Source organism: Wolffia australiana, chromosome 13 (genome assembly GCF_029677425.1).
Source record: "Wolffia australiana isolate 7733 chromosome 13, ASM2967742v1".
NCBI classification, from domain to species: domain Eukaryota; kingdom Viridiplantae; phylum Streptophyta; class Magnoliopsida; order Alismatales; family Araceae; genus Wolffia; species Wolffia australiana.
The window spans coordinates 11,031,365-11,103,453 of record NC_135847.1 but is presented as its reverse complement, the minus strand read 5'-3'; the positions used below and the strand labels follow the sequence as shown (position 1 = coordinate 11,103,453).

The 72,089-nt window shown below is 38.8% G+C and overlaps 2 protein-coding genes across 2 annotated transcripts; one reads left to right on the top strand and one right to left on the bottom strand.

Moving 5' to 3' along the window:
• The first annotated feature begins 21,704 nt into the window (after positions 1-21,704).
• Positions 21,705-22,921, top strand: LOC144711311 (CASP-like protein 1C1). The gene is made up of 3 exons (XM_078585264.1): positions 21,705-22,095; positions 22,172-22,277; positions 22,557-22,921. Exons 1-3 carry the CDS (start codon positions 21,905-21,907, stop codon positions 22,767-22,769), a joined length of 510 nt encoding a protein of 169 aa, XP_078441390.1. The 5' UTR covers positions 21,705-21,904; the 3' UTR covers positions 22,770-22,921.
• A 16,513-nt stretch (positions 22,922-39,434) lies between these two features.
• Positions 39,435-43,630, bottom strand: LOC144711037 (peptidyl-prolyl cis-trans isomerase A1-like). The gene is made up of 7 exons (XM_078584949.1): positions 43,456-43,630; positions 41,994-42,203; positions 41,761-41,908; positions 41,583-41,671; positions 40,329-40,383; positions 40,171-40,256; positions 39,435-39,792 (listed from the first exon to the last, which is right to left on the bottom strand). Exons 1-7 carry the CDS (start codon positions 43,477-43,479, stop codon positions 39,640-39,642), a joined length of 765 nt encoding a protein of 254 aa, XP_078441075.1. The 5' UTR covers positions 43,480-43,630; the 3' UTR covers positions 39,435-39,639.
• Positions 43,631-72,089: the final 28,459 nt, after the last annotated feature.

The window sequence follows — 72,089 nt, the reverse complement described above, 5'->3', positions numbered from 1 at the left end:
ATCATCGGCTTACCACTCCGTATCATCCTCAAGCCAATGGCCAAGTGGAAGTCTCCAATAGAGAAATAAAAATCTTGAAGAAAATTATTAACCCTAATGGAAAGGATTGGTCGAGCAAATTGCGGATGCGTTATGGGCATATCGGACGCATATAAAACCCCGTTAGGAATGTCGCCATTCAGGTTGGTGTTTGGAAAAGCTTGTCATCTCCCTTTAGAAATCGAACATCGTGCTTTATGGGCTATCAAGAAACTTAACGTATCGTTAGATGATGCAGGTGACCATCGCTTATTGCAGCTGCATGAGTTGGAGGAGTTGCGTAACGAAGCATACAAAAATTCACGCATCTACAAAGCCAAGATGAAAGCATTCCATGATCAACACATACACAGGAAGGTTTTTGCCCATGGCCAAAAAGTATGGTTATATAATTCTCGACTTAAACTGTTTCCAAGAAAGCTTAAATCAAGATGGGATGGACCTTATGTAGTATGTCAACATTTTGACAATGGGTCTGTTCTTGTTCGAGATCCAACACATGGAGCTGAATTCAAGGTCAATGGGCAGCGTTTGAAACCCTTCCTTGAACACGAGCCGCACCCCCCTAATGAAGACATTTCTTTAGAAGCGGCGACATCACCCTCTACTTAAGAGCATCAATAAGATTTATTTTCTTTTCATTACGTTTTAGGATTCATTTTTTCTTTGCATTATTTTCTTTTACTATTATAGTTCCTCACTTTTGTTGCATCTCTTGTGGTAACTTTGACCAGGTTGCGGGAGTATGTAATTCAGCAAATCCGAGTTATCGCCAGGATCTCTTGTTCACAATGCTAAAGGGCCCCATATCCTCCATATCACTGTTTGCCCCTCTAACCTCAATTTTATTCTTCATGATTTTAGTAGCTTTGCATTGAGGATAATGCAAGTTTTAATGGGGGGGAGATAGTTCATTTTTAGGTGACAAACTATGGTTCATGCATTTAATTTTACAGAATTCTACATGAATTGAACCTGTTTTTTTTAACAATCTTTAGCATGCAAGTCATGAATTAATTTTCTTTCATCCAATGGTTTGGGAACAAGTGTGGAGAAGTTAGGCTCCTAGAGCGGATCAAGAACATGTTGAGTTGCAACACAAGTGATTTTGGGCGATGTGGATTCAATTTCAAATTGGGGAGGGTGTCTAGTAGGTGATTAGATGATGGAAAGTCAAGGGTAGAAGCTCTATGCTTCAAAGGGGAGTGACGAGTGAACTGAGAGCCCCCATTCCATCAACTCTAATAGCCGATCCCACTTATGCATTTCGTCTCCCCATTAGCCTACTTTCATTCCAAAATAGTGAGCAGCCATTCTCCGAGTCCTATGCACGGAATCCACCACTTCATTCACCTTATTGTTCCACACGCTTCACGCCATATCCATCACAACTTGACTCCACCACTTGCTTCCGCTACCGAGGATATGCTTATCTCCCAAGTACGTCTATCTCACTTTCCACGGTATCACTACGATACTGCCTCTTTGTATCTTTTCTGTCAATAATTCGCTCTGCATCATCTAAATCTCGTTCTTCTATCTCTTCTCCATAGACCAATGTGATTGTTATGACACTCATGCTGGTTGTGATAAAATATTTAAAAAACCATTCAAGTCATGGAAAGTGTTTCATTTGTTGTTATCCTCTTTGTTTGATATACAAAAAAAAAAAAGAAAAAAAAAAAGAGTTCGAAAAAAAAAGAAAAAAAGAAAAAAAAGACAAGAGGAATGAGAAGAAGACAAAGAGAAAGGAGGGGTTTGATTTGCACCATTTCTGGTTTTGACTTTCAATTCAGGGCAAGATGGTCTTTATTCTCTATATCATCACATTGGTCTCATCTCTTCTATCTCCCTCACTTCCTCTAAAAATCTTGGGAGTAGGTTATCCAAGGTAGCACAACACCCGTTGGACCATAAATCTCTCATTGTTCATGCTCACCCTAATTCTTTCACAAAGTCTCATTCTCCCCCATCACAACTCTATCATATACTCTTCTCGTTGTGTTCAATATTCTGTGTTCAACAGGAGGAGGAAATGGCTTCTTCTATTCTTAGGAAAGAGAAAAGGCTAATGGAGAGGCAAGTACTAGGTGGCCGTCACCCCGGGAGAGAGTGATCTTGCTCGCTAGAGATGTGAGACCAGCTGCACATGAGTGGAGAGAGTTTACCTGAGGAGTATAGCGTTATACCTAGAAACAAGTACACTCCCTTCTCATCCACTTAGGCATCCAAGCCAAGGAGAAAGAAACCCCACATTCCTGAAAAGGTCGAAGCTCAAAATGTCATTTAGTGTTTTAGTTCGGCTTGTGATTGATACACTTAACACTTCCCACACTTGTTGTCTGACTTACAGGATGAAAGAGATGATAATTCAGCAAAGTACTTAGATGTTGCTAAGGGACTAGCAATGTCTAAGTAGGGGGGTATATGATAACACCCTAATTTCGGTATTTATTTCATGTTATTAGCATGATTTATGCATTTAAAAGGCTTAAATTTGGGTTGTTATCATATATTTACACAAAAATAATGCTTCCAAGTAATTTCTGATTTTTCCCTAATTTTCTGTTAATTATATGAGTTTTTAAGGATTTATTGAAGCTCGAAATAATTATTTTTGGATGAAAATGGCACATTAAAAAGTTTATTTCGACATTTATCAACATGGGAATTAATCAGGGAATTTTCTAGAATTTTTTACGAATTTTTAGGAATTTTCTGGGATTTATTTCGAGAAGAAATGCATTTATTCTATGAAAAAAGGGCATATTTATAGGAGAAAAATGTATTTATGCAATTTCTAGACTTTTCGGGGCCTTTTTGCAACGTTTTGTTGCAAAAAGACCCTGAAAACAGCTCTCGGTCGCCACGGCAGGCATAAAGATCCTATTTAAAATCATTCAGGGTTTTATTGCAATTTTTAATATATATGTTTAATGTTTTAGGAGAAATCGGAGGAGAGAGAGTGCGCCAGGGGCATATACGCAATTACTTTTGGGCGGCGTCCAAAAGCAATTCCAGGCTTTTTAAGGACTTTTCTGCAAAAAGGAGGATTCAAAATGCGCCAGCCAATGAGAGAGCGACACGTCATTGCGTGTTTAACAACCAAACTAATAAATAAATCAATTTTAAATCTAATGGATTAAATTGGTTTAAAATTGATTTATTAATAACTTTTGATCGTGAAGTCCGATTGAGATGATTTTTTTATGGATTTGTTCGTCTTGATCCCCTCTTTCTATCTGTATGGTTAGACCATTCAGATCTAGCCTACATTGATAGATAAATATTAAGTACTAAACGGGAGTAAAATGGTGATTTTTACCCTATAACCTAAGTATAAAAGCTGAATTTCGAGAGGGGGAGCTCATTCTTGATGGTTCTTTATCACAGCTGAAATACAGAGAGGAGTCCCACCCTGGATCAAGTTATCTGGTACTTTTTCCTTGATTGTATTTGAACTTTTATGCATTTTGAATGAAATAGGTTAAGTTGTTTGTTTCTTCATCTCTATTCTGATCTGAACTTCTAAATCGCTTGGCTTGAGCGGCATGTACAAGCCCTGATTAGGATTGAGAGGAGAAATTGAGGGATTTACCTTGGCATTCAATTGCATTCCAAAAGAAAACTCTAAAAAATTTAGTTTTAATTCTTAGGAGATTAAGATTTCCCTTTTTATTTCTGATTTAGCAAATTCTCAAAACCAACCAAAACTTAAATCAAAAATTTCTTCCAACCTCTCTAATTGAATTCTTTGATCCATCCAATTGGATCAATTAATTCAATCTAGAGCCCACATTTCTTCTTTTCATCTCATCTCTTCTACCCCCCTCTCTAAATTCTCACCTAATTAGGGTGACTTGATCCTCATTGAAGATCAAATTCACTCTAATTAGGATCTAAAACACCAAAAATAAAATCAAATTGAAATTCCTACTTGCCTCCCTTGGACGACACTCATACTTATCACTATACATATTAAGTAGAGTTTTATAAATTTTATTGCATAAGCCAAAAATTCACAACGACAAGGGCTAAAAAATTTGTGTAATTTTCACCCCTATTTTCGGCTTATCATAGATTAAGCAAACCAATGCCTTAAGCCACTCAACCATACCTTCAAGTTGTTGATCTGAATATGTAGAGACAAGGACCCCAACTGATCCAATTCATTGAGTAAGCCTCCGCGTGACCAGTAAAGCCTCCATCCCCATGGAAAAGCCAAAGTTTTTTGCAGCTACTTGGTAACCTGTATTGAAGAATAAGTGAACGCTTAAAAGGGAAGAAGTACAAGCGTACAAAATCCCTATGGGCCTGGCTTCTATATCATCGTTAAACAGTGGCTGGCGGGTGACATGGTGTGAGGTCGATAGATGATGACCGCAAGTGGCGCATGCTTATGGGTCCTTCTAGGGCCCATTAACCTCCCTTTATGAATTAAGAGGGGCGCCCTAGGATAGCGTTGGATGAGGAAATATCATAGTGAAGTTGTGCCTCTTTGTTTCTTGGTCTCCCCCTTCGAGAGAAAGATCGAAGAGAAAGAGGGTAGGGCAAAGCTGAAAGGCCAGAGGGAGGAAATCGATCAGAGACTGGGAGAAGCCACTGTTTCTCTTCCCCCCACCTCTGTTTCTGCCGTTGAACTCCACGCCTGACTACAACCAGGCTTTTGCACCCCATTTCGCTGATCGCCTTCTACGACGGGGTCGTGGAGGCATCACGAGCGGTGCATGAGAAACAGGCTTGCATCAGTCAACACAAATCGCTTGGAGGTTGCCACGTGAACGAACAATGAAGCCAGCGACTGAACTTCCAGTCTGGCGTGGCTTCAACTCTTCCGGATGGACGTGCACCCTTCTACTGCGGCCTTTAACGGTGACCCCAGCGGGTGAATTCCTGCTCCGTCCGTCTTGAGGAAACTGTTCAGCCTCGCGCCACCAAGCGCCGTCTACGATCCTCTCTAGGTAGGTAACGTGTTCTCCCCTTGTGTAAACGTTTCACCAGGCACGACTTGGTGCGGCGAACGAGCTTGGCCAACATAAGTGATTTCCACCTCGATGACCCAATTAGTCTCCTGGCCGTTTATCTTGTGCACGTCGATGATCCAAGAGGTGAAATTCTGGCCTATTGTCGTGGCGTGTTCAGTCCATTGTGGCGCCCGACTCCTGCTCGACGGTCACCTCGACGGTTGCTCATGGCCTGTGCCTCGACATTTAGCTCCCTTTCCTCTGCTTACTTAGCTGAGATCCAAGGCCACCCTGGTCAAGCCCGTCGTCGCCTCAATGAACAACGCAGCTGGTATGATCATCACCGCGCCAAACGTAGACAACCACCATCAGCCCTGCACGTGCCCTTGCCAGTCGACTCCGCCCCCTCTGACCTTCATACAAGGTCGCGCGTGCCCTTGGGTGGTTGCCTGCTCCTCGTCTACACCGCTCGCCCTCACACCCTTCCCCTTCCACCGCTCCTATGCTGTTACGCCAGTCGAGCAAACAAAGCTCTCCAGCTCCTCTCCAACTGCTTCTCGCGCCGGTCATCACATCGACGAGGAATCTGCACGACAAGTCGCATGCCGATGAGGAACGTTGTCTCTCCGCCACTTGTTTTATTACCTTTTGTAGCGTACTTTTGATTGATTCCACCGCGCTCGGGCTAGATAGGTGATAGAGGAAAATTGAGAGATAACAACGATCGTTGAGCATCTTTACCGGTACAAGCGAACTAGTCCGTTACGCGCGGACCCCTATAGAGTTATTCTGTTCAGCACCCTAGTCGCTTCGTCCCCTCCAACGAGGCGAGTGTGCCACCGTCGCTGTCACCTGGCGACCCCTATGGAGCTCAGAGTTCGGCATCTCCATTGAGTCCGGACCTTCAACTACAACACGTATGACCCATTTATTGCATTGTCGTTACATCACCCATTAGGGTCTCTATTCGTCGGACAACGATACTGTGGACGTCCAACTTCACTATCTCGGTATCCGAGCATCCATTCAGTACCGACCGTAGTACGACCTAGATGACGCCCAGCATCAAATTGGAATCGGAGCATCATATCGATAACCGCACGGACGACGACACCGACGTTTGATGGATATTATATGGCCGTCAAGCCAATAACAATACCATGTTTATTTAAGTCCATTGAATAAAATTATTTACGTTCATTATTATTCTGCGTGATGTTTATAATGAAGTCCATGAATACGTGCAATGACTTAGTGAATTATGGTGAGAACATAATATATTGCTCACTAGTCTTTAAACATGTATTCTAAATATTCCTATTTGAGGATAGTCAAGATGAACATCGAATCATCCGGATAGAATAGCTCTAGCTGATTCTACTTATTTGATAAGTATAGCTAATCCTATGGCTATTAGTGTGGCAACACTAAGGACATATAGTGGGTGCTCTTTGGAGAAAGAGTTCACTGAATTGATCCGTATGAATCCCTGAATGGTATTATACCTAAACGTCAATTAGGTTGATTCAAGTCACGGTTGTATAAGTGATCCACTAACTTGAGACATCAAGGACATCTTGTGAGTGGACGACTACATTTTAACTATGACTTACGAAACTCTAATAATGGGATTCAAACAATTTATAGATAGGATGTAGTAAGAAGCTTACGGAGATGATTTAGTGGTCACGATGGGATCAATCACCCTCAGTATAAGAGGAGATTGACTCGAGGAAGATGATGTAGAAAAATCCCTGGCCAGGGTAGTGAGGATATTGGAGAAGGCGTTCTCCAATGATCCCCATTACGCATCAGTACTAATCAAATGATGGATTAGGGTTTGACGATTAACCATGTCTAAGTCGTTCGAGAGTCTCCTATGGTGTTGGATATAAAGTAACCGATGACGGTAAAGGTTCCATGAGAGAGTTCGAGACTACTCGATATCTTCTAGAGCACAAGGTGTAGCTTGGCACCCCACGGGCTAAAAACTTAACCTGTCGATTGGGTGAAATCGATCCTTATTTAATTAATATATATGTTGATATAGTTAATTAATAAGGTTGGTCAATAAATGTTATTGGGCCATTAAAGTTATTAACTAGAATGATACATCGGCCTAGAGGGTCACATGCACATGGTCATAAGGGCATTGGAGGATATATTTTATTTTAGAGGGTTTTTGAGAAAAACCTTAAGTGAAATGTAAAGAGGCAAAGGGGTCTCATTAAAAGCACCCATGCAAGCCTCATTTGAGAGCCCCTCCCCTTCTCCACTCTCTTCTCCACTCATCCAAGGAAGAGTGCCTTCATGGTGAGGAGATCTTTTAGATTTTCAAGAAGTGTTAAAGAAGACGTGGAGATCCAAGCGCCGAGTGATCGCGTGGATACTTCTAGAGGCCAGAAGTGTGAACGGCATCAGAACGATCTCGGAGCGACAAAGTCAAGGGTGGAACGAGTTCCCCAAAAGGTACTTGAAATGTTTTGTTTTATAGATCGATTGAGAATCGATCAACCACACTTCCGCATCCATGGAGCGTGTTTTTCCATGGACGAACCAAAGCACAGAACCCAACAATGTCATCTTGCATCAACTACTCAAGAATTTTTTTCCTTATTTCAATGAGTTGATTCAAAAATAAATTATTTCTGCATTTAATGGGCCTTGAATGTGTTTAACTTTTGTTTTGCAAGTATTCAAAAGTAAGTAGAATCTTCATATTGATCTTTATATTTACAATCAAGACACTGTAGATAGGATAGTTTTGATTCTTTTGGCAGAGTAATGTGGATTACCAAGATTTAAATCAAGATGATTTAAAAAATATAAGTTTTAAAATTGAGAATTAATAAGCATGAAATGGATTCTGAAATCTGGCTTGAAGATGGATGAATTTTTTGATGAAATTTTGGATTGAGGTATCTTAGATGTTGAATTCAATTTTCAAAAAAATCAATTTTTATATGTAGAGAGAGAAAGTAGCTGAGCTAACCTAGGGGGAGAAGGTAGAATGAATTAGGGAAAAATAAATTATCGACCCTTATATACGGATCTAAGATGCACATTGAGATAAAGATCAACGTATGATTAAAAGTTTAAAGTTGGATATTGAATCAGTTTCAAAAAATGCAATGCTAATCACCATTCCAATCATCTCCAAGGACATGTGCATTACGTTTATGCCTTTGCTTTTTGAAATTGTTTAAGAAATAATTCAAATAGTAAAGAAGAAACCTAAAACTTTCATTCTTGAATCAAGATCTCTTGACATCAGAAGCTAATAATGTGACTTTACTGGCCAAAAACTTGAAGCAGAGCTTCCTCAATCATTTTCCCATTCTTCAAGACGTCTATTTAAATATCCAAGCGCATGGATTGTAGAAGGTGAAGAGACAATCCTACTGTAAAAAATTGGGCCCAAACGGACGGCTAGATCTCAAGATATCGCCATTTTACTAGTGATTAATCCCAACCATAAGATCATTTCTATCTCCTACACGCAGGTAAAAAAATAACACTTTTTTATTAGCCAGGATGATGCCTTGTTCTCTTCGCCCTTAGATCACGTGCTGCCACTTTTTTGCACGCTAAAAAAATGGCTCAATCATTGCCGCTAAGAGCGAGACAAAAAATTCTTTTTGCATGGCTAAGATCATGCCACGTTGCCTTGCATCAGCTGAGTGATTAAGAATAAAAATAAAAATAAAAAACAAAGAACCTTTACCATTCTAATCAATGTGTCCCGTTATCAATTTGCCACGAGTATGTACTGCACGCAGATGTCAACTCGTCGTGTGCATTTATTGCAAAAAAAAAGAAAATACGAAGTTACCTTGACACCTCAAGCTGCCTGGGCCACGTAATTACCAAGACAGTGATTGGCTTACTATGGCATTGTGCATCGTGATGCCATAGTTAGCTTATGATGAATGCTCTGATTGGATTATCATGAGCAGGCAATCATTCAGCCAAATTTTGGGCGAATTACATGGCTTCCATGTAATTTAATTAAAACTCATTTTTTCAGATGCGAGAGAACTTGTAAAATATGTTCTGGTAGTCCTAAGAAATTATTTCTTGGCTATATAATGGTCAAACAATTATTAAAAATACGTAAAATTACATAAAAAATAGTAAAACCCTTAACAACCTCTATCCAAGTATTTTATGCCCTGAAAAAAAACAATTCAATGCACTGAAGTCAAATGTCATGTAAAAACTGCTAAAAATTATAAAATAACCATGAAACTATAATGAAAGTTATTTAAGTCCATTTAATTATGATAACATGCGAATATTGCCAATAGAACACGTATAAGTATGTAATATTCATCAAATTTATATTATAAAATGTAAGTTATCCGTGCCCTACTGACCTCCCAGATAACTGAGATGCTAAAAGGTATCATGTCCTTTCTACCTTTTTTAGTTTACCCGTTACTCATCTCAATTGACTTAATTTATGTGGTTCTTGCAGCACCTATAAATCCAATCAGATTCATTTTTCTGCAGTGAATCATATTCTTAACAATTACTTAGAGCCAATAGATTTAGAAATCTCTTGTTCTTTTCACGCTCTTGTTGTTCGTATTACCTTGTTCTGATAGCCAATTTTCCTAAACATGCATGGCTTTATCCTCTCAAAAGGGGGAGTTCTCTGCTAAATACAAATTAGATTAGTTTTGTAGAAAGTTGGAGTATTTACAACCTGATCCGCATAGAGGGTGCCAGGCTATCCGCCCCTATCTTAAAGGCAAAGGAATCTTTTGCATAGAATAATGTCCACATACTGGTAAAAAATGGAAGATAGAAAGGAAGCACGCACATTTGCTTGAAACTTCCCGTTCTACACTTCACAAACCACGCATGGCGAAAACCTGTTGGGACGAAGCTTTTGCTATTCTTGCATTTCATATCAATTGTATAATTTATGTTATGTAAAAATTAGTCACCTTACAATATCATATTCAAAAGACAGCTCGATTACTCTTGAAAGCATTTAGATTTCTTTGCTACCCATATTTAGAAAGACACACTCATCACAAATTTCATAGAGGATCAGAAGTGTGTCTTCTTGGGATACAGCTCTCTACACATGGGACATAGAGGCCTCTTAATGCACAGGTTTTATCAAGATTCCTCTTTCAACTGCATTCCATGTTTTATGAAGATTCATGTTGTATTTTTGGTGCCACATTGGATTACTTGGATTACATCGCAGTAATCCAATAGACTTCAACAAAAAAAAATCAGAACTATGAGTCTAATGAGCCTATTGACCATGTGTTATTCACTATAATGAATCGTGGTATTGATGAAAGGTCAAAATAGTCAATATCTATAGATCTATGCCTTACTGATACAAGGAGAACTGCATCGTCCAGCAACATTGTAAAAGTTTGATCTGGTGATCTTTTAGAAATGAAGCAAGATATCATTCCCACAGTATATCATACACCTAAACCAGGGGTTCTCTTGAAAACAAAGAATATTCAAGATGTCGGCATTCGTGATGATAGAAATTCCAATGACTGCATCGGATGACAGCCAGAATCAAGAATCCTTATAATCCCATTTTTATTCTTATCTAAGTCAATAATATTTTAATTATATCTCCAATTTAAATTAAAACTGCACACAGAGTTCAACATCTTAACTCTAAGGTTACTGACTCATCCTATAATGAGAACCCCAATATCTATTCTTCCTCACCTCTCTGGATTTCTTATTCATAACACCTTTGGAGATTTAACCTATCTATGGATGGCATGGTCCGCACCTCCTTCATCATGTCTAGTGTCCATCAAACAGGACTATGCATGCTTTATTGTGGTTTCGGCCTCTTTTGTTCCTTCTGTAAAAGCTCTCCCACTAGAGAAGAAGTCGACAAAGACGAAGAAGAATAAGAATGGAGTTGTATGAAAATGAGAGGAGAAATACACCAGATGTAATGAATTGAAGATTGATGTTATTCCATTGTAATTAGGAACAAAATGGTTTGTATTTATGTATCATACAATAATAATATTAATGGCTATTTTTAGTAAGATATAACTTGATGGTTATAACTTTGTTTCTAGATTAATCTCGACTGCTAGCTTATTTAATCCTAACCACTAGATTTTATCCAATCAATATTCAATCATAATCATCTATGATATCTTATATTAAATCCTGACCAACTACTTCTCTTAACAAGTATATGTACGTGTTCAGTTCTTACTAGTCTACTTTTATTTACAATCCTATTAGTCGATGACAATACTGACGTGGCCCTCGTTCTTCTGGATATTGGTTGATAATTCCTCTTTACCTACATCTATACACCCTGCCTACTTGACAAAAGCAACTTGCAGGTTCATTTTTAATCGTCATTGTAACTTAATTTGCCTAAAATTAAATAAAATGTAATAAAGATGTAAAATTACTAAATGTATAGGTGTCTTACCAAGTTAGTTTCAATACTGAAATTCGATTTATATGAATTTAATGGCTACTCTAGAGTTATGTATAGGTATTTACATATTTTTTATATATTTTTTAGACTCAATTTTGAGACCAAATGCCCAAGAGGAGATCAAAATCATAGCTTTATATTTTAAAAAAAATATTTTTTTTTTCATGATTCTTATAATAGGATATCAAGTTAAATAAACACGTGATTCTGTCGATACCTGAGAGGTGCTTGGCAGAATACGCGAGATAAGTCGAGATATAGTAAATGGATATGTAAATGTATATATTTAACTTTTATAATGTTTGTTTGAAAAAAATGAGGTGATATAAATCAAAGATAAATATCCAACACATAATGTGTTCAATGGATTGCCAAAACAGAATATCGGTAATGAATCATTGATCAATCTGTACAAACTTGCTGATAAATAGTTTTGAATCAGATGTATATGGTCAATTGCCTAAACTTCAAAAAACAGTAGTTTCAAGATTATTAGAGTCTGCCCTGAATTGATGAATTGGGTTGGCGGCGCCAATCGCTATCGTCTTGAACTACCATGTGATTTCCCCCCTTCTACTCTCCCTCTCGGGTGTAAAATCAGTACTCTCTTGGTCCTCCCTAACCCTTTCCCCAGTTCCTGATGTTACGTCAGAGTTGTCACGACTCCGCTGAGCAACCTGATCTCCAAGAAGGGACCTCTACCTCCTAAGAATGATGATTGAAAACATGTAGAAAAAGTGAGTCCCCAATCTCCCTATAAGGTATTGAGAGGGATTCTCTCAGCCCTTGAAGGGATCAGGCTCAATCCGTTGGCCCTCCGGGGCTATTGGATCGGCCCGTGGTCCGCTCATCAATGAACTCCGCCAACCAGCTCACATGGTTGAGAACTGGGGTTAATAAAGTCTGTATTACCACCCAGCCATCTGATCTACCTTTGAAATGGGTCAATGTCTTCAATTAAATCGCAGACATGGACCCCTCTCTAGTCGATAAATCCCTTCAACCATGTCAGCTTGCCATGTCAGCAGTCGCATCATCTTTTCGCCTTGTGATTCATTCATTTAGGTGGCATCTCCTCCGTGTTAGTCGCAAAACCCAAAATAAAACTCTGAAAAAGAAAAGATAGACAAAATAATGTGGACTGTGTAATATTACTTAAGATCAGATGATCTTGATTAACACGGCACTTAAAAGCTGGCCCAATACTATACAATCTTTGGGCTGGGTTGTCTCAAAGCCCAGTTCTGTTTCTTCCTCTCATTTTGTTTGATCGTGGCCCGTTGGGTCGCAATCTTTTCTATTACGTTTAGGCCCTGTCAAACATGGGTCTGAAAACAATTGCCCATTACTATTCCCACATTGGAAAATTAATAAAATGGATATTCTTTAAACTTTGTTACATAAATGTATAGGTTGAAATGAAACAACATTCCTCTCTATGTGTACTGAACAACTTCTGATGGCCTGTTGGCGGCTTCACTATGCAGGGATGCCAGCACTGGCAGCCTGCTTGAGTGTCGCTGGCTGGTTCTTAGCTGGCTGACTCTATACAAAAATCCATCTTGAATGCCTTAGCCCCTCTTCATTCAAGAAATTTAACATCACCATTATTCTCATTAAAATCCTATTTAGTGTTTCAATGCCATTTTTATCTCCTTTAAGAAATTGCACATAAATCATTAGGGCATTTATTTGTTTCTTGCTTTCTTCTAAATGCCCTAATGATTTATATTCAATTTCCTAAAGGAGATAAAAATGGCATTGAAACACCCAATAGGATTTTAATGAGAATAATGGTGATGTTAATTTTTTATGAAATTTAGCGTAGAGGGCATATTTATAGTAAAATAAAAAAATTAATAAAATAATGGATATATTTATTATAAAATGTTTATATTTTTACTACAAAAAATCCCTTTATCAACATCCCCCCCCGCTTTAACATTACTAGGCACTTAGTAATGATATATGACAAAGCAAAAGGCTTTGCCAGGATGCATATTGACCTTGAAATCTAGTTCTCCTTGTTGTGGGTTAGGTTCTTTTGGAGGTGCGGACTATAATATAAAACTTTCTCGGCACCTATCAATCTCTCTACTCACTTGGGTCACTTAAGAGTTGAGTCCTCTAAGAGCTTCTTTGTGCAGTCAGAAGAATTCCAATCCCTCTCTTTCTTTTGAAACTATTCAACACTCATTGATCTCCAAATCTATCTGCTCATGGATAATATTGTCGACTCTATTCTAGAAAATAAGTGTGAAAAAACTTGGTGCCTCTCAACATTTTTTATTATATAATTGCTTATTTTCCCCTTCATAATTTGCTTAGGCTTCTGCCTTGTGGGGTTATGACATTAGGCATATCGATCACACATTTCTCTGGCCATTGTTCCATACCATGCTTCTTGTGATACTTTTTCATTGCTTTAACCATTTTGCAGGTGTTTGATGTTTTATCACTTGGAAGATGAAGATATACATGTAGGAGCTTAGGCTTGGAACGAGATATTTACAGGACTCTTAAGGCTTTTAGCTGAGAATCAATGAGCGAATAATAGGCTCAAAGATCTGATTTTTCATGTTCATTAACTAGATATTACATAGAATCACACACTAACTCACCGCCTATTCTTGAGTGAGACAGGGAGAAGGTTTGATCATGATAGCGGTGATAGGTTCTTAGCTTCACCCCTCTTTCCTCATTGAGTAATTCACCCCACTTTATGGAGATCTTGAATGCCTTAGTCCCTCTTCCTTCAAGAAATCATTGGCTTGAGGGTTTACTACTAAAAGGTGTAAATGCATATGAGTGTAGTTTTAATGTAACATGAGTTTAAAACAAAAGAAGATCACCCTAAGCCTGTTATCATATGCCTAGTGGGTTAGAGCTGTTTTTTCCCCATGAGCAATGATCCTTTTTCTTCTGCTCCAACTCGTCAATTACAACACTCAAGGACCGATTCAAAGGTTCTTTTGAATGAGAATCTCGCACCCTTAAACCCAATGTGGATAAAAATATATGGATCCCTTAATAACATTGATGTCAAGATCTATTTATAAATAAAATACAATGGATAGATAGAGGAGTTCTAAATGTAGATACCTTTAAAATTTCCACCCAAAATGCTTTAAATTAACAGTATGACACCTTGAAGTTGGATTAACCTGGGTCATTGAACTAATTATCAACATGGAATTGCTGTCTGACACCCAATAATTGGTCAATGATTTTCTATTTTTTTCGTGACGAAATCTATGGATAGAAAGATAGTCCATTAGTGCGGTGCCATGTAACTTTGAGTCTTGAGAAAGTCCCAAATATAATTACTTGTTTTGTGCTATGTAGATACGAAGTAAAATCAGCTTTTGCTACCTCTTTCTTGAAAGGAGGAAAAAAGGCACGTTAGTTCATGAAATGTGTGTTTTTATATTCATCAAATCTCAAAGTGTGATAAGTAAGAACCCATCTATGAACTAGCCTGCATTAAAAAATAAAAAAGTGTTATTTTTTGAGCTGGCTACATGCTTTGAAAGGTAAAAAATGATCATTTAAAATCTTTTAAAGATAAGCCTAATACTAAAACGTTTCTGGTAATTGGCTGACCAAAACCATTGAATGACAGATGCCAATAAATGATTGACCTCATCCAAACAAGTCAGAACCTAACATTGTGCATAAGTAAATCAAATCAAATATAACAACTTTCAACTATTTCTTAAAAACTTTCACATAATCAAACTCCATTAATACATGAAAACTAGGAATGTCATGTATTATTCTAAAAATATATTTTTCATAACAAATTAGTCTGAATTAATGCCATATAATATTATCAAATAAAACTTAAATGGGAAAATTCTTAATTTATCCCAAAAAGATATAAAAATAATTCAACCTTATGACCATTTCAATGATACGAGAAGTGGAATAAATATTTTAATCACACCATTATGTGTATATGATCAAATGTGGCATGGTAATTGTGATTAATATGAATCCTTACCATATATGTACCAACATTCTGCCATTGTGATCTATTAGTGACTATATGGAATGAGACGACACCAAACATTATAATAATAGGGATTGGTAGGGATTCCATATATTCAGGTACCCTTATTCCTTGATTTAGAGCCTGTTACATTCAATGCTGATGGAATGACACCATAATTCCTGTGACAAACGTATTTGGAAAATAGGCCTCATAGTGCCTTTTCCACTTTCAATATCTTGTGTATTTGACACTGTCTTATATTAAAATTAAAATTGTGGTGAACATCATTTTATCAGCTATTGTACTCAGAATATCAATATAAATAACTACCAACATTATCTCTACAATCCAAGTTGGTCTATTATCTAAGATATGAATTGAGATATTTTGATGTTTGGTACAAGTACTGTGACAACCACCTATCATGTCTTTTAGTTTGGAAATTATTTCTGCATTTCTCAATTGTTATAGTCAAAGTTTGTAAAAAATTGTGTCTTATTTTAGTGTAGCTTGAAGAAAACCTGGGAAACCAATACATCAAAATCATTGGAAATGGAGGATCCATTCTATATCTACATTTTGATTGTGAACATCAGCTTGTAGTATTTAGGCTGGAAGCACGATAACAGTTGCAAATCAGAAAATATGTGATGCACATGCACAATAGAGCTCAGTAGATAATTCAAGATGGGAAAATCTTCAGCAAACTCTTGCAAGATAAAACGTTGGAAGAAAATGGACAGGTCTTTCTTTAGATTATTTTTTTACTGAGGGAATGTTAATCTTAGCCCTTATATGCTTCAATTGTTCATCCAATTTCCCTATGTAGAAGTGAATATACTTTCCACCCATTAGATATCACTTAAAATTTTTGATTTGGCTTGTGGGTTAAAGATGTTTCTTCCTACTGTTCTTGTTGATATCCTGATATCTAATTTTGATTCAAGGATATTTTAACAAAAACATTTTAGCCTGTAGAATTTTAATAAGAATGAAGTAAAATAATGTACTGTGATTGCTGGAAAATCAGCAATTATAATATCTATTGGATTCATAATGTTCCACAAAAGATCACGCTTACAACAAATGAGTGATTTCTCTCTGGTTATATTTTGATTGACTTCACTAAAACCTTCAAGTAGTAGGATGTTACATGTCATTGGAGATCAAGGATGAGCCATGTGTTATTTTTAACTCAGGTAGTCTGCTCTCAACAGACTCATAGTGCCCAACGACACCAATCAATGAGAATTGGGTGAACCCAACAATAATTCTCATAAATGAGCACCTCGACTCGTTTGGCTTGAGGACTCAAGAAACCTCCGATGCAATCCATGTAAAGGTGCTTCGTTCCATTGTTTAATTGATGTCGTTACAGTTCGTCAAAGTCTTCTAATGCAAATCCTTTTGGCTTGTTCATCTAAACAAGACCTCAAGAACCCAAAATTAATCAAATTTAAGTTGGAAATGATTTTCACAAACAAGAACCTAAAATAAGGACGGATTTTCCCTGTCTCCACTAACAAATACATTTAAGTTGGAAATTAATCACATTGACTTCTTTGGAATATGACGGAGGTAATACACTTATTGATCTTCCAGTGCTGCGTTTTGGGTCTCTCAATAGATAAAATGCCTTTGACACTTTAGGCACTTTATTCTCACTGTCATTCTACAAACGCCGATCAAGACAAGTAATCTGCTGTTCTTCATCCAGTTCTCCGATAATGTCAAACTCAGACAAGAGAAATATGATTTTACACTCCATTTTAGAAGTTATTTTAGCCTTGCCCATTGATTATTAACTATTTAAGATTAACATGATTAAACCTGAATTCGTTTTTCCTATTTGGTTTTTATCTGTTTATTAATATATGGGGCTTACCCAATGTGAATCATTAGAATACAGTGAATATTTTCACATTTTCCAGCTCTTTATTTGAAATAAGAGATTCAGGAAAATCTTTTCTTGATCCAAGTTTGAGGAAAAGAGAATATCAAGTTATGTCCTGGACCAGTAAAGTAGATCCTGGACATGGAGATATTATAAAAGATGGCTTAGGTACCAGATTATTCCCTAGGCCCATTTCAGTCGTTTTAACCATCTAGGTAAACGAAATGCAAAGCTGGAGGAAGTAAAGTATTATTTTGATTTTGAAGGGCTCTTTTCACATGGAACTCGGTTTGAAATCATGACTCGCATGCCTTTTGTATCCATTGAAAATCTAAAGGTCAGACAATTGGGTACCTGTAATTAAAACATATTTTCCCTCGCTTTTTTCTGGTCTTTTTTTTTTGGTCCCAACTATTGTTGGTGATATAGCACAACAGAGATATGTATCATTATTCTAAAACATTGCAGCATACATAATTCAAGATTGATCTAGATTGTTTTGCAAAAAGTGCCGCTTTGCAAGGTTCATCTAATCTTTGTTATACTTAATTTCGTACATTTTACATTTCTCTCTAAGTAAGATATTATTAGATACACACATGAATCTGTCCAATAGATCAAAGCCGCCATAAATATTCGCAATGATAAGACTGATTTGTTTTTGTCTACTACAAGTTGCTGTCAAAATGTATCACAAGGCAGTGTGCTTTCAACCACAAATTACATCAATCCATTGTAACCACCCATATATTTTGCCAATGGACTGACCTCTAATGATTTTTGAACATATTATAAAATTTTAGGCTATATTTATATTTGAATATTCCCCAAATCATTTTAAATTAGTGCAATTTATTTTCATAGGAATAAATCTTATTCCCTTTCTTTATTAAGGGTTTTATTCTGTACGCTTAATTTAAGAGAATTTTGTGTCATATTCAATTGCAAAAAATCAAAACTTTACCTGCTGGTTAAGTTCCCATCATGGATTTGACCCTATACTCATAAATACCAAAATGCTTTAACATTTTGGGATAAATAAGAATAAGTTTCCTTTAAAGTAAATTATATACAAAATAAAAAATAAATAGCTAAAGTATTTTTTATTTATAGGAAAACATTTAAAATAGCTAAAAAATAACACAGGATGCTCTGGCCTATTCATACTCATCTGATGCAATCACTGTGACTTTCTCCATGATTTAAACTTAAAAATAGTCATCTATAATAAAAAACTTATTGACATTAAATTTAAGCAAGTTTTGTTAAAAATTTGAAAATGGTACCTACGGTGAAATTTAGAAAGATTTAGATAGTATAGTTAGTTGCATGCCAAGTTCAATATTTAAATGGATATACTCAGGGAGAATGGGTGTAATCATACACAATTTATCATGAAATTAGAGACCATGACACTAGTTAGACGGAGAATTCAAGTTGCATAATTGTCCAAACACTTCATCTTAACTAATCTCAGGTCTTTCAGCCGATGGACCAAAGGGAGGGATCTTGGATCTAGCATTTCCATTTTGTTTGCTACCTTCTTTACATTTGTCAAGAACCAAAATATTTACAGGTTTCCAATGCTATGCTTTCTACCGTGTCATTCTTCATACACTTCTTGCATTATAAACTGCAAAATACCCTCCTATTTTGAATGTAAACTGTTGGATCTATGGCTTCCTCAAAAACCACTTTGCACACTTTGCCCTGCAGAAAACCTATTACCATGGACATAACCATGCTATCTCTTTTTTGAATGATTTTTTTTGTAGTGGAGATTATAGCACCATGTTACGACCCATCCCGTTGCCCTTTAAAATATATTTTAAATTCTACTAAGCGGAAATTCCCCCATAATGTATCCTAAAACACATAAGGTTCCAATGGAGGCAAATTCACCTAATAATTTATAATGTTGTTGTAATATTGAATTTAGGTGAATCAAAAAAAAAATATCAAAGCATTAAAACTCACTCAGACGTATAGTTAGAGTAAGTTCATCTCAACATTGACTGGCCGCCTTGTACTTTTGGCCTGCCAGGTAATAGAGGCAATCTTTAACTGTTCCTGGAAGAAGGATCCTGTGAGATGTATTGACCTTCACAAAACAGAATGATTTGTTAAACTCAACAAAAACATTATTGTCAGTAGTTAATTTTTGGATGGAAAGCAATTTTTTATGGATTTCTGGGACATGAAGTATATTTTTCAAGAAAATTATTTTATCTGGTGTTGTAATAATAGAATTTCCAATAGACAAAATATTTAAACCTGTTCCATTACCGACTTGAAGCTGATCTGATCCTTGATAAGGCTGAGTTTCTTGAAGGTTGTTGATGTTGGTAGAAACATGGTGAGTATCCCCACTGTCTGGATACCATCCTTGATTTTTGACATTATATGCTTGAGGTGCTGATGATGCATTTGATAATTTGTTAAAGTCTTGACATTACCTAGCTCTATGCCCAAATTGGGTGCATATTTGGCATCTTGGCTGGTACTTTTTACCTCTGCCTCTGCCTCGGTTTTGCCCATGACTTTGAAAAGTATTCCTCTGAGGATTTATGATCTTGATCCTTGAGGATTATCTGTTCTTGAGCCTTGCTTTGTGTAGTGATTATAAGATTGATACGGTTGTTTTTTAGCAGAGTTGGCCATAAGAGGAAATGCAGAATTATTCCTCTTATGATGATGAGTTAGATAATCATCATGAGCCTTCAGGTTGCTCACGATTTGCTCAAATGATTTATGTTAGTATTAATGCTAATCACAAATTGGGAATACTCAAGAGGTAAGCCGCCTAGAAGAGTGTAAATCTTGTTAGGTTCACTTACAGGATGGCCTACGATCTCCAGAACTTTTGAGACTGATCTGAAGTGTTTGATGTATTCTTCAATGGTCATTGATCCCTTTTCAATGTTGCCAAATTTTTTGTTGAGCTCTAGTATTCTTGATTGACTTCTCCCGGCAAAGTGATTCTCTAGTTTCTCCCATGCATCTTTTCCAGAGGTTGCTTTTGCCACACAAGGTAGTACTGATTCAGAGATTGTTGAGTGGATGAATCCGATAATTTGTTGATCGGTTCTCCACCAATTCCCAAAGTCAGGATCCTTCATGGCATTTCCATATTGTTCTGAAACCATTGAAGGGAGTGGAATGCCATTTATAAACTGAATTAGACCATACCCGTTCAAAAGAGAAAGAACTATGTTTCGCCACATCTGATAGTTGTCTGCATCCAGGCGCCCAGAGATTGTCAATCCTGGAGGATTTGCGATGGGTACAAGCCCATGTTCTATTGATAAATGCCCCACAGCCGGCGTTCCTGCACTCGCAAGACTTCTTGGAGGATTTTCCGTTGTTGACGGAGAGGACGGCGAGAAGAGCTTCCCTTCAGCTATCCTTGCGATTGAGCTTGGCTCTGATACCATGTAGAGAATCTTGGGTAGAGATCGAAGAAGAAAAAGAACAAAGATTGAAGAAGAAGAGATGGAAGAATTGAGAGAGAGGAGAAGAAGAGCTGGCGCCAACAATATTGAATAGAGATTGTTTATTAATCCTCAAAAAATTACAAAGGTGTTTGTTCATATTTTTAGTTGTAAAGTGATACTAATAATAGTAATATTTCTGTTTTAATCATAGCCGTTATAACTTGTATAACGGCTATATTTCCTATTATATATTTTCCTATTCTATGTTTAATCCTGACCGCTAGATTTAATCCTGTTCTATGTGAAATCCTATATTAAAGCCTAGCCGTCTACTTCTCATACCGAGTATATTATATTTGTTTTTCTTACTTACTAATCTGATTAAAAATCCTATAGCATCCCGTGTGGTTTGCCTGTGCTGACTTCCTCAACAGTTATCGCAGGTGAGAGAGAGAGAGAGGGAGATGAGACAAGGAGAGCAAGTGAGTAGAACGAGAGAGAGAGAGGAAGGGAGATAGAAATAAAATGACAAATACAAGGAGCTAGCCAGCTAGGGAGGGTGTGAGAGAAATAGATGAAATAAGAAAAAGAGTGAGCTAATGGACTGCTAGAGAGAGAGAGATAAAATGCGAAAGAGAGCGAGCTAATAGACAGCAAGAGAGAGAGAGAGAGAGAGAGAGATGAAATGATAAACAGAGCGGGCTAATAGACTGCTAGAGAGAGAGAGAGATGATATGATAAAGAGAGCAAGGTACCGAGGTTGTGAGATTATAAGAGAGGAAATGAGAAAGGCAGCGATTTACCGAGAGTTAGAGAGAGGGATAAAATGGGAAAGAGAGCAAGCCACCGAGAGTGCGAGAAAAAGAGGGAAAGAGAGAGAGAGAGAGAGAGAGAGAGAGAGAGAGGAGAGAGAGAGAGATTTTGTGAGAGAAGGAAATAACACAGTCATACGAAAATCTCTCTTTATTTACTTCCACCATCGGCGACGCATACTCTACGGAACACCGTTTACAAGGTCATTCATACAACCCTTGTCATCTTCCATATACTGTTGAACAGGAGGGGAAGGGTAGCATCATTCCAAGGAGAGGAATAGCGAGAAAGTACAGACGGGCAATAAAGATGAACCCGGGACGTGAAAGAACGGAAAACATGGATTCGAATCAGGGGTCGACGCGTGATGTGATCTGCATTAGATTGAGCATTGTCTTCTTCACGGCCTCGTCAGCCCTATTAATGGGCCTGAATAAGGAGACAAGCCAATTCGGCGCCGGGAAGATGGAATTCAACTACACTTCTATTTCCGTTTTCAAGTGAGACCCCCCACCTCTGCTCTTCCTCTTCAAGCCATTTTTTATTCACTGCAAGTTTCCTGTCCGCATTTTGCAGATTTTCCATGATTGCCAACGCCATTGTCAGCGGCTACTTTCTTCTATCCATCGTCTTCTTCTTTGTACCCCACAATAAAATGCACATCGTTTACGGTCTTGATGGGGTATGACCAGAAACCCTACTAAGAAACGCTTTAGAAAAAACCTAAATCAGCGTCCATACAATCCGAGAACATGTCTTTTTCAACTTAATCACCGGATCTTACAGAATGGGCTTCTGTTATCCGATTGTGATTGGATCTTATCGGATCGACTTTGATCAGGGGATCAACAAGTCGGTGTCATAGAAATCCTTGGTGTTTATCGTTGATAGACTATTCCGTTCGAATTTGAGAGATCTATGTTCTGAAGTTTTACTTGCTCTGTATTTCTATCCTTTGTAGGCGGCGTCTTACGTCGCCATGCTGGCGACGGCGTCGTTATGCGCAATAGCACAGGTGGCGGTATACGGCGAGCTCAGCCCCGGGTGGTCTCCTGTTTGTGAGCATGTCCCCCATTTTTGCCATCAAATGGCCTTCTCCTTGGGTTCTTCTGCATTCGGCTGCACCTTCTGCTACCTGAACCATCTTAACTCTCTCTCTCTTGAAGCTCCTTGAACGTGGGAGAAGCCGCGAAATCTGCAAATTTCACTTTTTAAATTGTTGCTAGTTTTTCCCCCTGCTAGAAGAATCGCGTCATAGGACTTTCTATCAATTTTTATTTCTCACGTTTTTCTCAGACCAGGAGCTCGATCGTTCATCAATATATTTTTCCCTTTTATCTATGACTTCGTCACAGCGAATACTGTCTAAGCTCTAGTTTTTTCTTTTAATTTCGAGCTCCGTACCCTTCACATTCAGAACGTTTGCCATTTGGATTCAATCGCATGTACAGACGACATTTTCTGGCAGGTTCTTTTTAAATCAAGCATATCCACGTCGTAGCTATCCAGGAATGTGCCTCCACAAGATAGTTCGTGCTTGTTCGTGGAAAATTCATTTACAGCATCATTAAATATTGCATTAGCAATAGATTAGAATGTCTATGTTTTGGGCATACGTAACTAAATCTTTCACGTACGTAACTAAATGAACAGTCGCTTTGTGGGCATGCTTTTATATCATATATTTGATCATTTATCTTACATCTGGAATAACGCTTTTTCAAATTTTTATTGGTTAATCCAAAGATTCAACTATCATACACAAAATCCTAAACTATATTTTAGCATATCAAGAAAGAGAACCATCTTGATTATTTCTATCTCTAAAAGGTTTTGTAAAACATTATCCATGTTAAAGTTCATTCGAACTATAATTTGAGCATGAATTAGGTACATGAACAAGGCTATCTGATCTTCTATCATCATGATCTCGAGTTACTGCTCTCTCACTCCATTCTAGCATTTCAGATTCTTTTACTTCAAATGCTGTGATATCTTTTGTTGAACCATGATATGGTTTCTTTGATCTAGTTTTGATCATTCAATTGACAGGTAGAAAACCTTTAAAGATGAATGAATAACACATTTTAAGTATATATATGGTTCGGCAGTGAATAACAGAATATAAATTCCAATTACTAAGTAACACTTGTGCCCCACAAATAACACAAGTTGATAAACAAGAAATTAAGGTTAATGATCTCATTAATGGATTAGATTCATGCAAAGGTATTTATAGTTTCATTACAAGCAACGATGAAGTGAGGGTTAAATCCGTAAGTAGGAAATTTGGATAAATCAATATAAATTAAATCTTATTTTTATGGGGATATATATGACTTAATATAAATAAATATCATAAAACTAGTTTGAATAAATCAAGAGTGATTCTAAAAAAAATAAGAAAGTAGTGTCCTATTTAAAAAAAATTATTTAAATGATATATAGAATATAAAATATAATCAAATATAACTTTTAGAAATACAAATTATTCTACTAAAATTTATAAGCATGATATGGTTAAGGGAAGTTGAGATGAAAGGATGAGGAGAATGCACAGATACAAAATCGCATTGCAATGAATACTATTGAGGATATACGGCAATGAGATCAAAACTATGTTAGTGATATATTCTGTTATCCTGGAAAAGCATCACATATTGACATATGATATGATTCGCGATGAAAACAAGGGTAAAGTAACATACATGCGAGTCTAAACAAGATGAGGATAATAATATTCTTGCGATCATGTGCCCAACGAGCTGAGTGTTGTTTTTTTCTTGATGAGTCTTGATCATTTTATTGTACTTTCAATGCTTCACTCTAAAAAACACATCAACCAATTCAACGGATACTTTGAATGAAAAATTCAGACCACTAATTCTAATTCAAAAAATATCTTAGGATGCCTCTATATATCAAATTCATTGTGTGGATAGAAGGCAAAGACGAAGATATTCTTAAATTTTCAGCCAAAAAACTATTCTAGAATACCAGGTACCACAATGTGCAACGGGAGAAATATAGGTCATTATCTTCTTTCCCCCACGGCCAGCACCATGTATTTTCAGTTTGCTGCATAATATTTGGATTCCCAAAAGCTCTCTAACAAAATCCTTTTAGAAATGCAGTTCATTATTGATGTGCCAATGTACCATTGAGTCTCTTCAAAGGCTTCAATAACAGTATTCTTTTGCTTTTAAACAATATGGAAGATTAGCTTTTGCATTGTCTATTTTTAAAAAAGAAAGACAAAATATGTATTGGCCCATTAAATGTATCTCCCATATCAAAATATGGTGTGTAAGGGTTCGTCTAAAGAGCTATCATGCACTAAAAGTAAAAAATATATTATTTGTTTGAGATTAATGATTTCATCGGTGAAATATAAACATTAAAAAAATTTAGAGGAACATGCCTAACTCGTAGGTAAGGATTGAGAGTGTGTGATGCATATAATTAATCACAACTACTGATTGGTCAATGCTAATCACTGACCGCAATCTGAGTAAACTAGAACCTAACATATGGCGACGCAAATGAACTGAACAAATATGCATTTAATTTTTATAATATTTAATTAAATGAATAACTATTTATTTTAACTCATTAAAATTTTTCTAACTATATATATCAGTAAAAACCTTCATCAAATATCATAAAAAGCAGAAAGATCCGTTAAAAATTAATAATTATAACCCTTCATAAAAACATTTTATGAACTTATTTTAAACAGATCACATTAAAATACAGAAAATAGGAAGGAGGGAAAGTATCAGATGTTATTATTTTCTATTTTTATATACTAGAAATAACAAAGAAATAAGGTGTTAGATATTCTAGTTAAAGATGATATTAGTCTAGGTAGTGAAAAATGTAGAGAAGAATAATAAAATTGATAGAATAGTAAAATATTATGAATCGAGACTAAGAAATTGTTGAATAAATTAGTAATGAACTATAAAAGGATATGGGGTGAATATAAGGACAATGATATGAAGGCCCTAGTTATATAGGTACTAAGGAGTTAGAGTAATGAGATGTAAGTAGGCAATTAATGAGAATAAATATTGCAATAAGAGATAAGAGGCATGATGAAGAATGGAAGTAGGATTTTCATAGATGGGGAGAGAAGGAGGTATTATCTAAGTTATAATACAGCTAAGGGTCTAGATAAGAAGAGAGAGATATTAAGAGCAAATAAATAGACCTAATAATCACATAGAGTAATAAGACTTACTCTATGTAATTATAAGGCCGCCAGTAGTAATAGAAGTTGACCTATATAGGTATATATTATGATATGCTAAATATATCTTATATTATTTATTATGTGGTTAATATATATAGTAAAGATTTTAAAGGAATATGGGTCATTCCGTTGACACCCAAGGGGTGTTCAACAGATTGCCCGAAAGAGGCCGAAATAGAGTGTATATATGATTTTATATATTTTTATAGGTTGAATCGTCAAAGATATATGGAAAATTGAGAGAAATACATCTACATATAAAATGCTTTTGATAAAATTCTTCAATGAGAATGAGTTATGTAAACACGATTTGAACTTCAGAATCCGTTTGCCAATGGGATTGCAATCAAAGCAAATAAAAAGACAGATTCAATGATGTATTTATACTATAAAGGTTCCGGCACTCATCTTAACACCTTGATTAAACCGGTAATAAATGGGGGCATTGTTGGCCGCCCCAACGTCTCCATCGCTCTCATTTGTGCTGGCACACTTTCAGTGTGTCTTGTGTTGGGTTTTGTGCCTTAGGTCATCAATGGAAAACATGATTTCATGGATCCTAAATTGATCTAGATCTTTAAATTAATACATCAGATGTGCCTTGTGAGGAACTTATTCCACCTTTGAAATGCTCACTGTGAGATTGTTCCAAATTCCTTCATATGCTGGCCTCTAAAAGTATCGACGCAATCACTTGGCGCTTGGATCTCCACCTCTTCTTCTTCAACTCTCATTGATGGCACTCTCCTTGGTCGAGTAGAGATGAGAGTGGAGGAAGGGGGGCTCTCAAATCTGGTTGGCATGGGTGCTTGAAATGTGTACCTTTTCCCTATTTATATTTTACTAAAAGTATTTCTCAAAAACTCATAAAGTAAAGTAGATTCACCAATGCCCTTATGATCTTATGCGTGTAACCCTCTAGTCCATTTATCATTCTAGTTAATAACTTTAGTTTCCCAATAACAACTATTGGGTAACCATATTAATTAATTAAATTGACATATGGATTAATTAATTGCAGATCCTTCTATTCCAATCAATATGTTAACTTTTAACCCATGGGGCGCCAAGTTACACCTCGTGCTCTAGAAGATACCAATTAGTGTTTTAACTCTCTCATGGAACCTTAACTATCAGCTGTTAGTGTATGTGTATAATCCATCATCTATGCGAGACCCTCGACCGACTTAGGGTATGGTTGATCCCCAAACCCTAGCCCGTCATTCAATTACTACTGATGTGTAAGAGGGGGACCATTCAAAAATGCCTTTTTCAATATCCTCACTACCCTGGCAAAGGATTTTATGTATCATCTTCCTTCAGTCAATCTCCTCTTATATAGATGGTGAATGATCCTTTCTTGACCATTAAATCATCACGGTGAGCTTCTTTCTACATTTGAGCTATAACTTGTCTACATCCCATGATTAGATGCTCGTAAAGCGTAGTCAGAATGTAGTTGTCCATTCGCATGATGTCTTTGATGTTTCAGGTCAGTGGATCACTTATACAACCATGAGTTGAATCAACTTGATTGACGTTTAGTATAACACTATTCAGGGATTCGTATAGATCATTTCAGTGAACGCTTTCTCCAAAGAGCACCCACTATTGTCCCTAGTGTCGCCACAATAATAGCCACATTATCAGTTGTACTTATCGTATAAGTATGATCAGCTAGTGCTATTCTATCCGGATAATTCGACGTCCATCTCTACGATCCATTAAATAGGAATATTAATAGTGCATGTTTAAACACTAGTCATCTAAGTATTATGATCTCATCATAATTCACTATGTCATTGCACGTATTCATGGACTTCATCATAAACATCCCACTGGAATAATAATAAATGTAATATTTTATTCAATGAACTGAAATAAACATGGCCATGTGATTGACGTGACGGCCACGTAATATCCATCATCTTAGAGCTCTTCTGATGTCATCTCAAGCTTTGTGAGCAGTTAGGAGGTTGTCATGATCCTCCTGCTGCTCTCACCACCTCTAGAAGTGTCTCTCATTGTGATTGTTGATCTCAATAAGATGATAAGGAAAGTGGACTCAATGGAGTCCCTTTCTAGGCTTGGGAAGGATCTCCTATGGCTTTCAATGGAATGGTCAGTTTTATGGGTCCTCCCACGCTGTCGAATCACCTTATGTAGGCCCCCCCCCCCCCCACCGCAAACTACTACCGGATTACCCATCAACATGTCTTGATCTCCTTAAGATTTGGACGACTCATAAGTGGTGCAGCCTGCATACCACATCAGCCTACCCCATCAGCATGTCACATCATCAATAACCCTTATGTGATTTGCCATTCATGGGGCCTAGTCGTCCCCCTCAGCCACTGTCACCAATCAAAAGGCCTGAAAAAGAAACAAAACAACTTTAATAAAACAAGTCAAACCCCCTCAACCTTTGCCCCCATATAATATTCCTTAATTAGATTGGATGGATGAGATCATGTCCATTTATTAAAAAAGGCCCCGTAAGACACGGACTTTAGGTTGGGTCGGCTCAAAGGTTGATCACAGTTTCTATTAAAATTTCTACATATCAAGGCCCATTGTACCACCATGTTTATTGTTGTTTCTCAGCTTGGCATGATGCAAAGATTAAAGGAGTGTGCAATTGTAATCCCATGTTGGGACGTTTTAAAATATGTAACTCTACATAAATTGCTACCAACAATGTAGATTAAAATGCATAAAACATCCCTCACACACAAATCTGGTTTCCTGGTAGGCTCCTTGGTTGGCTCATTGCCGGGGTGCCGACCCTTGCTAACTGGGGGTCGGCTTTAGCATCATGGGTTCACCCACTTGTGGCTGGTTGGGCACTTATGTGTGTGGCTCTGATCACCTGCCCACCTAAAGTATTTTATCTTTTTTAATAATATGTATATTGTGTCGTCCTCAATCTTGTTCTTTTTTATTTCCTTCTTCAACATTATCTTCTTCCCTGAAAAAAAAATTGATTGAAATAATAGAGGGAGCGTAGTATCATTAGCATTAACAATATTTTTAAATGCAATTTTATTAGGAAATACTTGGACGTGTAAAGATGTGAAAAATACATTAAAATGCATTAGTTTATTGCTTACTCTTTTAAGTGCATGAAATGAAAATTATTTTAAAGTTTAAGGTAATACATGTAAAAGGATCACAAAATGAATTTAAAGTGGGATGGTTTCATGCCTGGATTATAATTTGGTAATGGGGTCATCTTCCCTCAGTATAAGAGGACATAGCTCAATGAAGATAATGAGCTAAAGTCATTGGCCAAGGTAGTGAAATATTAGTGAATAGTTATTTGATGATTTCAAAATCCATTAGTACTAACTTAGATGATCAATTAGGATTTGACAGCTGACCATACCCTAACTCATGCAAAGAGCATCAAGATGACAAGGAGACTATACATACATGATATCAAATGATGGAAATCATTGTTGGATAAATATAACAGAATATATATATATATAGAAAACAAAATATCTCCATTCTCGTTCTATTGTCAGCTATGGGTTAGATTAACAAACATTATCTAGAATTTCTCTTAGATTTAAACCCATAGCTGATAATAGAGCGAGAATGAAGATTTATCAATTATGAGCTTCCATGAGCAAATCGATACACACTCCATAGCATATTGCAGAGCATGACATGCAGCTTAGTGCCGCGGGGGCTGGAGACTCAATTTATTAATTGGGTTAGAATAATCCATCATTAAATAATAAACATGGTAACAAGGTTAATTAATTTGGAGTAAAAAATAAATTAGTTGGGCCTCTTGAGTCTTAAACTGGACTATTAGATGGTCCTATAGGGTCTTATTCAAATGATTTTTTGGAAATTGAAAGATGTACTTCATGTTTGGGGGTTGTTAGTTGAATTTGTTGATCAATAATCTAGGAGGGTTATAATTTAGGTTCTTTAGAAATATTATATATAATGGATTGTTCACGGGATCCCATCCCGAGGTGGTGCTTTGCCTAAATCGTGTTAGCTGAAAGCCTCTAACAAATCATTTCGAGAATGTTTTAAAAGGGTACCAAAATAGAGAAAAGTAAGTGAAGCTCTATAGTTTTTAATGCCAAAAGTCGTAAGGAGAGGCATCGCTTGACCTTTTAGGAATTCAAACTAGTGTCTTATCAATTCTTGCACTGAATAACATCATCTCAGTGGTGGCGATGACGCCAACGCATCGACATCGGACACGTCACCACCGTCAACTGAAGTCAACGCCTCCGCTACGGATATGCCACCACCATCATCTGAAGTCAACACGACCGCCAAAGACATGCCGCCATCTCCACACATGTCTTCACGCACGCACGCCCCTTCACGCATCATGATACATCGCCAAAGGCAGATCAACAACTGCCCCTTGACGTGACACGAACCACGTCCCTCGTCTTTATTTTTAGTAACTTGTATTTTCTCTTTCCTCCAAGGCCTATATGTATAGGCCATTGTTTCAAGAAACAGTTAGGCAGTCATTATTCAATAATTTTCTAACTCTTCTTGGAGGACTGCCTAGCCTCCCCTATCCCTTCTCCAATCCTACCGCCGCCGCCTCTGCCGCCGTGTCGCCGGCCGTCGTCTTCCCCTTCCTCTCCATCTCTCTTCTCTCTTCCCCCTCTCTTCCCCTCGCTCAAGAGTGCCAAGGCTGCCCGTCCTTGGCCGCCCAGGGCTGCCACCCAGGATCGCTCTAGGCTGCCACCCAAGGCAGCCCAAGGCCATCGCCCTAGATCGCCCCAGGTTGCCGCCCAAGGCAACCCAAGGCCGCCGCCCCAGGCTGCCGCTGAAGGCAACCCAAGGCCACTGCCCTAGGCCGCCCCAAGCTACGGCCTAAGGCAATCCAAGGCCGCCGCCCTAGGCCGTCCAGGCTGCCGCCCAAGGCAGCCCAAGGCCGCCCAAGGCTGCCGCCCAAGGCCGCCGCCCCAGGCCGCCCAAGGCTGCCAAGGCTGCCCGCTCAAGGCAGTCCCAGCCCGCCCCTAGGCCGCCCTTCTAGGGTCGCTCCAAGGCGCGCCGTCCACCCCAGCACCTACACTCGCCCGCCCGGTCCGCATCTACACTCGTCCATCACGCTTTCTGCCAGGGCCGTACAATGCCCGGAACGCCCAGAATCTCTCATCTAGTGGGCCATTCAACGCTCAAAGTCGCCCGGTCTCATCGTGATCAGAATTCCCCGCAGCCTCTTCACGCACTACGGTGCCGAGGATCACCTGAACTCTTTGGTGTCGATGTGTTCTTCGTCTAGTATTCCGCGAGACTTCTCCACCACCAACAGATTTGATTTGATTTGGAATTCCCAAAATCTCTCTCTTTCGTGAGTTCCCTTCGTGACGTGAATTCGAGTATTGAATTTGGTGCTTCGGCATCATTGCGGTGGTTGAAGAGAGTACTCCACCCTCGACGAGGAACGGGGTTGCACCACCAGCATTTCATCGGTTTTAAGCTCCAAATTCGATCGTGTGGATTTCTGTGGTCTGTTTTTTATATCCTACCAAACACGTCAGTACCCTCCTTCCGTCATTGTCCTATCCATCTCCTCAGTTGCCCTTTTCCCTAGCTGTCCTACATCACTTAGCTTCTGGATTCATTACACGATTCATAAAAACTTTTATCTCTGAAAACATTTTCAAAATAAAATTAAATCAATCGCGAAGGGTCGATCTTCCCACTTAGTCAAATGCGAATAAGAGTCAAAGGCAGCTAGGGACTTAAGTGAAGTATTAACAAGGTAGATATGCATATTTTATCATAAAATTACTTCCTTCTCATAGACAGACAACTCTTATTAGGCTTTTCTTGGGTTAGTGATCACTTACATTATAAAATATGCAGCCTATAATTTATTTCAGCTTTGATATCAATGTCTTCTTTCATTCACTAACAGTGGAACAAATCTGATTATTCTGGCTTGGACTAAGTTGATTTCATCTTTTCTTTACGTCTGTTTTTCTTATTCAAAGTTAACTGATCATGAAGTTAATCAGACAGATGTTCACATCAAAACATAAGTTCATGAAAAAAATATGTTTGTGTTTATTGAAATAAGTAATTATTTATTATATATTGTTTTTTTTATGATCAAGTATTTTAATATATCCTTTCAGTAATTGAGTTATCATATGATCATAAGAAAGTGCTGATAAGTGTTAAACATATGTTATAAATATTCTTTTGCAAAGAATAATCAAAATGGACATCAAAATATCCAAAATATTATTACATCTAACTGTAAATATATGATAAATATTACTGATCCTATCACCATTCAGATTGATCTAAAAATTATTGGTGTGGGGGGGGATGCTCATATGGAATAAGTATGAATCTCTGAAAGTATGTGACTAGCTTTAAGTCAGGAAGATTCACGTCACAAGCATGTAAGTTGTCTTGTGACCTCTAAGACCAATGACATCCTTTGACTGTGTGGCTATATTTTTAAACTTTGAATCCCAAATATGGGATTCAAATTAGTGTTAGCTTGAATACATCAAGAAGCTAATGAAGATGGTTGAATTGTCAGTATGGGATTCTGTTTATTTGATATAAGAAGATATCAACTCAAATAAGAAATCTATTGAGCTCCCTTTTCATGGAACCTGATAAACTGGGGAAAACTTTTTGTAATGTTACACATTAGTGCTAACGGTCACCGTGGATCAGAATTTGATATTTAAGCATACATTAAGTCATTTGGGATTCTCTAAAGGATGAAGTATTATGTATACAATAACCAAGAAACTAGTGTATCTTCTAGAGTATGAGCTGTAGCTAGGCAACTGAAGGACTAGAAACATAACCTGGAGATTGGGTTAAGTTAATCTAGACTTAATTAAGCTCCATGTTATTTGGCCAATAGTTGTTATTGCGCTATTAAAATTATCAACTATATTTAGACAGGATTTTCATGAATAATCTAATTAAAAAAAGTGTTAAAGACAAATAGCTACTTCAATGGGTCATTCTCATCCTGTTCATAGATCAACCAGAACATATAGAAATATTTAAGGTTTGAATAAACAGATCATCGTTTTGGTGATCATTTGGATACGTCTAGAGTTCACACATGAGAACAACTTCAAGAAGCACTTCCAATGATACCTAAATGTGATCTACACTAGGCGGTTTGACCAGCGTACATTTCTCAGCTGAATTAGTATTTTAAAAGTTAATTTAATTAGATTGAACACCATTTCATTTTATAAATCAAGCCTACATACCTTTTATATAAATATGTCACTGATTTGGTTTCTCTTCTTCTTTCCATTTATGTAGTGCAAGTTGAAGGTTTACATAACAAGTTTTAGCTCAACTGTAAAATATGCTAACTAATTGCACCAATGTACCTGGAGCTTGGGGTGTTGACGTTTTGATTTGTTATCTGCTTGATGTTCTGGTTAGTGCAAAATTCTAATATTAGAATCAGGTTATTCATATTATCGTTCCAAGTATATATTTGTGGGTTTCTCTTTCCTTATTGAAAGAAGGCCATCACATTATATTTGTATATCTCATCACTCTAAAATAAGTTAAGCTTTGAGAAATCTTATCCTGTGGATAGTTGGGCTACAAGTTTTCTTGACATCTGTTTCACCATCAGATTGTTTTCCAAAAACTCACCACAAAATCTGAATAATGGAAGTACCAAAGCCCACTTCCGTAGCAAAATACAGCAAATTCCTTTATACTGCATTCATAAATGATGAAAAATTCCTGAAAGTAAATATTTCAAGCTCCTGAAATGTTTGGAATACTTATGCTATGAGTAACACCGTGGGCAAGGTATTTGCCTTCCTTATAGCAGGGATCAAAAGGATTTGTAAAAATAATATCAGAATCATTTGGAACATTCATGCATGCATTAGTTCAAATAAAAAGGATATGTCTTCATTGATAAAGCTGTGCACTGAAAATTAAGTAATTATGGACAGGGGTTCAATGTCTAACTCATTGTGTGGTAATGATACTACTTTGCACCTCAATTGGTGGATCACTTTTTCCAAGTAATAGTGGAGAGTAACAAAGTTGCATTATAAGAAACCCTACACACACAAATATGGGGAATGAATATTTTATAGGAGTTAGAATAGATAGTTGTCGTATAAATTCCATAACATACAGAGACCTGATTTTTAGTTGACATTTATCCTATGGTTATCTCATCTGGAATCTGTGGCAAAGAGGGTCAACTTGGCACCTGTGATTAGCCTGATACACTATATTTCAAATATGTTCGAGAAAAATGTCACATTAGAGAAAGAACACCCATAGACAACCCCAAAAACCCCCTTTATTGAAATTTCAAGATCATATCAAGGGTAATTGATTGGACCAAACTAGGGGTTCAACTTGATGATGAATATTGCTCTAACTAGGTCGTTCGTAAGGTTAGTAAGGAACCAATCAATAAATTTCAATAAAAATTTTATGGGTCGATCCCTCGAGGAGCTAGCTAGCTAGTTAGGATGAATTTCAATAAAATTTTAAGTTTCAGATTTTTTAGTTGTTAAGATAGTTTATTTTAAACGAAAAAAAGATGAATACTATTTTTACTAGGTGTGGAAAATTTTCCGTGCAAAGCCTGGACAGAATAAAAATTTTGAGATTTTTTCAGATTTTTTTATTCTCTATAGGGAGAGATAAAAAATTCTGACGTTAATTTGGTTGTAATTCCCTTATCCGGTTCAAAGTCGTTGAACCGGATGAGAGAGGACTGTCTGAATCATTACCAAACTGAGTTAACTCAGTTCGGGAATGATACCCGACAGTTTGAGTGAAGAGAGAGAGGGAGAGAGAGCACGCTCAGTCGTGGGTGCTCCGCCGCTGAATGTGTGGCAGAAGTGCCACTTGTGCGCTGGGCTTCGGCGCTCCACCGCTAGTTGCGCCGGCGGAGGTGCTCTCACGTGTGGTGGACCAAAACAATGATATCTGGAATTCTAGATATCGTTTTGGCACGTGTGAGTAGGCGTTGGAAAGATTAGGATGTTAGCTATCTTCCTAAGTGGATATCCAAGAAGATAGGAAAAGTCTGGAAGGAGGTAGAATGAGAAGAATAAAGGAACCTTTTTGTCACACCCAAGGGGCCCAAGGTGATCTCTTCAGCTCCCTACCAATTGGCTTCAAGATCCAGGATGCTCCCAGAAGACTCCTTGCATCTTCAGGATGAAGGTGGACCCATGAACAAGCTCAACAAGGAAGTAAATGGAACAGAAAAATACTCAATTCTTGGATACCCTCAAGGAGGGTGAGGGGGCCCTTTTATAGGGGTACATGAGTTTGTTTCAGCCATTCTTGGTGGTTGGATCATGGATGAACGTCCAGGATTGAGTTTTTGATGCCTCAATCCAGGTGATCAGACCCCAACCAACCAGATTCTTTCCCTGCAGGTCAAATTTGGAGGGAAAAGAACAAGTTGGTTAGAGTTAGTTACAAATCATCCCAAGCCCTTGGATTTGAGCTGGAATGGATGGATGGATGGATGGATGGGTTCCACCTCATGAATCCTAGACTGGATCCCAACCCTGGGCTTTCCTCCAAACAATAACTGCCAGCTGGAGACCTTCTCAGGTGTCTTGATCATCCTCAAAGCCTCCAAGGACCTTCTAGAAGGTTTTCTTCAAGCTCCTTCACAACAAGGCTATTGGTTGAGTCAGCTCCATTGATTAGAGCGCATCTTTTTATTCATAGCTCCTTTTGATCTTAAATCCCATCCCAAGCCTCAAGACTCATGTCTTGATCTCATCGTAAAATTTTGTAAATTCATGACCACCAAAAGTCAACCTTTGATCTGAAAAGTCAACATACTAGGGAAATTGTTAGATTCATATCCCACTCGACTCATTGAGTCTAGTGGGGTTTAGAAATATCCCTGAAATCTTCTTAAACATAATTATCAATGGGAGATATATCTGAGCAAATAACAGGTATGATTTTCAACCCATATATTGATAACCTAAACAGTGATTTTATAAGATATATGAGTAATAACAAATAATACATAAATTTTGGTCTGAATATCTTAATGGAGATAAGTTCCTGGGGGCCATCATGTTTCATTTGCCAAATTGTATCTGGTCAACAGAGGTACACAAACAGAGAAATAAATGCTTGTTTTCAATATGTCATGAAAATGTGAAGTTTGATTCGATTATTTTGGACGTTCATCAAATTTTCAAACATCACATGCTCTCAAATGGATGAAAGTATTCGCCCAATGTATGTCTGAGTTGCATTGTTTGAAGTATGTAAAACCTTGTATCCTCGTTGGGATAATTCTTGATAAGAATAAACACATATACAATAGGATGCACGCCCATTGACTGAAGGTGCTTGGCATAATTTGGGTTGAACGTTCCTTGGAAGTCAGACTTAGGCATAACACTATAATACACTATGTATTAATCTGCCGTGTATACTATAGACATTTCTGATAGGCTTTGTGAGAGGAAATTAATAATGTATCTATAACTTCAATAATATGTTTTTGTCTTCTAAATTTTGCTCAGAGTTGTAGTGACTCATTTAGTTCAGATTATAACGCCTAGCAGATTGTTACCCAAACCAGGGGAATTAAATATGTACTAAAGAAAACTAATTCATCAATAGAATAAATAAATTGATGTAATATAAAAATATATTTCAAACGTTCTAATTCAATCCTTGTTAGTGATTTCCCTCTTGACTTTTTAAAGCCAAAACATGAAAAAGCAAAAAATGCTACCCATTTCCTATATCTAGGATTCACAATCACTTCTAGTGAACATTTTAGGGTTCGCAATCATTAGATCAGAAGAATCCTATTTTATTTCTTCTATTGTTTCTTTCATGGTTTGGTATTATATTGTCCTAGGTTTTTAGTAACCACACTAGTCCATTCCAAAATTCTGATCAAGTATAAGGAGGATAAAACCCTGAACACAGTTAAATCATGGAATAGCTCTTTAGGTTCCCATACATCTCTCACCTTCCTCATCGGGTTTCCACCGCTCCAGCTGCAATTGGAATGCCAAAATGATGATACTGGATGAACAGAAGGGCTCATAAGCAATGGATGGTATTTAATGAACTAATGCTAGCACAGATATATCTAGAGGTTATATAGTTGAACAGGTCAACATGACTCACTTAAGGAACTGATAAATTATTGGTTCAATCCATTAAAATGGGATTTGGTCATTGGGATTTATTGTTTTTGAATATCTGATATTATTTGTTCTTCCTTCATTGTGTGAATCCACACTATCAAATTTTATCCAATAGAAACTCTCTTCTCTCAAATTTCAAATGTTCAAACATATTTTTATATATAATATAATTCTTGGGAAACGTTAACTTTTTTGGGAAATAGGTTTATCAGAGATATGGTAGGCCTGGATCTAAGATTAATTGACCACATAACGACATAAAATAATGTCTAGCATGAAAATCTATCCTCATTAAAAGTAGATCCAAAGCGAAAGGACGTTTAGATTACATATGGAGTACAAACCTTACATGCCAAATTACACACAGACCTTTGCAACTTGGGTATGGGTTTTTAGTGAAGTCTGATTGTCTTGATTTATTTACTATGATTTTTAATAAATTTAAAGATGGTATAATGATTAGAAAAAAATCTGCATATTTATAATTTACCTGTATAAGTGTTTTTGCGCCGGACGTCGGAAAATAAGAGCAGAACCACAACTATATGTGGCACAGAAAAAAAACAGCTCTTTATTATTTATGGAAATATTTGTCACCAATCAGGATAGTTGGTGACTACCTCTCTTATTCCTCTGAATAAATCATTTGGCAACTCCTAATTGTATTATAGGATAGAGAAATTAGGCTTATTACAAGCGACTGTCATTGATTTACAATACATTTCGACAGTGACTCTACAATATCAAAGTCATTATAATATTTGTTTTTTAGCTGAAAACTAATAAAATATACAGCATTGAAATGTAAGTCGTCAAGCAATAATGAAATGCCCAACTACTCTACCATTCAATACTAAGGAAACAACAGGTGATTGAATCACATAAAGTTCCATTACAATTCTCCAATTTACGATAACATTTTCCTATGGGGCTGGCTATCTCTTCATTATTGCCTCTTGGGTTATTAAATAATGCACCTTAAATCAGATATCAGAAAAATTAATTTAAAATAAAACATCTTAAGTTTTCATGGGAATTGATTGTGCACTCTGAGTTTAGTATTTGGTAGACCTCATATAATGACTGCCGTAGTTTTACCATTTATTTTATTTCATTTGTTTTGGAAAACTAACATTAAATGTTAGGGTTATAGCTCTGCCACTGGAACCTCAATTGGTAGTTTCAACAGTACATGGTTGAAATTTATGAATTAATTTGAATTAACAAAATTCAACTATTTTATTTTACCACACAACGCTCTAGGTAAACTATTCCACATTTCTATGTTTCTATCTAACATGGAATTGTAACTAACAAGAGTAATTTATTGGTATGAGAATTGGTCAAATGTTTTTTATTTACTGCATTATATGAGAATTATACTGAATGTGTCAGAATTACTTATCCTCAAATATGTATATACTTTTTAAGTGTAAATGTATATATATATATATTATTCTATCTATATTATTGTCTTATTATAAATAAATAGTAATTGTATAGGAAAGTAAAATAGAATAAATAAATTGATATGTATTTGGAATGTAAATAAAAAGTAGATTGAAAGAGAGTCGTGATATTAAAAAAGAAAATTTTAATTACGTTACCTCCAATGAAACATAGAACCCAACATCGTCAGTTAAACCAATATTTGTTATATATATCCTAGAAAAAAGCAAATTTAGCCAGTTTTCCAATATTCTGATTTACCATGTTTGTGTATAACGCAATATAACTGCAACTGTAGGGCCAATTTGTATATGACATTGACAAACAAAGTCATTTTATTTCCGTTTGTCCAATTTAATGGGAATTTTTTCTTAAAATTCCCTCATTGGCTCATTGTCTCATGTTATTATGTTTTCGCTTATTTTTTTGCATGATAGATTGGTGCATAAATGTTCACATTGACAGCTGAGTTCATAAATTAAAATTCAAGAACGAATTTAGTATTTGTCCATTATCGATGTCAATATTATAACCATCAAACACAGATCGGAAGTATAATAGCTGATGAGTCCCGAATAAAGAATTTAAAAAGCATTAAAAGAAAGAAAATTTCACATTAGATTCATATTTTTTTCAGATATAGATTCATAATATTTTAAAAGAGTGGTTCAGTCAAAAATATAAGTTGCAAACTTCATAGATCGAGTCTGTTGAGAATCAAGTAGAAAGTCATGCCACTGAACTTACTGAGAATGCAATTAAAAAGCTAAAAAACTCTCTCAGCCTGTGTAATCACCATTCTTTCTACCTCTCTGACCATCCCTTCATATAAAGATTCATCTCTTTAAATTGCTAACTGATATACCAAGCCTCTCTTACGCAGCCAATCTAGGTTATCCCCTCCCTATACTCCATAGAATGCCATCATATATAACTCTCTAATCATTCCTCCATAAGAAGGTTCATCTCTCCACCAACCAACCTTATTATATATTTACCCCTTCGAATAAAACATCTCTGTTAAAAATTTATTCAAACAGAAAGCCAAGAGTAGAAACCGTGAGGGGCAAAATTTTCAAGAAAAAAAGAACAAGGCTTGAGAGTCACGCGAAAGGTCAGGATCCAAGAGCTGGGGATAAAGACTCATCAACTGACCTGGCAGACGCTGGATTTCAAGCCACCGGGAGCTCGCCGCAGTCACTAATGACAACATTCTTCCTCGGTCGGTCCCCACGGTCCGTCTCCTGTGACTCAATCAGCTTCACAATCTCCATTCCGTCCACTACTTGCCCAAACACCACATGCCTATTGTCCAGCCACGGCGTCTGCCACCATCAAGAACTCACGCAATTAGGGCCATCCATTCCCATTAGATGATGAAGATGTTTTATTTCAATGAAAGATGAGAAGATGATGCAAAAATCATATTGATGATAGAACATGCAAAATAAAAATTCTCATCAAAAGTTTGCTTCAAATATAAAAGTTCTCAAAAAAAGATCTAGGAACGGATGAAACAATAATTTTAAAAAGTTGAATGAATTTATAAAACACAGCTTTGTACTCCTAATTGAATTAAACATAGGAAGTTTCGAAGCCCTTTAATACAATCTCCATCTTTCTTAGAAGACAAACATTATGCTAGAGACAGAAATTTTGATGTCTGTAGAGAGAGAAAGAGAGAGAGAGAGAGAGCTCGGAACCTTGACGGTGCAGATGAAGAACTGGCTTCCATTGGTGTTGGGTCCCGCGTTTGCCATGCTCACAACCCCTGGTCCCACGTGGGTCACTGTGGATGCAGAGGTAAGTGAGAGAAAGTTCAGAGGAAAAGTAGATACAGAGAGAAAGGAAATCAACTCACGCTTGAAGTTCTCATCTTTGAATGTGCGCCCATAGATGCTCTTTCCTCCGGTTCCCTGATGTTGCCAGATATCAGCAAATGGAGAATAGATGGTCTTATGTAGCTCTATCAACTAATTTTTTCAGGTTATCTTAGTTGGTAAAAAATTTTAGGACAATTGAGGCAACATCAGAGATCGAAGAGCGGAAAAGAAGAAAATTAGGAAAGAAAGCAACGGAAGAAATGAAGGGAGAAACCGATGAAAAGAATTTACCCAGGCTCGATAGAAGCTAGAAAGAAAGTTGTCAGACTGGGAAGACAATCATGGAGAGTTTGCAGAGGTTGAAGCTCCAAGGGAAAGATCAATGGAATCTCAAATTCGGTTCGGCGTCAACAAGGATGAGGACCAGATGACATGAATGTTGATGAATCATCATCATCATCGTCGTCATTGTAATTCATCTGCCAATAACTTGGTTTCGTTCATCATTCCGCCCCAATAGGGGATCATTGTTTAATTACTTTCAATAGGGTAGCTCTCCATTTAGGAGGCAGCCGATAAGTATCAATAGATATTGTCTCACACTTTGGCCATGTCCATCCAGCCTCTATTTTCTGAGCAACATCCATCCCACCTGCTTCTCGTCTAGTCCAAGTCCATCCTGGCAGTTCCTGCCCAGACACAGACAACCATTCTGGTGTCTTCTCCCTTCCTTCCAGTCCTCTCTCCGAAAAGAACTGGAGGGTTTGAATCAATGAGACAGTTATCATTGTCACTTGTTCACAACAAACATGGATGACGATGATGAATCTTATAAAGGTCAATGACAAATTCATCACCCATCCATTGGAATCTTCAAAAAAATATATCATTCATCCACAGTGGAGAGAACCATCGGACAAAACTATGCAGATCATCGAAGAAGATGGTGTGGATGATGAAGATTTGGTCATCATAATTGTCCTTGGCAGCCAGCTGGCAATGACGAGTTTGTCATTAACATTGTCCTGGTCCACTCATACAATCCAAACATTCGAAACGTCGTGATTGTGCTCCACAAAGATTGAAATACGAGCCAGCTCAACATAATGATGAATATGGGAAAATGAAGGAATGATCATGAATTCATCATCGTCTGCATACAGAAACTCTATTCCAGACGTTTCAAATCTCAATAGTTCGGGCATATTCAAGACTACTATTCAAAGATGTAAACAGATAGAGGATTTTCTTTAGGTTAGAAGAATTTTTAAAAAAGGGAAAAAAAGACATACATTTCCCTTGTCAAAGTCCCCTCCCTGGATCATGAAATCTTTGATCACCCGGTGAAAGCTAGAACCTTTGTAGCCAAATCCCTTCTCCCCTGACAAAGACCAATCGTACAAAGATTAACAGCAAGAACGATAACAATCAATTTCTTAATAATTTAAACATGTCAAGAACAGGAAGAACCAGTGCAAAGAGCTCTAAAGTTCTCTGCCGTCTGAGGCACATCCTCTCCGAAAAGTCCAATCACAATTCTCCCAGCTGGTTTCGCAGGAGCCCCAATACTAATATCAAAGTAAACCTTGTTAGTCACCTTCGCCTGCAACGCCGAGTCCTGCAGGAAAATAACCATATTTTCATCAATCACAGAGCCAAACGCAAAACCCGAATTTCAAAACATTGCGATCGTTGATGCAGACCTCCAACGCAGCACGAGCGTGCCTGACAAAGCGCGTTCTAGCGGGAGGCGAAATAGACGAAGATGAAATTGAATTGCACAGGGCCGAGGAGGAAAACATCTGGAATGATGAAGTAGCTATCTTCCTATTCTTGAGGAATGCAGAAGACGGGGCGGCTAACTGACTCTGGCAGAAGACTCTCGGCCCAGAGACGGCACAGCTTACGTTCGCCTGCGATGAACAAAGTGCAAAGCCCAACATGTATGAAAAATCACAAGAGCAGCAACAGAGAAAGCGATAAACAGAAGAAAAACGCCACTGAAAAGCGAAAAAGAAGAAGATGAAGAAGAAAACTAGTGGTGAGAAGCAGATTGAAAAAGAAGGAAATGGGTATTGAAAGAGAGGAAGAAAAGTAAAGGGAGCAGCAGAATAAAAAAAGGGAAATGGGTGTTGAAAGAGAAAAAGAAAGCTAATGGCGAGAAGCAGATTGAAAAGATGGAAATGGGTATCGATAGAAAAGAAGACAAGGGAGCAGCAGAATAAAGAAAAAGGAAATGGGAGTTGAAAGAGGAGAAGAAAACTAATGGCCAACAGCACATTGAAAATAAAGAAATAGGTATTGAAAGAGAAGGAGACAACTGAAGGTGAGCAGCAGATTGAGAAGAGGGAAATAGATATTGGAAGAGAAGAAGAAAACTGATGGTGCGCGGCAGATTGAAAAGAAGACAATGGGTTTTGAAAATGACGAAATGGGTAGTGAAAGAGAAGAAGAAAACTAAAGGGGAGCAGCAAAATGAAACAAAGGAAACGGGTATTGAGAGAGAAGAAAAAAACTAATGGCGAACAGCATACTGAAAATAATGAAATGGGTATTGAAAGAGTTGAAGAAAAATTATGGTGAGCAGCAGACTGAGAAGAGGGAATTGGATATTGAAAGAGAAGAAGAAAACTGATGGTGAGCAGCAGATTGAGAAGAGGGAATTAATTATTGAAAGAGAAGAAGAAAAATGATGGTGAGCAGCAGATTGAAAAGAAGGAAATGGGAATTGAAAAGAAGGAAATAGGTATTACAAAGCAGGAAACGGGAATTGAAAGAGACGAAGAGAACTGATTGACAAGAAGAAAGTGGGTATTGAAAAGAAGGAAATAGATATTGAAAAGAACAAAACGGGTATTGTAAAAAAGGAAATGGATACTGAAAAGAAGGAAATGGTATTGAAAGAGACGAAGAAAACTCCGAATGGTGGGCATCAAATTTGAAAATAAGGAAATGGGTATTTAAAGAGACGAAGAAAACTACGATTCATGAGCAGAAAATTTTAAAAGAAGGAAATGGGTATTGAAGTAGACGAAGAAAACAACGAATCGTGAGCAGCAAATTTGAAAAGGATGAAATGGGTATTGAAAGAGACGAAGAAAACTACGAACGATGAGCAGAAAATTTGAAAAGAAGGAAATTGAAAGAGAAGAAAAGAGGGCTTACCAGAGTGGCCAAGGAGGGCGCCATGACGGGTGTGTGGAAGAAGCTCCGAGGAGTGCTCTCAGAAGTTCTGGATATGGCGGCCGTGCGAAGAGCTTAGGAGTAGATAACTAGTCTGCAACTCCGGAGAGGGTCACGTGCATACACGTTTCCGATCACGTGTCTTCACTCTCTCTTCATTATGAGCACGGCCTCAGTCGTAAAATATAGATGTATCTCTTCGGTCTCTCTCTGCTTTCTTTCTCGCTCTGCTTATTCTCTCTTCCTTGTTGCGATCTCTCCTCTCTTTCAATCTCTTTATTTTATCTCTCTACTCTGTCTATCTCGCTCTATACTCTCTCTCTAGTATCGCTCTCCCTCTAGTTTATTACTCTCGTTACCGTCTCTTGATCTCTGGCCTCTATATATACCCTAATTTATACTATATCTTGGTTCATCTGTCTTGTATATCTTTTTACTCTCTAATCTTCCATGATCTCTCTTTCTCTAGCACTCTATCTTTTGTATTTTTTCTGTCTTGATCTCTCTAGGTCTCTATCTGTATATACTATCTTGATCTCTCTAGCTCTCTATAAACTATCTTGATATCTATTGATTTCTCTCGCTCTCTATCTTTTGATGGGCTCTAGGCCATGGAGCGAAGGCTTGGAAAATATTTTTTCAAGGTGCAGAAGCTGAAATCAATCTCAATTGATCTCTAAAGCTAATCAAACTTTTGGTATCTTCTTGGGAACATGCTCTACCCTTGACTTAATTCCATAGGAAAGTGCTTTCAAGCCGCTCCAAGCCACTCATGAGTCCGTCCTCTATAAATATCCATGTGGTCAAGCGTCTATTGGATCATCACTTCATATCCAAATTTTCTTGAAGAGTGTCTTAATTGTCTCATCATTAAGGCTCCCGTTTTGGTTAAAGGAGAAATTATGAGGAAGAAAGGGGGTGCCTAACTCTGCCTGGTGCATAAAATGGGTGTCCCTCCCTGATAAGTCCAAATTTTAGGGGTTTTATGTCATTTTTTTATTCAGTCTTAACTAACAATACTGCACACCTGCTAGACATGCGCCAAACCGTGCGAGCGGATCGCACTCGTGCAAAAATCGGACGATGTGCGAATTCTGCCCCCGCGCCCCCCCGCGTCGTGCCCTCCCCTCCCCTGCCCCGTGGCGCCGCCCCCCTCACCCCCCCCCCTGCCCCCCCCTCCTCCCCTCCCCTGTCGGCCCCTCCGGTCGTCCCCTCTGCCCCCCCCACCCCCTTCTTCTCGTGCTTCCTCCGGTCGTCCCCGCTGTCCCCCCAGGCCGCGCTCCACCCCGCCGTCGGCTTCCCCCTCTAGCCCGCGACACCTCCTGCCGCCACCCTGCCTCCCCCTCCGGCTTCCCCCTCTCGCCCGCTCCGGTCGTCCCCGTCCCCGCCCCCCTCTCCCCCCCCCCCACCCCTGCGCCGCCCCCCTCTCCCCCTCCGGCCGTCCCCCCTCCCCCCCACCCCCGCGCCGCCGCCCTCTCCCCAGCCGCGCCCCCTCCGGCTACGGCCCTTCCCGCAGCCCGCCCCCCTCCCCCGGCCGACCTCCGCTCTCTCTCCGCCCTCCACCCCTGGCCGCGCCCCACACCACCACCAAACCCCACACCCCCAGCCTTCTCTCCACCCTCCTCCATCGCGGCCCCCCACCCCCCCACCGCGTTCGCCGCCTTCGCCGGCACTGTCTTCTCCGGCGACGCTGTCTGGGCGACGCGGCGGCGCTGCCGTGGGCCGCCCTGGGCGTCATATTATTTTTAATTATTAATTATATTAATAATTAAACATAGCAATTATACCTCTTATATTAAGAATTAAACATAGTTAATTTATTTTCCAAATAGCATTAAAATTTTTTTTTTTGAAATCCTTATAAATGAGCGAATTTAGTGCGATGTGCGGTGCGCTTTCCCGCACAAAACCGCACCACACACCGCGCAGGGCATTTTGTGCGTGCTAAAATTCGCACACTCGGTGCGAATTTTTGCACCGCACCGCACGACCATCTCTAACACCTGCCGCATGGCAACGCATGACGGCAACAGTAGGAGGCAAAAATTGACTTTTTCAAGTGCTAAAATTTGATTTTTAGGCAAATTTTTTTGGAGTTTGAAATAGAAAATGATTGAGGATCTAGAGATAAATATGGAGAGATTTTAGAGAGAACAATAAATGGGTTTATAGCGAAAAATGGTCTAAATGAGGAGATAGAGAGAGAAAATGAAGAAATGATTTAGAGAGTTTCAGATTGAACTCAAAGGTGTAAATCAAGGATATTTCTATGAAATTTTTAGGAGATGAACTAGGGATATGGAAGAATTTATAGAGAGATAAATAATCGATTCAAGATAGAAAAAGTAGGGAAACGAGTGCGAAAAATATGGATTTTAAGGGTAAATAGATGGATAATGATGGAGAAAATGTAATTCTAGGTTCCAAAAACCTCAATGCAAGTTTACTGAGCCCTCAAAACTTCCTCTCAAGTCAGGATCCTTATATTTTGGCAGGATCGTTTTTTTAATGCAAACAAGAGATAAGATTAAGAGAAAACTTCAATACACTTACATTAGGCAGGTTGAACAACCTCCATTCTGAAATGTACCTTATCATGCTGGCCAGCCACTTGCTAGAGCACATCCAGAATGAGGGTAAATGAGGGAGAAAATTGTATTTATACACTGAAAATATTAATAAAGTACCCCTTGTGCATTTTCTATTCTATTTTCTTGCCCTTTTGCCTCTTTTTCTCCATTGGTTTAGAGCTACCCTTTGTAATCTTTATATTCATTATTTTTTAGGGATTTTGAGAGTCTAATGGGCATGACAGGGTTTGGCCCATCTCCCTCAAACCTCTCTTTTGAAGGCCCGCAACACCCTTTGCTCCTTTCAAGCCCTTTTTAAGAATCACTTAACTCTAAGAAATTCATCATCTCTTAAAGAATTACCATTTTCTCAATCCTTTAAATTTCTGCACATGTCAAGCTGTAGAATACTCATCAGTTCTAAAATTTATTGAGTTCAAAGACTTCATAGAGTTCAGAACAATATAACCATAATGTGAAAAAATTATAATTTATAGCATATGCATAAATATTTAGTTAATTCAAAGAATAATATGATAAATTATGAATTAATAATACCATAATTATCTAAAATGAATATAAATATCCATGCATTTATCATGTTATCAACCCCTCATTTATACTTAAATTCCTTCTCAAAATTCCCTTGAATGAGTTATATCCATGACGACCTTTTCAATCTACTTCGTATGACCCTCTGGGCTCATGTATCATTCTAGTTCAGAACATTAACAGTCAAATAATAGTGTGCATCCAAACTTATTAATTAACTGTATCAATGTATGGATTAACTAGTCAACATCAATTCAACCTAATTGATAGGTTAACTTTCCAGTCCTACAGAGTACCAAGCTACACCTCATGCTTTGGAAGATATATAGTGTTGAAACTTGTGCCATCATCAGTTACCACATATGTATAATGTTTTGGCCATGTGAGACTACCAAATTACTTATGATAAGGTTAATGTTCAAACCCTAATCTGTCATTACATTACTAGTGATGCATAAGAGGGATCATTAGAGAAGGCATTCCATAATATCCTCACTATTGTAACGATAGATTTAACTATTTTGTTGAGTCAATCTCCTCTAATATCAAGGCCAGACAACTCATCTTGACCTCTCAATCATCTCTGTGGACTTCTAACTATATCTAAGCAAAGATTTATATGAGTCCCATGATTTAACACCCGTAAGATGTCATTTGAACATGATCATTCACTCATGAGATGTCACTAGTATCTTAGGTCAGTAGATCTCATATTCAACCATGACATTCATCAACCTGAATGGCGTTTAGGTATAATGCCATGTAGAGATTCAAATGGATCAATTTAGTAACTCTCTTTCTAAAGATCACCCATCACCTATTTTTATTGTCCCCGCGCTAATGGCCACAAGATAAGTCATCATAAAATTACGATGATATAGTGTTATTATATCCAAATAATTTGATCTCTTTCTAGACTACATGTTCAATATTCAGAATCCATGTTTAAAGACTGGTGATCAATTTATTATGATCTCATCCTAATTCACTAGGTCATTGTACATATTGAGGCATTTGTTATAAACATCACACTAGAATAATATCGAATAAATATTTCTTGTGATGAACTTAAGTAAAATGTAGTTGTATGATTAGCTTGATGGCCTCGTAATATCCATCTTCTTTGAATCTTCTATCTTTTGATCTCTTCTATCCACTCTATCTTGATTTCTCATACTCTCTATCTATTTTTAATGGTTTCATGATTATTCTTGCTCTCACTATTTGTCTACTCCCTTACTCTGTCTAACTCTCTAGCTCTCTATACCCTCTATTGATTTCTCTAGCTTTTAATATCCATCTGTTCTTGTAAGGCCCCAAAGTATCTTACATTCGTGCACATAGTCATGCTTGCTAACTATGGGGGCATGTCCGTGTGTTGGACTCACGATTTTTGTCAGCGCGGGTTCTGGCAGCGCGTAGAGCATCAAGACTGGGATGAGCAGGTTGCTTGCACCAGGCCTACGAGCGCAGCGCCCCGCCCATGGCCACACTATAGCTGTGGGGCGGCCGGGTGCGCATGAAGTGGTGAGCCTTAAGGCGCAAGAGCAACACTACCATGGTACATTGCCCCTCATTTTTTTACTTCAGTAGCTTCTCTCCTCTTCCCCCATGTAATGATCCCATTCCCCGATGAGGTTGTGTCCTCACCCTCTCCTCTAACCCCTTTTATGCGTACTTAAGCTATTGCGAAGGCTTCCACTTCAAGAGATCAAGGCTTATTAATGTTTTGCTCTAAGCACTTGGGCCAGCACGTGCCAAATTCTAGTATTGTTCCTAACTCAGAATTTAACTGTGCGACAACTCTCTATAGATATATTTTTCTGGATCTCTATACATATCCATATACTCACTCCACTGCCTCCAAATTTCCATGATTTTTTCTCCCCACCTCTCTATCTCTTTGTGTGTCTTGAATGATGTGAAATTGATTCTAACTTAATTCGATTGGTTATAAATATATAAGTTTATATAAGACAACAACTTAACTTCAGGCATCATTGGTTATATGTATATTTCAACGTGCCATAAATGTGGGATACATGATGGGTTATGATGACGCTCATCCTTGATGAATATTATGGGGATGTGAGGCCAATCACACCACCATGTTTATTTAAGTTCGTTTTAAAAAATATTTATGTTCATTATTATTCTGTGATATTTATAATGAAGTCCATGAATACTTCCAATGACTTGGTAAATTATGATAAGATCATAATATAGTGATCACCAGTCTTTAAACACGTATTCCAAATATTCCTATTTGATGGATCATCAAAATAGACATCGAATTATTCAGACAGAATAGCACTAGTTGATCCTACTTATATGATAAGTATAGCTGATCATGTGCCTATTAGTGTGGCGACATAGAAGATAGATAGTAGGTGCTATTTGGAGAATAGCACTAGTTGATCCTACTTATATGATAAGTATAGCTGATCATGTGCCTATTAGTGTGGCGACACAAAAGATAGATAGTAGGTGCTATTTGGAGAAAGAGTTCACGAAATTGATTCGTACGAATCCCTGAATGGTATTATACCTATATGTCAATCAGGTTGATTCATGCCATGGTTATATAAGTGATACACTGATATGAGACACCAAGAACATCTTGTAAATAGACGACTACATTTTGACTACAACTTATGAGCCTCTAATCATGGGATTCAAACAAGTCAAAGCTTGGATGTAGTGTCAAGCTCATGGAGATGAGTGAGTGGTCAAGACAGGATCATCCGCCCTTGGTATAAGAGGAGATCAACTCAAGGAAGACAATGTAGAAAATCCCTGGCTAGGGTAGTGAGGATATTGAGAAATGAAATATCCAATGATCCCTATTACACATCAATAATAATCAATTGACAGATTAGGGTTTGATAATAAACCATACCCTAAGTCGTTCGAGAGGCTCGTGTGGATGATGAATTATACATATACGGTATCTGATGATGATAAAGGTTACATGAGAGAGTTCAACACTAATATGTATATTGTAGAACACGAGGTGTAGCATGGCACCCCACCGACTGGAAACTTAACCTACCGATTGGGTTAAATCGATCCTTAGTTAATGAATACATAAGTTGATATGATTAAATAATAAAGTTGGCAAATAATTGTTATTGGGCCACTAAAATTATGAACTAGAATATATATGGGCTTAGAGGGCCACGCACATAAGGTCATAAGGGCATCGGTGGATAAATTTTTATTTTAGGAATTTTGAGAAAAAAATATTAAGTTAAATATAAAGAGAGAAAGGGCTCCCATTTCAAGTACCCAAGCCAGCTAGATTTGAGAGCCTCTCCTTTCTCCACTTTCTTCTCCACTAATCCAAGGAGAGTGTCGTCATGGTGAGAAGATCTTCTAGATTTTCAAGAAGAGTTGAAGAAGAAGAAGACGGAGAGATTCAAACGCCGAGTGATCACATGGATACTTCTAGAGGCCGAACGCGTGAATGGATTCAACACTATTTGGAGGCGACAAAGTTAACGGTGGAACAAGTTCCCCAAAAGGTACATTCAATGTCTAATTTTAAAGATCGATTATGAACCCATCAACACGCTTATGCATCCATGGAAACGTGTTTTCCATGGACGAACCAAGGCACCAAAATGATCATATCTTATATTATCAAGGTTTAAACTGGCTAACATATCATTTGGTATTATCTTCTAATTCTTCCACATATTTTGGTTATTCTGCAAACATTTTTGACATTAGCTTCCATGAGAAAATATTTCAACGGCTATTGATAGTATTTTTGAATTAGTCATAGAATTAATTAAATAATTTTTTGTTGAGTAAAGCATTAAGAAATGACATTTATATGGTATAACTATATTTAAAAATTTCCAGTTCTTATATCATATGTTGAGTATATAACGATAGGTGTATTTCACCAATATAGCTGATGGTGCGCATCCAGACGACGCCGACATTTCATCTGCAGAGCCATCGCCGACGTCATCGCCATCACCAGCATTGCCACCGGTCCAAATCCAGTCCGACCGGCATGCCAAAGCGTCCGTGAAGACACCCCGGTTTAAATACCCCAGGTAGAGCACGTACACAGGCGCATCGTTTGTTTTTTTGTCGTTATGTTTTTGTCCTTATTGGACTCCCCTTCTTGGACCCTCTGTAAAGGGGCCCATCATGGCCTATATAAGACCATGATGGCCCCACGTTCTAGTTTCAGATCTGGAAGTTTCATCTTGTTGACAATTACCATTGCCCAGATCTCATCCCAAGAGAGGGAGGAGAAGGGAGAAAGGAGAGGAGAGGAGGAAGAAGGAGGAAGGGCAGGGAAGGTAACGAGGAAGAGACGGAGTGGCTTCTGTCAGAACATTGCCGACCCAGAACGTTACTCCACTACCGCCATCAATTTTCCTATCCCTGCCGTGCACGGATCTCTTGGCTTGCTTGATTCCAAACGCCACGAGAGAACTTGTATCCGGCGCAACGCCACAGCTTTGCACGGTTGGAAGTTGGCATTCGAGAGTGTCGATCATCACGCCCACCCTCTATCAACATCGCCCTCCCAGTGCGACTCTCCGGTTTTCTCATAGTCGTTCACAAAGGTGTTCCATGTGTCGCTTGAATCTGAACGCCACGTGGATAATCACCCCAGTCAACGCTCCGTTCGCGCAGTCGAGAGATTTGCATCCGCGTGAGAGGAACTCCAGGGAGCACCGTCAATCGTCTGAAGCCTGACTGGACGAGGGTGCTATTCACGACGCGGCTAACGAACTCAGCCGACGAGCCTGGTTCAGTATCTGGGAACAGCGCTGCTTGGCTAGAAGTTGCACCTTTCGTGCACGAAACCCCTTGATCCACGTGCGATAATCGTTGTTCGCGTCGGTGCCGTCCGCCAATTATTGCTGCGCTCAGAACCTTGCCAGTGAACTGCACGCCGCGCGGTCGGTCACGCGCCTCCTTGAGCCGTAGCGCTCGATGCACCACCGCACCATCCACCGTCCGCTGCACCAAATCCGCATCAACCGCCGATCCACCTGATATTGTTCGGGTCCACCGCCAAAATTTGCTCGTGTTGACCCATCCTAGGGTTGTCCACCAACCTCGACGATCGCTAACACCACCTTGCTGAGGCCGGTTACGATCTCTCCATCACGCCACTGCTCTTCGGTACCCCACTCTTAAGCTGCAATATCGCCGATAGCCGAGCCCAAACCGTGTTCGTTACAAGCACGCTTCTGCCTACTTGCTCGCACCATCGTGTACCGACGACGAACACAGCAACCGCTGAGGTATGTGGCTCCTTGCTCGCTCGTTACATTATCTTTTTCAGTATATCTTCGACTGCACTCCACCGCGCTCGGATTAGTTTTAGGTGAGAGGTTTTTGAGAAAACTACGAGTTGAACGTCTCCTAGGTACGGACCGAGCCCGTCCGTTAGGTGCGAGCCCCTACGGAATCATTCCGTTCTGCGCCGTAGTCGGCGTCGTCTTTCCGACGAGGGTCAGAAGGTCACTGTCATCGTCATCGGCTACCGCCTCGGTGCTCAAAGCTTGGTGAATCCCCGCTCGTCGGTCCTACACGTACATTTTATCTAGGGCATTTCGCATCACGTAGTTACATTCACTTGGTGATTTAACCATCGGACGATGTCTTCGACGACGTCCTACATCAATAGCACCTACATTATATTTTGGTTATTGGTCTTGAATTTAATTATTTCCACTTCGTAATTCTTCTGTTGTATGTGAATCAGTTGATGAGACTGAGATATTGAGGGTCACAGTTGTATCTAATAGTTTTATCTTAATATTTTTGTCTAAATTTGATATGTATAAATTCTTAAATAAGTAACATTGTTAATCACACACATTTTATGCTCTTGACTTATCAGATAATCCAAGGAACATACCATCGCCCTTTTTATTCCAACTGATCACAATATTCTCTTCCATTAAATAAGACGTACTATCCACATCTTAAATTTGGAAGTATCAAATATTAGGAAATTTTCCTTCAATTTCTTAATATTTTCTTTTTATCATTGTATGAAACATTAAGAAATTTATTGATTGTAGTCTAATTCCTTTAAAAATTTACCAAATGTTTCATTGCACATAGTTTGGCATGTTATGTGCATTATTAACTGCTTCTACCAAGAAATAGACATGGAGATTACTTCTTGAATAATTATTCCAGAAATATTTTAAAAATATACAAGGCATTATTTTAGAATAACATGTAGCAAAAATCAAGTAAAAGTGGTTTTTTGTTGGTGATATCTATATCTCCATCTCTATCTATATCTATATAACTATCACTATCTCTATCTTTATTTCTTTCCTGATGGAGTGCATCAGTCGGAGTCCCCAGAGACGTCTTCAGAGATGTCATCACCGTCATCAACCCCCGCACACCCGCCTCTTTCACGTTCAGCCCAACCGGCATGCCAAGGCGGCAGTGACGACGCTCGGGTTGAAATACCTCGGGCAAGAGCATGTTCGTGATCACTTATTTCTTTGTTTTATCTTGCTTTTGTGTTCATCCTGTTGTGTTCGTATCATCGCATGTCGTGTCATCGCGTCGTCCAGAATCGTCAAGCCATGTTTGTGCGTCATGCGTCGTTTTGTTTGTCGTGTCATCGCCTGTTTAGTGTCTCGTTTACCTTTTTGACTTCTCATGTATTGTCTTTGATTTTATAAAGGGGGGTCCTATGTATATGGACCCCCCCACCCCCTTAATGGACCTCCCTAGGGCCCAGCTTGATTCCCATATATAACGGAAGAAGAGGCGCCCTAGGTCGGCAGACCAAGAGTATCTTCAGTATTGTTGTTGGTTTATCTTTTGATCTCACTAGAGAGAGGAGGAAGAGGACAAACGGAAGGGGAGACAACAAGAGGTTCAGCGGTGGACCCTGCTCAACACTATCGCACTCGATTCGAGTTCGACTCATTGACTCCGAGTCCCTGTCGAGTCGTGAGAAGTTGGCATCTCCCTCGCCGTCCTTGGGCGGCCTGGTGCACCGAGTAGGGAAAGGCGAAACACCCCACATCATCACGGACCGGTCTATGTGGGTCCTGTTAAGGACGACGACACACTCACCAGACAGCTGGAGCTGACGATGTCAGCGGAAGCTTCTAGAAAGGCTCAGGTGAAGTCAACACGGTCTACCGCCGCCACCTCGAGCCATGCACACTGCCAGAAGATCTCTCAAGATCACGGAGACACGTCGTGGATGCCGCCAACGAGTTAAATGTCATTAATAAAGGAAACACCGAACGTTCATCTAGAGAGTCTATAAAGGACTGCCGTTGTATCATGAACACACAAGCCGTTTGTCTCATTCTCTTATATTTCATGTTATTCTAGTTTCCCATCCATCTTCATCTACTTCCCTCTTCGTCATTCAGTCAGAGACACCGAATTCTATCAGGTCCTATGGTCACCCCAATGACATGGGACTGTCTGTGGCTTCGACCGACGGTCTTTCGCACCCCAGCGTGGGTTGACAGCTCACGGAACGACCGACGTTCCCCGCCCCTTGCACCGCAGACCATGGACCACGAGTGTCACGCTGACCCGCTAGTACACCATATTGCCCCACCGTTGGTGCCTGACAAGTCCACGGTAATGCAGAATGCTCGCCACCATGTAGAATGCATGCAGGCGTCAAACTAGCGCGATCCGTTGACCCATGCACATAGCTCATGCGTCACATCTGGCCACACTGGTGTGCGGATTTCACCTTCGGGACACGCCCTCCGCTGCTCAGAACAAAGCTACCCTAAACTGGAATCCCATCTACATGGTCGAACTTACTGTTGTCGCTGACCGGCGTAATGCCCGTGCTCTCCCGGTTGTTCCCCGAGCTGGGCTTCACGCATTGCTGCCAACGCGAGCTGCCTTTTCGCATCTCTCTGAGAGAGATTGAGGACACAAATGGAAAGAGAAGTAGCGTTTAGAGAGGAGATCAGATTAGAGAAAGTATAAGAGAAAGGGACTAGAGGAGAATCCCATGAAACCCCATGAGTTCATAAGGGCCTATGTATAGGAGAGAAGGAAGAAGGGGTAGTCCCTTGGCTGTTTGTAAATACGGTATGGGCAGACACTAAGTCATCATGACTATGCCTAGTCACCTGCCATTGCAACGGTAATAATGGCAGGTGTTTCTAGCAGTTGAGGTACGGCTGGCGACTTTCCAATATTCCAAGATAATCTGGCTTGTACATTTGATGGTAGTGCAGAGTCTCGAGGCGGATTTGCTTGATGCTTCACTTTTGCAGCCCGATATGGTTCCTGGGAAATATGAGAAGACAGATACGTTCTGATTTCTGAGTCAGATTGCGGAGCTCAAGATTGTATAGTAGAGGCTTCTAGAAGCGATGTTGCTTTGACACTCTTGACGCCACTACCGTCGCATGCTCACCTTGTGTTGTGCAACCAATTGTTGCTGATCCTGCGTGCCAGTCTAGCTTGCGACCTGATCGCATGCGAAATCATCCTGTCATTTGCTCCCTACCGCATTGTCCTTGTAATCCAGCATCACAAGGCTGTCTGCACCTCCACCGTCGGACGAGTTACGCCGTATCCACCTCCAGAAATCCTCCACATACTTGCCTATACTAGCAGGCGCTGACGAAGACACTAACGACGAGCGACACCGCTGATGAGGTACGCCATCCTCTTGCTTGCCTGTTATATTACTTCTTACAGTATATTGTCGACTGCACTCCATTGTGCTCGGGTTAGAGATAGGTGAGAGATTATTGAGAAAACTACGAGTTGAGTGTATTTACTAGTACGGGTTGAGCCCGTCTATTACATACGAGCCCCAATGGATTTATTCTGTTCGGCACCGTGGTCACTGTCATCGCTCTGACGAGATTCAGAAGGTCACCATCACCGTCATTGGTTGCCCGACCTGGAGCTCGGAGTTTGACAAATTCCCCATGAGTCGGGGCCTGCACGTTTTTCTCATAGGACACATCATTACATAGTTACATTCCCTTAGGGGTTTATTCGTCGGTCGGACGACTTCACTGACGATGTTCGACAACATTAACTAGGAAAATAAAAACTCTTTAACTATCACGTACTTTAATTTTTCAAAGGGGTCCCTTGTAGCTCCATCAGCTAGTTGCAATTCTAATCAAACATGCTGCACATATCCAAATATAAATCTATCATCATGAGCCTTAAGCCATATATTTATGATAATCTTAGAATTTGTAAGAGACCTACTAAAAATCATTCCACATATTTCAAAATATCTAGGCATCTCATTAAAGTAATTAAAGTGATAATCGAGAAGTAATCAACACTTTCTTGTTTAATGGAATGTGTACACATCTGCTAAAAACTTTTAAATAATAAGGAATATTTTGAATCATGTCAAATAAAGGAATATCAGTCATAGCTTCTTAAACAATCTCTAGTAGGTGATTTATTTTTTGTCCTTTCTTTGGTTGCTTTTAAGGCAATAGGATAAACAAAAGGTTTTGTGTTAACCTATTCAGATATTACATATTATTTTATCTCTTCTACTATTGGGTCATAGCGATCAGGAAACTTTTTTCCACTTTTTAAATTAAAAATTGCATGCATCCTTTCTATAATACCATTAGGTTTTTTGTCATCCACCTCTCCGAAAATTATCATCCCTCACTGTCTAGAGTAATAGATGGATGACTAAATAATATGTACTCACTCGTCCATCATTAGGCATTTGTCAAACATGATTGATGAATGATGCGGGAAATGATGACTGACAATGGTTATTGATGACAAAAATGTAAATACATGTATATTAAAAATAGAAAAAAGTATTTATAGATGGGAGTAACAACCATCAATGTTGGGAACCCTAACTACCAAGGATGGGGATGACCATTATTGAGGGCAGGGATGGAAACCAGAACAGCCAAGGCTAGGGATGACAATTTCCAACAATAGGGACACTGAATGATGACAAGGAAGGCAACCGCCAAAGGCAGAGGCCACTGAATATTGAGGACTAGGATAATGACCACCAAGAATGAGAATGATGATTGCCGTTGGCAGTCAACCATGAACATCAAGGATGGGATGACAACCACCAAAGACGGGGAAGACAACAACAAAGGACCAGACGAAAACTATCAAGGATGTGATGGGATGACCATCGCTAAGGAGGGGGACAACAAACTCTGAGGATAGGAACGACAACCATTCAGTATGGACTGATGAACACAAGTATGGGGATGAAACTACGAGGACATAGGATGACAATTGATAAGGATGAGAAGGCAATCACCGATGACAGGGATGATGGTCTCTAAAGATGGGGATAATGAACATTATTTCTAGGGAGGATCACCACCAAGGACGGGTACCATGACCATCAATCAAGAGGAGAATGACCATCGAGGATAGGGCCAATGACCATCGAGGATAGGTGGGGAAGATGATAGTGGAGAACCGGAACGATGACCAGCGAGGAGGAGGATAACCACTGAGGATGGGCACAAAGACCGCCAAAGAACAGGGATGACAACCCTAGAGGATTAGGAGGATAACTCATAACTAGCAACATATTGTATAAATATCATCTATAATCATAAATATATGCATATAAATGTTGATATTTTTATGTTATCATGCTTTAAACTGATTAAAATTTCCTTCAGTTGGAATAATGATTTTCATGATTTTTCTGATTACAAATTTGTCTAACTTTAGATTCATTAAGAAGATAATTTTAGAAGGCAAAGACTACTTATTTACCAGTAGTTATGGTGTTTCCTAATTTTGCTTGACTTTATTTCCACATTTTCTTACTTTTTCCAACAATAGATTTGCAGAGAGATTATGGATCTCGAGAACTGGAGAAGAGAGAAAATGAAGAATTTGGATGGCCATGATTGATGAAAATTGAGACCTTAATGTCTCAAGATCCAATCTTTGGATTGAAGTTTTTTACTTTCCTGTTCTTTCCATGTAACAGAGAGACTTGTAAAATGGTTTCGGGAAGGGGGGAATACCACTTCAAACTTGCCCCAACCCTAGTTGGCCAGGAAGGACACAACAAGCTTTTGGAGTCAACTTTTTGTGTTGTTCTTGAGTTAATCTGGTGAGTTTCTTCTTCCTTTCTAGATCTTCTTCATGTTTGCTTGCCGGAACCCAAACATGGACAAACACACACGAATGGCGGAAATGGGAGGAATTTGAGATTGAAAAGGGTGAAATTGATTTTTAATGCATGTTTTTGAGGCTGAAAAGGGGAGATGATGAGGAATATAGTGCAAGATAGGTAGATATTTTAGAGAGAGACAAGACTGATCTAGAGAGAGAAGATTGAAATGAGGAGATAGAGAAAGAAAACAAAGAAAGAGTGTAGAGAAAATTTGAGATGGAATTCGAAGGTGTAAATGAAGGAGATTTATTATAAAATTTTGAGGGCACAACCTTGGGATATGGATGAAGTTATAGAGAGAGAAAAGTAGGAAAACATATGTATTTAGAGTGAGAAAGTGATGGATTCTAAGGGTAAATGGATGGAGAATGACGGGGAAAATGTAAATCTAGGTTCCTAAAACCTCAACGCAAGTTTGGTGAGCCTTTAATTTGCTCTTAAGTTTGGATCCTTATATGATTCCAGGATAAAGCATTTTGAATACAAACAAGAGACGAGATTGAATGAAAACATCAGTGAACTACATTAAGCAGATTGAACAACCTGGATTCTGAAATATGCCTTGTCCTACTGGACAGGTACTTACTACAGAATATCCAGAATGGGAGGAAATGAAGGAGAAAAGGAATATTTATAAATTGAAAGAATCACTAAAATCCCCTTTGGGCATTTTTTATTATCTTTTCTTGCCATTTTGCCCCTTTTCTCCATGGAATGAATGTTTCCCCTTGTGATCTTCATCTTCATTATTTTGAGGATTTTGGGAGCCCAATGGGTAGGTCAGGTAGTGGCCCATCTTCCTCATATTGAATCCTCTTTTGAAGGTCCACAACTCCACTTGATCCATTAAAGCCTTTTAGTAGAATTACTAAGCTCCCAAAAATTCTCCAATTCCCTAAGAGTCGTGTCATTCACGAAAATATCTGCACATTTGTAACTATGAAATACTCAATAGTAATCAGAATTAATGATTACAGAGAATTCAAGGAAGATAGTGAAAAATAACCATAATGTTATAATTGATGACTTATGTGTAAATACTTGGTTAATTCAAATAATTACTTGACAAATTATGAAGTAACACAATCATAAAAAATGTATCTAAATATCCATCCATTTATCATGTTATGATTGCACGTTATCAGCTATGTTGGAGGATTTTTGCAACATATCAGCAGTATCTCTTGAGACATCTTACTATATAAATAGTTCAAAGTTGTACACTGAAACCATTGGTCTTGTTGTGATCAGGAATATATTGTATCATCTCAATGATTTCTTGGATACATTTAAAGACGATGGTAGATTTGTCATGTTGTAGATGTTGCCAAACTCATAGAGGGAATTCATACGGGATGCATGCAACTCCATGAAGCATAAGTTTAACAAACATAGGACTATCATATACAAATTTAAGATAATTAAACCATGTGAAACGGTGGGTAATCACCGGTGTGTGAGTTTTTCCACACCATGCAAAGTCTGCATTGACGTACATCTATGTGACAGGAGCAAAAACACCGGCAGGGTGGCTGTTTAACTGGGGCTAGAGTCGTGACAAACAAAACATCATAAATGAGTGGTAAAGAGTATTAAGATGTTGTGCGGATTACACTATATGATGCAACCCTTGACCTCATCAAGCAATTAGAGTAATGTGTCTTCATCCAAAAGCATGAATGAGGTAATTATGATTTGAATGAATTTTCAACATCTTAATTTAAATCTGACTCCACTTATTTGGGATATTGCATCATCCTTCTAGGAGCCAAGCCTGAACATCAAAATACCAAGAGCAGTCATATAACCTCGAGATCCATCATAATTTGACCTTTTATTTATATTTTGTGTGTAAGAAATTTTTTACTTATAATACATTTATACTACATGGATAAATAATACATTGCGAAATTTTTCATTTTAACTTTAAACAGAAATTATCCTACAATCAATATTGACCATTCCTTTACATCATCCCCTGCTCATTGGTTGTTGTTCATAAGTTTAGTGGTCATCAGCACCATTATCAATGGTAGTACTCTCTATCTTTAGTGATCATTTTTCCTATCCTTTGCAGTCATCTCCCCCTTCCTTGGTGGTCATCCTCTCCCTCATCAAGGGTTTTCATCCCCCTCCTTTACTGGCTGTCATGCCCGTCCTCGGTGGTTATTGATAAACCTAAAAATTGTGTGATTAAATGTAGGTTTAACCATGTCGTTGAGATTTAATCTTTTGCAAGAAATTTCGAATTGTTTTTTCAAAATAAAGAAACTATAGAATGAGAAAGGTGTCAATCCATACGGAGGCAGCTATCCTCAATATCTGAATATAATTTATATTTCGAGGAGTTAGAAATTATACAAATGAATGGAATCCTGAATAAATAGATAAAGGATGCTAAAGGATAGAAGGGGATCAAGTAAACTGAACCTTCTCCTGAAGGTTCAGATCACCTGAATGAATGATGATAATTCTTGTGGTGTTTAGGGCTTGATCTTCTTGGAAGGATTGATACCTAAGTGGAGATATGAATGGAAAGAGATCATATCCCTTCTTTGATCTTAATTCTCCCTTTGGGAAACTAAATATAAGTGCTAAACAGATTTATGTACTAATTGATTGAATCTAAATGAGATCCTGACAGTTCTAGATGACCTATCTAATTTGTTTTGGGCTTTAGAGTGCACTCTTGAACTAAGATGCTCTACCCTAAATAGCAATGGCGTGCGCTGCTTGGCAGTGCGCATGCGCTAGTGATTGCACTGGCGCACCCCTTGAGCCCATGTGGCACAGATGCCCCCGTCGGCCAGGGGGGTGCTCTTTCTAAGGACTTACCTAAAAATTGGTCGAGTCCAGGTGGGGTCGAATGGGTCGAACTGGTCTTACTGGCTCTGTGAACCCCTTTGACAAACCAAAACACAAAATGTTTTTAGTGGACCGAACCCAATGGGCCAACCCAAAAGGCCCGCCGACCACACCCCACGTCTAATACACCCCCGCCGCCTACGACGATAACTGGAACAGGTATTTTCCTCATTCCTGGATTTCAAAATTAGAAAAAAAGTCAGGAAAATTTTTTTTCTGCATTTAAACAATATAAAAAATCACAAAAATCGGGAACAACTAGGAAAAACTATTTTCCGCATAAAAATCCAAATAAATCAGGAAAACCCCTAAAATTAATATTATCAATTTTTATGATTTTAACACCTAAAAGTTATTTAAAATACCTAAATCCTGTTTTGAATATTTCTAGTGAGTTTTGGCATAAATTAAATTCCGTAAAATTTGGAAAATATTTTTTTTTGGTTTTTGGTGTTAATTAAAATTAGAAAAAGTAGTGTAAAATAGAATTAGTGTTTTTCTTTGTATTTCAGATTCCATTTAAATCATAGGGATTTATTTAAATTAACTAAAAATCCAGAAAAAAATCACAGAAATTATATTTCTTGCTTTTAAATTTAGGGCCTCCCATACCAACCTTGAGAAAAGTTTGAAATTAAATTTCGGCCTCGTTACTTGTGATGTATTAATTATAGAGTATTTAAATGGAAAAGTTTCAAAAACAATTCTTTTGTTAAGTCTGAATTAAGACGACGATATTTAAACTCTAAATTTGGGCTAATTAATCATATAATTTGATCATGCCAGCATTAATTGCATTTTTTCATGTTTTTGTTTCTTCTTGTGAATTTAGCCTTAATATTACACAATTTTCAAGTTTGTTCTTCTTAAAGGTGAAACCAAGAGGAATTAATCATTTTGTTTGGGTTCTGTGGTATGTAACAGCCAAGAGGAGTGGGTGGAAGGCTAAAGGGTTATTGCATGCAAGGCACGGACAATAATCAGGTCTGCGCTCTCTACTTTGGCACCACGTTTAAATGCTTGAGTTAATCTTATTTTAGCTTCAGGATGGATTATTTAATGCCTCTGAATATAGACAAATTGGGTAAATATTTCACCCAATGTGGAGCAGCTAACGGGGATATATGCCACATCAAGGTGGATGAAAATATAACTTTAAGTCTATTTTTCTTAAGGATTTTTTCTTTCTCTCTCTTTATTGGTCTTTATTATTAAGGGTAATATTGCTATTATTTGGACTACAAAAAAAAAATTTATTTTGATGCTCCATGGCAGGTGCTATGTGGGTGCCTTGAAAGTATAACTGCACATGTGGCACTCACGCGCCATGCACATTGTGCTGATACAGGCCCGGATCTGGCATGTGGACTGCCTACGTGGTGTTGAGTATGTCTGAGTGGTGCACAGATGCCACCTATGCTAGCGCACATGTGTGCATGAGTGGTGCATGTGGAGGCAGGCGGGATATAGATGCTTGTTTGATCTCAACGTAGTTCATTGTTTCCGTATTTTTTGCGTTGATATTTCACCAATTTTTCCCTTAAAAGGTTAACGTTCTGTCATCTATTTTGTAAGTGGTGTGGCGGTAGAATAACCATCAATCATGGTAAAGAGATGATGACCATTGGATTGGACGGACTGAGTCCCCTAGATCACTTAAACAAAGAGGGTATGTCTCACTTAGCAGTTGGATGACGTCAGGACAAGGGCTTGGAGAAAAGTGCAACACGCAGAGAGTGTACGTGGTGTGATCTGCCCTTCTCGGGGCTAATTTAAAGGCAAGGAAGGATTGCATACGGTGTGTGTGTGTAGAAACGTGCATCCACACACATGGGGAATTTCAGTATTTTCTCTTGGTCTTTTCCCTTCTCCCTTTCTGCAACACACATTCCATCGCAACGGTCCATTAGGTTTGTTGTGACCAATCAGATAGTCACCAAGCATGTGCACTGATTGGTCATCATCTTTTCTTTTTTAAGAGATGATGTGGACCCATCCTGGCTGATCCCCCTAATTGTCGGCCATCAGACAGCCAGAAGGAGCCTCAATTCTCCGTATAATATACTCTATAAAAATAAAAACAGTATTATTTTTTGGGATAGGAAATCTAGATTTGTGGTTATTTATCTTGCCAATTTCATAAGCAGCAATGACTGCCTATATGGCCAAGCCTTCATGAGGACCAAAAACCTCCCCATGAAGGTTTGAGTATTTGAGGGAGCAAGGATTGTGATGGTGAGAAAAAGGCTTAAACTGAAGAGGGGGGAGGGGAAGGACTAAAAACACCAATTGTAGACCACTTGATTCCTCAACTCACTGCTTCAGGTTAGTTTCAACACCGATGATCAAGATCACTGCATAACTGGGTGTAACTTTGAGTTTAATTTTAAATTTTGGATGAACTTAAAAAAAAAATTCCGTAAAAGTCATTTCCAATTTCTATGGTCTTTATTATATAATCAGTTAGAAGAGATTGAGTCTCTCTTCATGCTTACACAGCCAAGTAAAACTTCTCAACCTAATTTGTCATTCAATTCCCTCTAACTATCATTTTTATGCGCGTATCCAACCTCGACTTTCTACTACATACATTCTAATTGTTAATTCAAATAAGTCATGGTTGCATTTATTGAGGTGAAAATTGTGCTTTTACCGCAATCTTGCAATTGTCAATACCCCACTCGGCAAGCTCAATGTTGTGATTTATTGCACTCATAGAGATGAGCATGCAACCCATCTGGTCAAGAAACTCACTTATCTATGGTAGCTGATGGAGGACCATCGAGAAGACACAGGTCAGATTCGCCAGAATCCGCGCCGTGGAACACAAGCCGACGCGAAGGACCCAACCTTCAAGTACACAGCTTGACGACCGGCCCCGGCTATTCTTTTATTTCTTTTTTTCTTGCGTCGTTATCAACAATTATGGGCCTCATGTTGAGGCTCTGTTATCTTCCTGTTTTTCTTTATGCTTATGTTACTTGTTTTAATTAGGCCATTAGGGGAATGGCCATCCCTAAACTACTCCCCTAATGAGCCCATTAGGGCAACCACCCCTATTTAAGGGAATGGCCTGCCCTAATGGGACTTGGACTTTTCTGAGTTTGACATTTTCAAAGTTTAAATCTAGTCATCTTGTACGCAGAGTCGCAGATCCGGTTCTGAGAACGTGGCCGAAAGTTAGATCTCCGTTGGAGATCCCGGTCGAGATTGATAGGCACCGCCGTCCTGACCACAACAACACCGTCGTTTGGCAACGTTTGGTTTAATACAGCCACTCTCATCGTCGACCATCCGTCGACCATATTCAGATTCAGAATCATCGATCGAATATATGTCACCTGAAGAAGAATCCAGCATCTGTCTTGAACACCGCCATCATTTCCTCATATTCGGTTTGTCATCCTTTCAGTCGACGAAGACCTTCCCAAATCAAATGATCTTTGGATTGCTGTGATCATCTAATCGGCCATCGTACAAAGCCCCAAGCTTACGTCAAACGTGATTTCTGGATCCCTCAATCGAAACAACTCTGATTCTTTGGTGATTTTCAATCGCCGGTCATATACTGCCGTTTGCGAGTGAGCTTTTTGGTTGAGAAAAGATCAGATATCCGTTGGGTCACGGATCCCGGTTAAACCCCATTACGCTCATGTTAAACCCCTCCTAATCTCTCTTGGGTCACGGGTTCTTCCTCAGTCCCTGGATTGCGTCCGCCGTCCGTCAGAAATCCCACCATCCGAACGGAGTTTTCACAACTCCCGAGTTGTATGAGTCAATTTAGGTCAAATTTGACTGCCTGAATGTGTTGACCTAAGGGGTCTCTCGCATCTAAACAGGTTCCCTTCGACCCCACCAGCGGGATTCCATTCAGCCTCTTGTAGGTCGTGAAGACTTGGTGCAATTGACCCCGATCAGGTGAAAGTGCAGAAGGACTTCTCCCCTTCAGATATCCCAGACGTAGTGTGTTCTTGCTGGAGCGTACGCATTGAAAAATTTCATCCCTCCGGAAATTCCTGGCACCCCGTCTTCATGCTGGAGCTAACGTACAGGTTATTTCCCTTCCCCAAACCCCCTTTAATTTGCAGCCTAGTTACTTGCTTAGTATTAATCTCAACATTTCACTGCCAGAGTTTATTTTGGTACTATCCGCTTCATCGTTGAAAGTAGGGTTCTCTTTCTTTGGTGTTGGAGTAAATTTACTGACGGTAACGGTTGTGAACACATACAGGCGGTGATTTGCTTCCCTGCTTCGATTGTGTTCATGTTGATCTATCGGGTCATCGGGAGCCTGTCCCGACCAGTAGACCTTTGTGTCACCCCTCTGTCATTCAATCTAATCGGCAGTAATTGATTGCATTTGGTTGTTTTAAACGTTGCATCATTCGATTTCAGCATCCCACTTGTCTACTCACTGTGGTATAATCCAATTCGACGACACCATCACATTGTGTTACAGCAGTAGCGCACAACATAGTGTATGTTAAGTTCGACCTTGTTGGGCAATCTAGTTTGATTTTTATTGTTATTTGGCTTTGCAAGATGCTTGCATATCTAGATGTAGCTTCTCTTCTTTTGAGGCAAAGGAGAGTCATATTTTACAAGTTGAGGACCTCAAGCAACTTCCCCTTCGAGGGAGGTCACGCTATGTTGATATGACAGTTCAACTCAATCTCTATTTTGTCACACCCATAGTGCTCTGTGTCCATTTGAATCACACAGATGATTCTAGCCCATTGTAAAAAGAAGTTCAAGACGTGCCAAACATGATAAATGTGAATCAATTGTGAGTGCCAGATTCATAGGTCACAATCTACTTGAAGAAAGTGCATAATTGTCATGTTTCTTGCAGCATTGTCGGTGGTAACTTTAGAGACCTGCATGCTAGTGCAAATTTAGATATTTATATTTTCTATGTAAATATATACCTGATGGCGCACACGACCACACACTATCATCAGACGTGCCATCACTACCATACGATATGTCCCGTGTCATGCCACGTCACCAACCTCAACTTCAGAACCGGGATCCAAGTGCCATTTAAAATTAGATTTGAACTTTAAAGTTATTTCATGTGTTCTCTTTCCTCCAAGGCTTATACATAGGCCAATGATGTAATGGACTACTAGGTGATTTTCTTTTGGAATTGAAGTTTTCTTCTTCTAAGAGAATTTTGCCCTAGCTTCCGACCGCCATCGCTGCCGCCACAATACCACAATAAAAAAATCATCAGAACTTTGAATGACGGTTGAATCTTCTAGGACTTAAGTAGTGAGCCCCCTCATTGTCTCCCCATCATGTTTATCTTCAATATGTCATATGCCATGGACCTGCTCTTGAAGCTTCCATTCTGCATCAGTCCAATGGGTGGTTACGCCTACGAGGGCATAACCTTATTTTGTATTCCTAGCATCCATCGCGAGGGACAGATGGTGTAAATGACCAAACCTATTTCCAAGTGTCACCTTTAGTTTAGTGTACACTAACTTTCCAATCTCATTATTATCCGCCATCCATACAGATTTATGTCGGACTTTGCTCTGAATTGCCATGCCCATCCAAATCCCTCTAAGTCAACCAATGACCATGGCAGTGCATTACAGACGATAAGCAGTAGAATTATTTTATTATCCTCCTTAGGATTGACATAGTGTAGTACTGATTTGTAGAGGACAAGTTGGAAAATATATCTGCAACAGAACATACCAAACTCATTATGCCTTTCAGTTTGTCATGTGGCTTGCGATAAACAATACATAGATGTCCCCAAAAAAGATTTGCACTCCCATCTTTACTTTGTTGTATGTACACTATTTCTACAGAGTTTATATCATGACATGCTTCACATACGTACCTCAAATTGTCCACTAGTGTGAAGTACACAAAGATTTTTGCTCTCAGTTGCCTTGTCATATTTTGACTTGGACCTTTAGGGAAAGTGCTACAACCATTGACTACCTCAACTACCAGTTGATGTATCTCAGTACCATCGTCATATCACGACACATTTTCTGCACTAGATTCCATATTTTTATTAGCTCCCTCAATTGAAGTACATAATAGTTGTTTTAATATAAGGGTAAAATGTAGTGGAATAGTAAAATATTAAATTATGAATATTAAATATGATGTAAGAGGTTTCGTTGGTGCATCAATATCTTTTTGCGGAGGAAAAAATCCAATTAAGAGAAAAAAATATAAAACAAGTAAACAAGCCCTATGTATAAATGGAAGCATATGAAGTGCGAGAGGAGAGTAAGCAGAGTGAAATTAGACCGATAAAAACCATAAATGTGGAGAAGAATGAGAAGAGGGAAATATGATTGAGAAGAATGGCAAAAATGAGGGAAGAGTGAGAAGAGATAAATAAGATTGAGAAGAATGTGAAGCGTGGGAGAAGAGTGAGAAGACAGCAAAAGGATTTCAAAGACTATGAAGAGCGAGAGAAGAGAAAGAAGAGAAAAATAAGAGAGATTCATGCTTCAAATAAAACTTTGAATGATTGTAACATACTCAAGCTTTGAATCCAGTAGAGTTTTTAGTTGACTTTATGTTAGGAAAATAACTTTTAGTTAGTGGTGGTTGTAGAAGGTCTGGAAGGTGATAGAGGAATATCTAGAAATCTAGAGAACTAGAATGGTGTACGAGGTTAAGGGTAGCATTTGTAAGTTGTAAAAGGACAAGGAAGATGTAGAGGTCTCTCAAATCCTATGCATGATACCTGATTCGTGCTGTAGAAGGTTTAAAACATATCTTCCCAGGTCTAAAATTGATAGGTGTGGATGAAATGGGTTGAACAGTGTTAGCTGAAGTGGCTAAGAGGAGTAACCTAAGAGGAGAGGGTGAATTATGTTCTTTAGTGGTATTATTTTATTTTTGAATTAACCTTGAATTTTCTCAGATATGAAATGAGGTAGAGGAAACAGGAGAGACAATTATTCTTCTTATATAGCTTACGCTAATCCTTGATGCTGTTCACGGGGATCCATCCCTAGTTGATGATATTCCTTAACCGTGTTTGTGTGAACATTGAAATAGGGTGAATATGGAAATGAAGAAAAGGAACAGCCGATAAAGCCTTACCACAAAACAATGTCACTTGGTCTAATTCAACTTGGCCCCCCAATGCCTTCCTTTTATGGCTCCAAAAGACAAAACCTCACTGACTACAAAGATATCACCAGAACAATATCTTATCCTCAACAACACTTATGATAACCACTCTAGTGTTCAAGACAAGGCCTAACTTCATGTATTTCAACAAGAATATCTTTTAGATCAGAAAATATATATGACTTCAGTGAGAAAAATTTTCAAATGTAATGATGACTTGGTACCGAAATACCTCCATGTTTGTTGTAATTCTTTCCTCGAGTCTTGTTCTCCTCCACTTTTGTCTTTGTGTAAAATTTCTAGCTTTATGTTTGAACGTTGATGCTTAAAAATAAAATATCTTATTCATGCCTCCTCCAAATGAAACGATTCTACCTGGTATGGTTTCCTAATACACTTACAAAAAATTGTTATCTCACCCAGAATATAAGTCAAACAAAATAAATCTCCAGTGCTCAATCTTTGCACATTCAGAGTCAACCATCGTATTCCTCCGTGTCCAAGTTCAAAGCCTTGTAAGTCTTACAGAATATGCCCAAAATATGTGATTCTAAACTCAACGGATTTGATGTAAGCAACTATTCACAAGTTAAATCAAAATTTTAAAATCAATATTAATAGTATGTTAACGATGCCAAAATTATCGCAAGGCCAAGTATATGCAAAATTCTGAGTTAAGCTTTCTTTCATTCGAATCTTGACTCACCCATAATTAAAACTAGGATTCTATGTTCAACACACTCATACTGATGTTAACAAGAAATATCTTCTTGAAGGAATGCCAAAAAACTGCTTGAAAAATTCTTTAAGGATAGAAAGATCTTCCTAGCTTTTGAACTTTGATTTCAAAGGGCAACAAGAAGGGAGGGTTGAAATTAGTGCTCAAAACTGGATATATGGAATTAAGAAAAACTAATCGCGAGGTTAACAACTCCAGGTTCAAAATAATGTGAACATTAGCGGTATGTTTACTACATTTTAATGAAGATAGCATTATTCAATAGTGCTATATTTATGAAATTATTTTTCATTAAATCATAATAAACTAGCCTTTAATACCTGAACGTAGTAATTAGTAATTAGAATGAGATATTAAACCAATAAAATGAAGAGAATTTCAGAAGATATTGGAATAGTGTTAGAGAATATGTTTATCTTTACGTCATGGAAAATACAACTTATAATAACATGATTTTACTTGTTTGCCACATGATTATACTACATAGTATTTTAATATAACTAAGGGTGCTATTTGATCTTCAATTGTAATCGATCAACTGGTTGACTGATGTCTTATTGTTCGTGATCACAACCCCTATTAAGCCATGCATTATTTTAATTTAACACTTATGAGATCATTTTACGAAAAGGACCTTAAAGCTTAATCTATGAAGAGTTAGAGAAAGTTCTAGACGTTTAGAAAGCTTTCGATAAGAGAACTATGAGAGCCGTTTCAGCATATAAAGCTCTGCACGTATTTTCTTTGTTCAAGTTTTAATCCAAAATAAATTGAGGATTTTTTATATCATTTTGCAAAAAAGATTGGGAATCATGAGGTGGTCTGAAGTGTGTGGAAGAAGTCTTAGTTCTTGAAGCTGCAAGAGCTCCTATAAATCAAGAAAATATATTTTATTCTCCTATAGGTAGCTATAGATCAGGTTCATACTCTTATTCACTATATAGTTTCCTGCTCAAGTTAGAAATTTCTACACCATAAAAAACAAGTTCTTGTGAAAATTGACTGAAAGCTCTTCTTGAAAGAGAGAGAGAAAGAGGATGAAAGTTGAATTCGAGACAACTTGTATGAACGCTAGAACCATTTTAAGAGTGGGAGAGAAAATAAGACTGATAAAGCAATTGAAAGTTTACTAATCGGCGCTCTTTTATCGTGGTGACCCATGACTAGTGACGGTGATGGTGACCTTCTGACCCTCGTCGAATCGATGATGATTAACTATGGCGCTAAACGAAACAATCTCGTTGGCACTTGCACGTAATGGACGAGCTCGAACCATACCTAAGAATTCACTCAACTCGTAGTTTTGATGTTTAAACTGTCACCTAAACTAACCCAAGCGTGGTGGAGTGCAGCTGAAAATATACTGGAAGCGGTAATATAACTCACGACCAAATGGAGTGACGTACCTCATCGGCGGTATTGTCCATCGTCAATTTATACATTGGTGTTGTGGCTGGTGCATAGACAAGGTTCTTCTGTTCTGTTCATTTGAAATGAGCAAAAAAATTGCACAAAAGGACCACACATGACCTTGTTCTGTGTTCTGTTATTTTTTTTGTGCAAAAACAAAACAAAATTTGCACATTCAAATAAAATGAGAACAAAATTCACACAAAGCGAACAAAAGAACTGCACATGGGACTGTAAAATGATATGTTCAAATTTGATATTGTTAAGTTCGTAACACTGGAGAGAATGAACACTTCGCACAAATTTGCACAAAAGGAACCAAACAACCATGTCTGCTGGTGCATGCAGGTGGGGCAGAGGCGTGTCGGAGGCGAGCACAGCGTCGCTCAACAGGTGGCGAGGTCGCGACACTGGGTTGTGACGCTTGAGATAGTCAAGGATGAGGAGGAGAGGCGTGCAACGGCAAGTCAACTTGAGCTAACAGCCAAACCCAGTGAGCGAGACTCGATGGTGGGTCAGGGTAGGCGGAGTCAAGTGGCAGATATGAGCTATAGCAGGTGGCACGACGGCAGAGCGTGAGATGGTAGCATGATAGGTGGGCAGCGGGTCATCGAAGTAGCTTGGTATTCCACCAAGCATTAAGGCTCAAATTAGGGCACGATCGAACGGATGGTGTGTAGTTTCTAGGCGGACTCCGGGCACGATAGGGGCGTGGGCACGAGCAGTAGCAATAGTGATTGGGTGGCACATGGTGCAGGAACGCCGGCGGTGATTCGACGCCCATGGCACATTCGTAGGGCTACGGGGCGGTTGGTCGGCACAAAGGAAGCTCCGGGTAAAGTCCGTGGGCGGTGCATAGTCTGCTCACAAGAGAAACGAGCGAGCAGATCTAAGGCTCTTGCGGCGATGCTGGGTAATGACCGCAGGCAGTGCATCAACTGCGTACAATGCATACAAGCAAGCAAATCCGTACGCCACCGGTAGTTCCTCTATAGTGGCACGCTAATAGGCTCGTGCGATGGTTTAGCAGAGAAATGTGGACAGTGCAGGTGAGTTTGTGCGATAGCACTCGTTCCACATGCAAGGTCACAGTTGCTCGTTGACCCAGAATTGTTGGGTGTGCAATATCGGGCGTGAATAAAGGCTCCACGTGCATGGGCGACCAATGCCAATAGGGGTGTAGGAAACTGCTCAGACTCGATCCACATCACCATAGGTGCCGGAACTACACCAAACTTGCGGTGGTCCACTGGTGGCGGAGGCGTGCGCATGATGTGAAGAATCATCAATGTCTGGGTTCGCATAGACAAATGTGCTAGAGGAGGTGGTCCAGACAGGACGTGGTCGGGCTGAACGGCATCTTACCTCCCTCTTCTTCACTCCTCTCTGCTCTTCTTCTCCCTCTCTCTTTATTTTCCTTTCTCCTTCTTCTTCTCCCATGAGACCAGCCCATAGAACAAACTTTCATTTGATAAAAAAACTGGTCTAAAATTGTGCCCGCTTATATAGGGGCCTGATGGCCCTTACTAAGGGCAGAAGAGCCCTTGGTAAGGGCACAAGTGCCATTACCAGGTGGGTTCTTATACTTAGGACCCCCCTTTCAACACATCTAAAAGACATGTTTGACGCGTACATTGATAACACAAAAATGCGACACATGAAACATTGCATGACATGATAGACACAAACACGACATGGTGAACACAAACACACAAACACGATAAAATGACAAACTGAACGAGCATGTATCGACGAAAATCAAAACGTCAAAAATATGAATGTGCTTTACCCGAGGTATTTGAACCCGAGAGTCTTCAATTACGCCTTGGCATGCCGGTAGGGCTGGGCGGGAACCAGCGAGGCCTTTGATGACGGTGATGGTGGCTCTGAAGACATTCCTGATGGAGTGGGCTGGCCCGTTCCGTCACGAGAAATGGCGACCACGGCTTTGGCAACAAACACAAGAAACAATGATTGTGGGTGTGCGATAGGAGACAAATGGTGGGCAGAAGGTGGCTTGCGGTGGGGGTTGGGCGGTGCGCAATAGGCGATGAGCATTGAGTGACATGCAATAGGCAATGTGTAATGTGTAACGCATGATGTACGACATATTACCTGCGGCGTGCAACGTGTGGCACACGACAGGACGGGAGGGCTGGAGAGGATGTAGAATAACCAGTCATCAATTGTATAAGTTATATTTTCTCTC

Excerpts from the sequence above, each read along its gene's own strand:
- LOC144711311 (XM_078585264.1), top strand. The coding sequence starts at position 21,905 with ATGAACCCGGGACGTGAAAGAACGGAAAACATGGATTCGAATCAGGGG. Across the intron at positions 22,096-22,171 it reads ACTTCTATTTCCGTTTTCAA|ATTTTCCATGATTGCCAACG; the intron begins GTGAGACCCCCC and ends CGCATTTTGCAG. Across the intron at positions 22,278-22,556 it reads TCGTTTACGGTCTTGATGGG|GCGGCGTCTTACGTCGCCAT; the intron begins GTATGACCAGAA and ends TATCCTTTGTAG.
- LOC144711037 (XM_078584949.1), bottom strand. The coding sequence starts at position 43,479 with ATGGCGCCCTCCTTGGCCACTCTG. Across the intron at positions 41,909-41,993 it reads ACGCTCGTGCTGCGTTGGAG|GACTCGGCGTTGCAGGCGAA; the intron begins GTCTGCATCAAC and ends ATTTTCCTGCAG. Across the intron at positions 40,384-41,582 it reads GGGACTTTGACAAGGGAAAT|GGAACCGGAGGAAAGAGCAT; the intron begins GTATGTCTTTTT and ends TGGCAACATCAG.